The sequence below is a fragment of the Arachis ipaensis genome, chromosome B3, assembly GCF_059453495.1.
Source record: "Arachis ipaensis isolate K30076 ecotype BB chromosome B3, ASM5945349v1, whole genome shotgun sequence".
Classification (NCBI taxonomy): Eukaryota; Viridiplantae; Streptophyta; class Magnoliopsida; order Fabales; family Fabaceae; genus Arachis; species Arachis ipaensis.
The window spans coordinates 36,981,422-37,053,510 of record NC_142438.1 but is presented as its reverse complement, the minus strand read 5'-3'; the positions used below and the strand labels follow the sequence as shown (position 1 = coordinate 37,053,510).

General features: G+C 37.4%; 2 protein-coding genes and 1 pseudogene across 2 annotated transcripts; 1 reads left to right on the top strand and 2 right to left on the bottom strand.

The window, feature by feature from the left end:
- Nucleotides 1-24,610: 24,610 nt before the first annotated feature.
- On the bottom strand, nucleotides 24,611-28,923 carry LOC148570314 (uncharacterized; annotated as a pseudogene).
- A 3,204-nt stretch (nucleotides 28,924-32,127) lies between these two features.
- LOC148570313 (uncharacterized) lies at nucleotides 32,128-33,012 on the top strand. The gene is made up of 3 exons (XM_088506969.1): nucleotides 32,128-32,505; nucleotides 32,555-32,561; nucleotides 32,675-33,012. Exons 1-3 carry the CDS (start codon nucleotides 32,128-32,130, stop codon nucleotides 33,010-33,012), a joined length of 723 nt encoding a protein of 240 aa, XP_088363095.1.
- Nucleotides 33,013-61,270: 28,258 nt separating this feature from the next.
- On the bottom strand, nucleotides 61,271-63,488 carry LOC107632939 (protein NRT1/ PTR FAMILY 1.2-like). The gene is made up of 4 exons (XM_088509789.1): nucleotides 63,196-63,488; nucleotides 62,890-63,107; nucleotides 62,262-62,806; nucleotides 61,271-62,189 (listed from the first exon to the last, which is right to left on the bottom strand). Exons 1-4 carry the CDS (start codon nucleotides 63,278-63,280, stop codon nucleotides 61,325-61,327), a joined length of 1,713 nt encoding a protein of 570 aa, XP_088365915.1. The 5' UTR covers nucleotides 63,281-63,488; the 3' UTR covers nucleotides 61,271-61,324.
- Nucleotides 63,489-72,089: the final 8,601 nt, after the last annotated feature.

The following is a 72,089-nucleotide window of genomic DNA, read 5'->3' as shown; positions in this document are numbered from 1 at the left end:
TCGGGTTGATTCACTCAATTCTCTCCTAATTATGCTTTCCAAGGTTTGTTTTTCATATAACAATAAACACTTATTCCATGCATGCATACAAATATCATGAGGTCTTTCCACAAGGTTGTAATGGGGCTAGGGTCAAGGTAGGATGCATATGGTTAAGTGGACTAGAATTTGAATCTTTGATTAACCTAAACTTCCCACCTAACCTATACAACCTATACGATTCTAAACAAACCTAACTACCCATAATCCTCACTTTTTCATACACTCATGCATTTTCTTTTCACTTCACCACACATATGCATTGATTTTTATTGAACTTTACTTTGGGGTATTTTGTCCCCTTTTTATTTCTTTCTTTTTCTTTTTTTTTTCTTTCTATTTATTTATTTATTTATTTCTTTTATATATATGTATTTTTTTTCTTTTTTTCTTTTTCTTTTGTTTTTCTCTTTTTCTTTTTATTGTAATAAAATACAAAGGTATCAATGCATATGGTTTAAACATTTAATTAACACATGAGTATGTACCCAATTCCCAATATTTCCAACAAAATATAAAAACATACTTTTACCTTAATCAATGTCCCAAGTTTTCCCACACTTGAATGATACACACACTCACTAGCCTAAGCTAATCAAAGATCCAAATAAAGGATATTTATTGTTTTTCGCTTTAAGGCTTGTAATGTGTTAAATTAAAGAACAAAGTGGATTAATCGTAGGCTCAAAATTTGTTAACAATGGAAGGTAAAAGGTAGGCTATTTGGGCGAGTGAGCTAATGAAACAATGGCCTTAATCATATAAATGCATGTATACAAGGAATAATGGATATAAAGAATTAAACAAATCAAAGATTACAATCATAGAAAGAGAATAATCACACAAGAAGGAAAATAAGTAGTTATAAGATGTAACCACGCAATTAGGCTCAAAACCTCACAAGGTTGTGTGTTCTTAGCTCAAAAATCATGTTCTACAATATATAATTCAAGCAAGTTCAATGAAAATTTTTCACTCAAATTAATTGGGATATCCATGCCCTATTAAGAATGTTTTTTTTTGGAAAATTTCATTATTTTAACTGAGTTTATATATATATATATATATGCGCTCCCTATCGATCCATGAAAAAGATTCAACAAAAGACAGAAACAAATCCATTATCTGTTTTACGTCAAGCAATACGTAGAGATCATTTGGTGTAACGAAGAAGGAACAGCACCCAAAGGCATGGTTACAGGGCCCGCCCAGTAAAGTAAGAGATTAAAAGAAGGAACTCGGAGCTTTTCAAAGAAATGAGGACAACCCTTACGCTGGGTCCTCTCCATCAAGAGGAAACTCACTTTCTTCAGTGAGTCCACAAGAAAGTGACTCAACCTGGGACATTAATCACTTAAACGATTGGCTGGTCCGACAGGGGGAAAGCCCCCTTCCCCAGGAGGTAGCAGTTGACCAACCCACTCCACCCACACGACAAGTGGTCAATTTCTACTTGTCTGCAATTTCCATCAAGGTGTAAGGATGAAACCAGTTCAGTAGGTTTTTAACCGATATTGGAGAAAGGTCATTTGATAGACCTTGCACTCGAAACCTCTTGGCAAACTCAGCTACCCCGGTACTAGAGATTACAGATCCTTATCGGACGTTGTTCCTCTATCCTAGTGCTTCTATTTTCCATAGCCTTCCATTCCAGTGCTGGTAGTTGAATAAGGCCAGGCCAATATGAGTTGAGCTGCTATTAGCTATCTTTGCCTTCCTTTGCGAGTATCCCAGTAGGAGTAGTAAGCTAGGGCCAAGTAAGTAAGATGGAACTCATACCTGTAGTTTGACTCGGACGATGCGGACGTTAATGCTCACATCAATCCTATCTTCCTATCGTCCTTTACTTTAGGTAAAGATGGATAAGGAATGAAAAGGTATGCAAGCTGAGGCTCTTTTAGGAAAAAGATTGCCTTCCTTCCCTAACTTTTATTGGGATAAGGCTTGTATCTTCTTTGATAGCTAGATGTGACTACCGGTGATTTCGAATTCTTATAACCCGAAGGCCAAGAGAATGGGGAAGACCTTTCCTAACCCAAGCGGAGGGACTTGCTTGTTCTTTCACGTATGCGCATAGAATCCCTTCCATTATGTTCTTACGGTAGTTGCCGTGTGATGGTTTGAAAGTAGTTTCAAATATTCTTCGCATCCCCAGAGAGATACATTGTAACTTGTTCGTCAAAAGGTGCTTTTTTGAAAGCCTTTGCTATGGTCTTTACAGGAGAATTTTTGATTCAATAAAGGGGAGACTATCCAGTTGCAAAACTAAAGGAACCAACTGGACCTCAATCCAGAACTCCTACTTGATATTAAGCTTTCGCCCCCTCGATTCAAAAAGGTACTAGGCGGGATGTAAGAGATTCAGAGATTGCATTTCTATTTATCCTTACCACATTCAATTAAAAGGAACTTCAAGGAGGACTACTTTCAAACTAGTTTTTCCTCGCCTTGATGGATTTGACTTTCCCAGCTTATTACTAGCACACTCAAAGAGGGGAATACATATGACTAAAAGCCTAAAAAAAATATCCACCACTTAGGAAAAGCACTAGTCGAGGCACTGGGATATAGGGGAAAGACTCCATTTTTGATAGGGTTTCCTAACGTTCAACCGAGAATCTAACCTATCAACAGAAATTGGAAAATGGTCCCCAACTTGGGAAGGCCCTTTTGTGATCCAAACTTGACTGCCCAACGGAGCCTATCATTTGATGGATATGGACCATATATATATATATGCAACTAAAAATCCTAAAAGACCTAAATGAAATGCAAAAGTGTTGGGATTAGAAATTGTCACCCAAAAATGCCGACTGGTCGGACGACCTCCCCACACTTAAAAGTTTGCACCGTCCTCGGTGCATTTAAAGATGAGCAAAGGGGGTATGGCGACTCTCCGAGTTACTATCTTCAGCTGGTAGGTCAACCGATTGCTGCGTGTTCTTTTTTCTGCTTCCGTTTTTGCTTATGACAAAACATCTTGAAAATTGAAAATAGGATAAGAAGACAAGTAAATGCAAAAGCAAGGAAGCATATATTGTTGGAATGAGGTAAATCACTAGAATTGAGTGAGTGGATTAGTGTGACATTAATGAAACAAGTGTGTGAGTCCTAAGATTGTGCGCGGTTTATAACACACACTCTAGCATAAAAAGATATGTCACCATTATACAAAAGTGGTATGCACTTCACTCATTCTAGTGTGCTTGAGATACTTCAAAAGACTTGTAGGTTAAGATAACCAAACAAGTAGTGAAGAAGCATAAAAGTACTCAAGCAATTAATCAGGCAATTGTGAAATTGGATAATGCATGGGCATTGGTTGATGTGTAAGTGACTTTAATAAACAAAATTGAATATGAACTTATACATCAATCAATGACACATTTTGAAGTTGTTGCAACACCTAAGTGACATAGAAGTGGAACACATGGATGCTATAGAATTTAGGGAAAAAAAGATAGAAGTTAAACTCAATCACATAGCAAGCATGGTCCACAAAGCTTAGAAAGCTCAAAAATATGTCACTAGGTAAGCTTTCGATCCAATTTTCACAATTCTAAAATCTCAATGCATGAAATAGGTGATGTGAATAAAGGTCAATTAACAACAAGCACCACCTAAAAAAATGCATTGATAATGTACAATTGCCTAACAATAGATGATGAATGCATGGTGGCCAAAACATGCAATTCAAAAAATTTAGAAAGCTAGGAGGCAATGTAACATGTACTTGGTATTCAAAAGTGCTAAGCATGAAAAGTTCAAAACCAAGTAACAATGTATATCTTCAACAAAGAATCCAACAATGAATACAGTAATCGGCAGCAATAAACAGTAAGCAAGATTAATAATCCAACACTTGTCATGAAAACAAAAGTTAAACTAACTAAATAACTAATAAAATAACCAATGATTAATGGTGTATGGTAGTGTTGGATGATGGGTGAGAGGTGGAAAGAAAAGAAGAGAAGAGAAGAAATGAAAAGAAGAGAAGAAAAGAAATGAGTGAAATAGGGCAATCCACGCGTACGCGTGGTGGGTTATTTAGAGGGGTGACGCGTACGCGTGGGTTGATGCATACGCGTGGGTGGACTTTGTGCTAGAGGCACAATTCCAGCCCAAAACTCGCACAACTCTCGGGCTTTTGGATGGGAGGTGGAAATTTTGGATCCACGCGTACGCGTGGATGGTCGAAAAGCTTGGGCTCACGCATATGCGTGAGTGATGCGTACGCGTGGGTTGATGCTCTGTTTTTCAAAATTTTTCCAAGTTCTTGCATCAAACTAAGCATTCTAAACCTCCAAACAGCTACCAAAACACCATAAAACCTTATTCAGCATACCAAACTACCAATTAAACTCAACAAACTAAACAAAACTTGAAATCAAACTAATTTTTACTAATATGTACAAAAGAGAAAAATGAAAAGAAGTTACCATGGTGGGATGTCTCCCACCTAGCATTTTTATTTATTGTCCTTAGGTTGGACTTATGGGGAGCTCTCATCAAGGTGGCTTGTGCTTGAATCCATCCTTGAACATCCACCAATACTTGGACTTCCAATAAGCTCCATCATTCAAAATTAATAGCTCCAAACTTTGATGGAGTTCTTCACAAACCATGAGCTCCCAAAGTTGATCCTCCTCTTGTAATCCGGGATCCCATACTTTGTTTTCACACTCATCTTCAAATTGATCATCATTATTCCATTTGGGTGCCATAATCTTGGAATTCTCACTCAAGCGATCAAACATCATCCTAGACCCAAGCAATCTAGTTCTACACCAACCTTTGCTATTAAGCTTTGAACATGCAACCATCATGAACCTAGAGTGATGTTTCCAACCACTAACCCTCTCTCTTTTGCTCTTAATCCCACAAACATTCCTAAGTTGACCATCCGTCTCAAGCAAACCATATTCAAGTGGAATGAGAAAGCTAAGGGATATGAATTTTACCCACTTGAATGTTGATGATGGTGACTTAGGGAGAGAGGTCTCCAACAACTTTGGCAAGGTAATTGCAAGCTCCACTCCCTTGTGTTCTTCTTCGACAACTTCCACCTCATTGCAAGCTTCTTCAATTTCAACCTCTTCCTCTTGGTAGCTTTCTTCCAATTCAATCTCTTCTTCATTGCTTATCAAGGGCATGGGAGGTTGTGCCTCTTCTTCTTTAATCTCCATGTCAAGTCCAATGGGAGAGGATTCAATTGTAGATAAGAATTCTTCAATGATTGAATCCATCTCTCGATCAACTTCTTCAAAGTCTTCAACCATGATATGCCTTGGAGGTTGTACACCCTCCTCAACATCAATTTCAAGCTTCTTGGAAGAGGGTTCCATGATGCTACATTCCCATGGACTTTCAAAATCCCCTAAATCTCCAACCACTTCTTCGTCTTCTTCAATAATCATAGCTTCCTCCAATTGCTCCAATACAAAATCCCACTCCTTGTTCTCCACCGGAGCTTCCAATCTCTCTTTCATACTCCGTTCCTGATTAGATTCTTCGCATGTGGCCATGGAAGTACTTTGAGTGCATGAGTATCGGGAGGCCAAAGTGCTTACTACCTTGGTCAAGGTAGCCACAAATTCTAGTGCGCTCCTTTGCATATCTTCTTGCCCTTGAAGAAGAAGGCCAATGGTGTCATCCATTGGAGATTGGGGTAGATAGGAGGGTTCATTGTTTGGAAGAAGAGGTTCATAATAGGAAGGTGGTTCTTCTTGGTGGAAATATGGAGGTGGTTCTTGGGAGTAAACGGGTTGGAATTATGATGGCTCTAAGGATTTTCACTCATAATGGTCACAAGGATGTGGTAGGGTGATGTGTGAGCATCTTTCCTATCTTTTCCTAGTGAATTTGTATTTAATTTATTGAGTTTAATCAAGAATTAATTATCTTTTAGCCACTATGGATGCTACTTTGAGTCTTGTGCAATTCTGTTTATTTTAGGTAGCATTTGGTTGGATTTGGTGGAGCTTTCGCAGAAAAAGAGAAGAAGGCTATATAGGGCAGGAATAGCTTAGAGGATGGAGAGGAAGCTTGCACAAATGGAAGGAGCACAAGAATTAAAGGAGATGACCAACGAGGAGCGACGCGTACGCGTGATTTGAAGATTTGCACAGCGACGCGTGCGCGTACTTGACGCGTACGCGTGACACGCGAAGAAGACCATCGACTGACGCGTACGCGTGACATGCGCCACGTGCAGAAAATGCAGAAAACGCTAATTATTTAATTAATTTTGATTTAAACTTTATTCTTTATTTTAAAATAGGAAAATATATTATTTTAGTTTTAGAAAATAGATTTTAAATTTATTAGGATTAGATATAAAAGAGAATAGAAACTTCTCTTCTGGGGGGGATTCCATTCCAATTCACAATTATTCACAATTCACAGTTTAAGGGAATCCTAGTTTTTCTCTGAACCATATGAGCAACTAAACCTCCACTGTTAAGGTTAGGAGCTCTATCTATTGTATGGATTGATGCTATTATTTTTCTATTTTAATTCATGTACTGATTTATATTTCAAGGATTGTTTTTGTTCTTTATCTTATGAATTTGGGTGGAACGGAAGTATGACCCTCTTTCTAATTGAGTTCTTGTGTAACTTGGAAAAGCTCTTTACTTGAACAACAGCTTGAAAACAATTTCTCCTAAATTCTAATTATCTGGACTTAACGGGATACGTGACATATAATCCTCTTATATTTGGATAATTAGGATTTTTGTGGCATAGTAACTAGAATTAAACTTCACCTCCTAATTGGAATTAATTGACCAAGGAATTGGCAGTTGATGAAAGTTAGAGGAGACTAGAAAGGTCTAAGGAATTAGGGTCTAGTCACATATAGTTTGCCATGAATTAAATCTTGCATGATTAAAATAAATTAATAAGAAAAGTCAATCCGGAAAATAGATATATCTGAAGCCTTAACTGTTTCTCCATATATTATTCTCATCAATTTACTGCTTGCTGTTTTAATTTCTGAATTATTGTTTAATACTTTTGAATACCAAAACACTATTTTCTGTTTGTCTAACTAAGTAAATTAATCAACCATTGTTGCTTAGTCCATCAATCCTCGTGGGATCGACCCTCACTCACCTGAGATATTACTTGGTACGACTCGGTGCACTTGCCGGTTAGTTTGTGGTTGTAAATTCCGCACCATAGGGGCGGTTGGGTGTATGATGGATATGGATCATAGAATGGTGTTTGGTAGAAAGGGGCTCATGAGTATGGTTGAGGGCTATGTTGAGGATGAGGTTCATAGGCATATGGTGGTAGTTGTTGATAGTCACAAGGAGGTCCACCATAGCTATTGGATTGATATGCATCATAGAATGGCTCTTGTTCATAGTGCATTGGTGGAGGTTGTTGCCAAGAGGATTGATCATATGCATATGGCTCCTCCCACCTTTGATTGTTCCATCCTTGATGCACATTCTCATTGAAATTCCCATTTCCTACAACATAGTTAGAACCAAACTCATAGCCAAAGTGGTGAGAATTCATAGTAGCAAGAGAAATAACAACAAATACTAATAACAAATAAAGGAAACAAACTCCTAAAACTACCAAAAACTAACAAAGAAGCAAAAGGCAAACAGATTCACAATATTCACATATATACAATAACCAGTAACAAGGCACACATTTGCAAGTTCTCGGCAACGGCGCCATTTTGATGAACGTAAATTGTTGTGTCGGTATAGAATTTCACAAATAAAATCTTGTTGCAAGTATAGTTCTAAACCAACAAACAATCCTCAATCAAAAATTTTGTTTGTCACAAGTACAAACCCTAATAAAAATAAACCGAAGTATTTAAACCTCGGGTCGTCTCTCAAGGAATTGCAGGGAAGTGTTCTTGTTAATGGTTAGGAAGTATGTTTTGAGGTTTTGGAATAAGAGAAGAAAAATAAATGGCAAGAAAGTAAATGAAACTCAAATGATAAAAGGTCTTGGCAAGGGTTGATGGTTAAGGATCTCTATCCTTATCATTAACCACAATATGATAATTGCAAGGATCAATCCCATTAAGTCATCCTCTAACAAGTGAAGATGAAAGTCAAATGAGCTATATCAATCCTAATCCATAAGTCCTAACCATTTCACTAATTGACTTAGTGAGAGCTAGTGTTAATGGATTCCAATTATCAATCACTTGGACATTAGTAACTCAAGGGTTCCTAAGTTATCATCCCAAGCCAAGAACACAAAAATCTACTCTAGCATCATTTCAAGCATTTTGTCAAACACTTGGAAGGCATAAAAGGAAGGCAAAATAAGATTGCAAGAAATGTAAATCTACAACTACCAAGTGCAAGAAATTAACAACAACAAAGCAATTAAACAATAAAAGAAATCAAACATAAATTGCATTAAAGAAAAATAGAAGAAACAAGAGTGCATCAACAACAACGTAAACAAATACAAAGAGTAAAATACTAAACTAGAAAAGCAAAGGTAAATGAACAAGAAATTAGAAAGAAAAAGTAAATCAAAGCATGAATTAAACATAGATCTGAAGAAATCCTAATCTACACCTAACCTAATTCTAGAGAGAAGAGAGAGCTTCTCTCTCTAGAAACTAACAAAAACATGATCAAAACTCTACTCAATGCTTCCCCTATCACTACTTGGTTCATTTCCCTTCAATCCTTGGGTTCAATAGCATCAGAAATCAGTTGGATTGGGCCTGGAAAGCTCAGAAATCGCCCCCAGCGTTTTCACTTTAATGAGGTCACGTGCGAGAAACGACGCGTATGCGTGGGTCACGCGACGCGTCGCTTGGTATTTTACTTTCCATGCGTATGGGTCATGTCACGCGTACGCGTCACCTTGCAACTTCATATTCAAGCGTGCGCGTCTGTCACGCGTGCGCGTCTGTCACGCATGCGTGTCGATGTATGCACTCCAAATCCTTGATTTTTCATGAATTATCCACTTTGCATGCTTTTATCTTCACTCATTTGATCCATTCCTAGCCTTTTCAACCTGAATTCAATAACAAACACATCAAGGCATCTAATGAAATCAAAAGGTGAATTAAAATTGGCAATTAAGGGTCTAAAAAGCATGTTTTTACACTTAAGCACAAATTAGGAGAAAGTCATGAAACCATACTTTTTCATTGAATAAATATGAGAAAAGTTGATAAAATCCCCTAAATTAAGCACAAGATAAACCCTAAAAATGGGGTTTATCAGCAGGGGTCGCGCGAAGGCAGCAGAGAAATGGAGAAGAAAGAAGAGAGAGGGAGGGGGCGATGGTGGTCGCCGGCGGTGTAGCGGTCGGACGGAGGTGGCTGGTGGTTGTTTAGCCTGAGGCTTGGAGGGTTGGTGGTTCAGAGAAAGAAGAAGAAGAGAAAGGGAATTGGAGGGAACTGAAGCACGCTAGTCCTCTTTTCGAATTAACGTTCAAAAAGTGACCTGTGCGTATGCACAAGGTGGTATGCGGACGCACACAAAGGAAAATAAGGGGGCATGCGCGCGCACAGCAGCATGCAGGCGCTGTAAGCAGAAGGGCAACGTGACCTGTGCGCGCGCATGAGAGTGTGTACGTGCGCACAGAAGGGAAAAGGGGGTTGCGTTCCCACGCACAAGGGGTGCGTGCGCTGCAACCAAAAGGGGTGTCAAAAGCTGTGTGTGCGCTCAGAGCTATGCGCACGCACAGGTGGCTATCTTTTTTTTTTTGGTTAAACACGGTGAAGTGTGCATGCGCACACATGGTGTGCGGACGCACAGGAAAAAAAGGGGGCAATGTACACATGCACAAGCCGTGCGCGTGCTGTGAACATAGTGGGTGTTTAGGAGTGTGCGTGTGCACGTTGCTGTGCGGACGCACAGGGACAGAAAAATAGGGGAACTGTGCGCATGGACAAGACTGTGCGTACGCACAGGATTCTGTTCCTGCAACAAAAATTATGCCTCAAAGGCATCAATCATGACCTCCAAAATAGGTTTTCAAGTCCCAAAACACCATAAAACTCCAAAGAAAAACACGAGATAAAAAATAAATAGGATGGGCAAGATAAATTCAAGTTTATAAGATACTTATGGCAGAAGATTATAGAAGAATTAATTATGAGGCCAAATATTAACGGCATACGATGAAAGGCATAGCTTGATAACATATGGTCGCTTGTTTAACAGTTTAAGATCCCATTAAACTTTAATAGCTAAACTTTTGTTAGTGGTGTATATTAGCAGATAAAAAAGTATTTTGAATAACATTAACAACAAAGTAGAAGGCAAGTCTAACGATGACTATTCTTTGGAGGTGTGACAACTAAAAAACAGCTAACCAAGTACATGCGCAGAGACGATTCCAAACTCGCTCCAAAACCTGTTAACACCCCGTACATCCACATGAAGCCCGAAATGTAGCCTTGCCCGTGTATACGCTGGAGTTGGACATGAAGAGAGGGAACTCAATAGTCATGGATCTGAACTCATCCAGGTCAAAGAAAGTGTGCACAAACTAAAGATGGGATCGCCCTGGCAAGCAGATTTAAAAAAATTTGACATGCATTAACTCGGACCGCGCACTTTATGGAAGAATGAGAAGTGAGCATAGCATGATAACCCTGTGAGACCATAATTTTTGTGAAACCATTTTCATAGAATAACCAAGAATTATATAACCAGAGAAGAGATAGATAACACATAACTGAACACATATTAAAAAAGGGAGTAAGTTGTCGATGGTGAATGAGTAGCCACCATAACGACGGGTCAAAGAATCGGCCTCAGAACGATCAACGAAGCGCCTGATGAGCCGGACTAAGTATTGGGATCGTTGGCCAAATCAAGGGTTTGAGGGTGGAAACAGTATGAAAACACCAAGTTAAGGAAATAACAGCATAGTGGGCCGTCGCTCACGTAAACCACATAGTAAAAAATATCACACTGGGCCGATGTGCGCTAAAACAGGCCGGTTATCGTTGAATTAAAACCGGAGCATCTTAGTACCCAAAATTTTGAAATCCTCAAAACAAAACGCGAGCATAAAGCAACATAAAACTGCTGTGTGTAAAAAGAAACGGAATAGAGCATGCTAAATGTGAACTGCGAAAGAGAATGCCACGCCAACCTAGACATATTCGTTACCATGAAAGCAACATCGAGGGCTTACTAATATGGATCACATAATAACCATGAAATACACAACGTAAATTAAAAAACATTAATAAATAAAACATGGAGCTAGCGAGCCCAATCATGGGGAACGCATCACATAGAGGCGACACCATACAATCAAAGGCGGAGATACATTAACTAATGACAAATGCCTGACGAGCGGTTTTTCTGTCGGTAAAGAATTTTCACAAATAAATCCTCGTTGCAAGTATAGTTTCTAAACCAACAAAGAATCCTTTCGTATAAAAATTTGGTTGTCACAAGTAACAAACCCTAATAAAATTGATAACCAAAGTATTTAAACCTCGGGTCGTCTCTCAAGGAATTGCAGGGAGGTATGATTTATTATTGGTTATGGAAGATTATCTTTTTTTGGGGTTTTTGAATAATGAACAGAAAAAGTAAATTGCAGGAATTAAAGTAATAATTAATAAAGATCTTAGCAAGGTATGAGAACTGGAAATCCTATCCTAGTTACCCTTATCAATTGTGATGAGAATTGTTCATCACTTCCACTTAGTTAGCCCTTACTAAATAAAGGAAAGTCAAGTGGACAAATCAATGAGATTCCTCAAGTCCTAGTCAACTCCTATGGAAAGACTAGCTTTAGAGGGATCCAAATCAATCAGCGAATTCCAATTTTTAATCAACAAGGAGTTTGATAACTCAAGGGTCACCAATTACTCAATTCAAGCTAACAATGTAAAAAGCTAAATTAAAATCATAAATCTGAAATACCTCAAATTGCATTAAATAGAAATTCAAATCTAACATTAAGAGTTCATAAACCAAATTGGCAACATAAAGTAATCAACAAAGGGAAAGAAATAAGCCAAAATGCTAGGACAGATAAAAGTAGAAGAGAAAACTAAATTAAAGGAACATTGAACCTGGAATTGGAGAAGACATAAACCATAAACCTAAAACTAAGAAAAATCCTAAATCCTAAAACCTAGAGAGAGGAGAGAGCCTCTCTCTCTAGAAACTACATCTAAAACCTAAAATTGTGAATTATGAATATTGTTTTTTATGAATGAATAGATTCTCCCACTTTATAGCCTCTAAGCTGTGTTTTCTGGGCCGAAAACTAGGTCAAAAATAGTCGAAAAATCACCTCCAATGATTTCTGATATGTCCAGCACGCGGCACTGTCACGCGTATGCGTCGTCCACGCGTACGCGTGGATTGAATTTTCTCCAGGTCACGTGTACGCGTGATTGACGCATGCGGGTCGCCTATCTTCGGGGAAGCTATGGAAAATTATATATCGTTGTGAAGCCCTAGATGTTAGCTTTCCAACGCAACTAGAACCATCTCATTTGGACCTTTGTAGCTCAAGTTATGACCATTTGAGTGTGAAGAGGTCAGGGTTGACAGCTTTTGCAGTTCCTTCAATTTCTTGTATTCCTTCCACTTTTGCATGCTTTCTTTCCATCCTCCAAGCCATTCCTACCCTGTAATCCCTTAAATCAGTTAACGCACATATCACGACATTGAATGGTAATAAGAGAGAATTAATATTAGCAAATATAAGGCCAAAGAAGCATGTTTTCAATCATAGCACAAAATTAGGAAGGAAAACATAAAACATGCGAATTGTATGAATAAGTGTGAGAATAATGGATAAAATCTACTAGATTAAGCACAGGATAAACCCTAAAAATGGGGTTTATCAACCTCCCCACACTTAAACATTAGCATGTCCTCATGCTAAGCTCAAGAGAACTAAAAGAGTGAAGAGGAATGGTAGAGAGTATGAAATACAACCTATCTATGTGAATACAACTACATGCAAAATGTTTCTACCTACTTGGTCAAAGTAAATAAATCTTCCAAGAACAGACATGAACTGGATTTCACTAATTCAATCATAAAATAAAGTACAAGTAAACTTGTAAGAAGAAAGCTCATGAAAGCCGGGAACAAGGAATCGAGCATCGAACCCTCACTGGAAGTGTATACAATCCAATTACTCAGGTGTTTAAGGTTCGATTCTCTCAATTCTCTACTAATCTTGCTTTCTAAGACTTGCTCTTCTTCTACCAATCAACAAAGAATTTAATGCACAGATACACATATCAAGAGGTCTTTTAAGGGTTGTAATGGGGTTAGGGTCAAGGTAGGATTGTATTTGGTCAAGTGGACTAAAATCTGAATCCTTAATTAACCTAAACTTTCCACCTAACTTAAGACAATCCATGTAATTACAATGCAAAATCTAAGTACCCATTAACTATTTTTACCACATATTCATGCATCCCAACTTTAATACAACTCATATGCATTGCTACCAACATTTACTTTGGGGCATTTTGTCCTCTTTTTGTTATTTACTCTTTTTTTTCTTTTTTTTTTCTCTTTTTTTTTCATAATTTTTTTTCTTTTTCTTTTCTCAAGGCATATGATTAAGGTATTGAATGCATGAACATATTCTCAACATTCTTTCACATTTTCAGAAAATTCTAACATACTCAATTCTCAAACCAAATGTTTTCAAACCCAATTTCCCCACACTTAAATCATAAGCGCTCTCACTAGTCTAAGCTAACCAAGGATTCAAATTAAGGACATTATTATTTTCCGCTTAGAGTTAATGATGTGCTAAAGTAAAGAATAAAATGGGTAAAATAGGCTCAAATTGGTTTGCAAAGGATAATGAAAGGTTAAGGCCATATGGGTATGTAAGCTTAGTGAAACAAGGCCTCAATCACATAAGTGCATGCATACATTAAAAAATAGAAATATAGAATCAAGCAAGACAAAGATCACAATTTTAGAGAGAACAACACACACCAAAAAAATAAAATATTGGTTGATAAGATGCAACCAATCAAGTAGGCTCAAAATCTCTCTGGTTTTGTGTGTTCGAGCTCTAAAACCATGTTCCAAATTAAAATTTTTTCAAATAAGTTTTTCAAAAAGTTTAATTCAAATTAGTGAAATGCTATAAAAAGTTTCTTGAAAAAGAAAATATTACTTCAACCAAGTGGTAAAATATGCACAAAATCAAACAAACATGCAAATGCAACAACTAATTTAACAAAAAAAAGTTAAACATTGGTGTTGAGTCAGGAAGTACTAACCCGCAGAAGTCGGTATCGACCTCCCCACACTTAAAGATTGCACCATCCTCGGTGCATGCAGAGATGTACAAGTGGACGGGTGGCTCCAACTGATGCTTTTTCTCCAAAGATTGTGTGGCAAACTTGTTTATTACTCCAGTTAGAAACTTTTCCTTTTTCCTTGTGGTGGCCAGCCTGAAAAGGGAGAAAATAAAGGTAACATACAATTCAAAGGGATAGAGCAAGGAAGAGGGCAGTACAAGTGATAATCATGCTAAGATAAAGAAGAATGTCATTAACACATGGTCGCAATTTCATGTAATTAGGACATCAACGGAAATATAGCAAGAAATATGAAGGCAATTAGATGCAAGATGTTTATTAGCATGCCGGTAAGGCATGAGTAGCATAGATCAAGCATTAATTGCTAAAATGTATTATCACTCGTAACAAACCAACAATCACGTTTGTATTGACAATTATAATTAATTAATAAAATATAAGAAGGGTTTTGTAAAAAGCAGGCATTAGAGTAGAAGAGTAGAATAATTAAAAATGCACAATGCTATACGGGCTTATTCACAAACACTTGGTATGCATGTTTAATATGATAGAGAAAGTATTAAATTTGAACATGCAAATAACCCAAAAAATAATAATTAGTGATAATTGTCAAATAACTCCCTAATAATCCACAAGCAAATATGGACGAAATCAATCACAAAATTAGATTTCTAACGCCAAGTAAAATAATACAAAAATAGATAAATAATAAAAAGAAGAAGAAAAAAAAATAGAAAGAAAGAACCTTGAGAAGAAGGTGATAACACTACAAGAAAATAGAATATTTTTAACAAAAAATTTGTATCAAATTTAAAATTGTTACAAAAAAATAGTATTTTGTAATAATAATTAGTGATTGTTACAAAAGGATAATGTTTTGTAACAACTTGTTTTATTTTGTTACAAATTATGTTAGTTTTTGTAACGAGATGGTGTTTTGTAATAAGTTGCAAAAATTCAAAATATTTTGTAACAAAATATTTTTTTGTTTCAAAAACTCCAACTGTTTTGTAACAAAATAATTTTCTGTTTCAAAAACTCCAGTTATTTTGTAACAAAAAAATAATTTATCACAAAATTCAATATTATTTGTAACAAGTTAATTATTTTTCCCAAAATATAAGTATATTTTATAACAATTTTTTTTCAAAGTGTTAAACACTTTAAGAGTAAAAAAAAATTGTGTATATATTTTTTTTAAAATAATTTTATTTTATTTCAAAAATTAAAATTTTTTATATAGTGTGTAAGACATAAAAATTTTAGAAGATCTTATTAAGAGCTAATTTAGATTTATTTATCATTAAGTATTTTAATCTCTGAAATTATTCTATTAAAGATAATTAAATAAATTCTGATTAATTGAATTTAAAATAATTTAAGATTTTATCTGATTTTATAATTATTAAATTATTTTTTATATTTAAATTATAAAATTTAGCAAATGTAAAATAATAAGAATTTTATATGATTTGGTTTAAATATTTTAGATTTTAGAATTTAATACTTTAATTTTTATAAACAAAGAAAATTAATTATATTATCTCTAATACTTTAATTAAAATATGTTATTAAAATTAATTTGTAGATTTATGATTAAATAATATTTTTTTAAGATAAAGAAAATTAATTGTATTACCATGTATTTTTAATTAGAGTAATTTATTGAGAATCAATAAGTATTTTTATATCACAAATAATATTTTAAAGTTTAGAGATTAAGTTAGTTTTTCAAATATTAATACTTTATACTCTAATTTTATTAAAAATATTGTACTCAAATTAAATCCAAAATTTCTAATTCTATACACAAACCCTAACCCTTTTACTCCACCATCTTACTGCCATTCACCACCGCCATCCCTTCCCAAAAACCCAATACTCAGCTGCTTTTGAAAACAAACGAAAAGAAAGAAAGAAAGAAAGAAAGAAAGAAAGAAAGAAAGAAAGAAAGAAAGAGATGGAGCGAAGAGGAAAAAGGGGGAAAAGAAAGGGAGACGTCGTCGCTGCTGCCACCGTCGAGGGAGAGAGAGCACGTCGCGAGCCAAAGACGCCGCCAGGGAGAAGAGGAGCCGTTGTGCTCTGCCGATGACCAGCCGCCATCGGACTTCGAAGAGAGAAAGACAGTGCGCGAAGATGAGAGAGAGGGGAAGCCAATCCTGTCACCGCCGCCGCACCCAGTCGCCGTCAACGTTACGAGAGCTTGTTGCCGTCACTGGCAAGAGTCGTCGCCGCTGCTGTTGCTGTTGCTGAAGCCACTGTCTTCGTTAGTTACTCAGTCTTGTCTCTGTTTTTGGTCCTCCTTGTGTGCTGAAGTCGCTGCTGCCGTGATGGGTGGTTGTGGGGTTGCTTGTTCTTAAACAAAGCTATTACTGCTGCTGCTCCTTGTCGTTTGTTCCTTTCAAGTTTTAGTAAGTTGTCCTTGTTCCAAAACCCTTATTGTTACCGTTCTGTTTTTATGGTTGATTGAGAATGCTGAGATGTTAATATGTTAGGGTTATGTCAATACCACTACAAATTGTTCACTGGCATTGCCGTTGCTGATCTGATTTAAGGCTATTGCTGCTGCTGCGGGTTAGAACGAAGTTGAAGTCATGCTTAATTTTGTGGTTTTCGACTAACTGAGGTAGGGGATTTGTTTTAAAAATAAATGTTTTAAGTTATGAATGCCAATAAAATTAAATGAGTAACTATAAATGGTTTATGATTGCTTTGTATGAATAATTGTTAGTATTGAGTTGAATCATAGCTGTAATTGGTGATTGGTTTAATGATTTAATGTAATGATTATTGATGATGTTGTGTATTTTGAAGTTATACTTGCTGCTAGTACTTGTTGATGTTGATTTTGTGTATGGAATGTTGCTATGGCTGCTGGAAATTGATTTTATGAATCAGAACTTGAGATATGTTGTTATAGATGAGATGCTGAAGAATGGATGCTGTGATACTATGGTTACGTTGCACCTATGATATGAAATTGTGATATATTGAATTAAGAGTTCTTGGACAACTTTGGTTAGTCAAAAGAAAGTTAGAAATATGGTTTTAGATGAATCCTAGGCTTGAATATAGGAATTGGTATGTGAGGTTGTTGGAAATACTTTGTGCAGAATTTCTGCAGAAAACTGCATAATTGGCAGCAGAACGAATGACTTTTTGGGAGTAGTCCAGACCTAATTTTTAGATGAAACTATTTTTCTGTAAAACTTTAGTGTGTCTTGAATATTCCATAAAAATTTCAGGGAATTTGGCCAAGTGGTTTGGAAGATATGATTTTTGAAAGTTTAGTGGTTGCTGCAGATTTTTCTGGTTTTCTGGTTCTGCAGCACCAACTTCCAAATGCTATAACTTTTAATTTAAACAGAATTTTGAGTTGATTTCAAAAGGATTTTAAAGATCTATCAGTCTATTTTAAGTGAGTACAAGTTTCATGTTCATATCTGTTTTGTAGACTTAGATAAGTCACTTGGAAGATCGGTTGTTTGCTGAAAACTCTGAACTGGTTTATGAAAATAGGGCTCCACTTCCAATTGATAATTAATTAATCAAATGAAGTGATATGAACCTGAATCCTGATAATGTAAACTTCATTTTTAATTGATCCAATGTTGAGTACTGTTGTTGTGTGCTTGTTAATACCACCAATACTTACTGATTTTAATTGTTCATTGCTTAGTCATGGTGATTCTTTTAATTATTGAATGTCAATGATATTTTTTCTTATAAATGATAATGAGTAATGGTTTGGGGTTTGGCTTGAAGCCTGAAACTTAATTGAACTAATTGTATTTGTCCACCTATCTGCAGTGGCTGAAGATGATACTTTCTTGGTCAAGCAAATTGGCCAGAGTTTCCAGTATTCTAAAATAGAGGTATATTCCTCTTCTTATATTCATGAATAGTTAGTTTTGTTCCTTGTTAACATACATGCATCATCTATGTATGGAAGACTAAACATAGATCGAATCCATTTTCTTATCAAGGTAAGAAGGGAGGAACAAATCCAAGCTGCTCATGACGAAGCCATGTTTGGTGCTTCAGCACTTCCACAGTTCCACCTCCTACCTGTACTGACAGTGAGCCTGAAAGGGAGAATGAGAAAGAAGTTGATAAAAAAGCTGTTGTTACAAGCCTCTTAAGTGAAACGGTAAGTGGTTTCACTGCAGACTTATGTGGATAAGCATGATGAGTCATTTAAGTAATCCTTGTATTTGTGTGTGCATTTGTTGTTGAATAATTTCTCACATTAAGTTATTATTGCTGCTCTATACTTGCTATTGGTTGCTGCTGATTTTTCCCCCTCATTGCTTGCTTGTTGAATGATTGTTAAATTCAAAGAGAAAGGAAATGCTGCTGAGTTATTGTTGTTTGTGTTGGAGTAGATGATGGTTGCTGAACTGAGATTAGTTTTATTGATAAATCTGTTGCTGAAATCGTTTAGTTTGGCTTGATTGATTTTCTATTGAATTAATGGATAAACTGTTGTGCCCCTGCTGCTTGCAAGTGTAATAGTTATTGACTTCAATGAATAGAATGCTGCCTGAATCCATTATCTTTGTTCATTTTACTGTTTTGGGTGCTGTATGATGGGCTATTGATTGCTGTTCTGCTGAGTGCTGCTCTACTTCTTGGTGGTTGGATTGGTTTTAATTGTTTCCTCATATTTTTTTTGCTGGAATTGGCTTATTTACTTCCTTCCTATGAATTCATTATAATTTTTTGTGTTTTTAACTGTCAAAGAATTCATATGGAATTTGAATTGATTGATTGAAATTGTGAAATAGGCAAATTTACTGCTGAAATGCTGCCGAAATTTACCTTAAGCTGTTTTCAATATTCATCTTTGATTCTATTAATTGATTGAGTTGGTATTTAATTGCTTTTGGTTTTCAACTGTTGCTAAGCTTAATTAATTGATTATCCGGTTAAGTGCTTCACTGTTTTGGTTGTTGGAAGCTGGAAGCTTGGGTTTTGTTATTCACTATTTGGTTGTTGTCCTATTTGGTTGCTCAATTAAACTGCATTGTGTTGTTTGAGCAAACAAGTTCTATTTTACGAATTTCTGTGTCAAAATAGACCCTTGTTTGCTACATGATTTCTGATTGCCTCAAGATATTTCTTTTGACTATGCACCTAACTTTTTGTTTCGGATTTTCTTATTTATAGGAGTGCTGAAATGGTGACCACATGCTACTTTGAGGTCTCAAGAATATTTTGATTCATAGAGACACTAATCTATGTTAGAACTTTTAACTTTTGGTTGAACTTGTACAAGACATATAACTTGTAGAACTAATCAATGTACTCACTAATGTTATTTTCTTTTAAAACAATTTTAGCTAAATGAGGCATGTTTGAATTATGTATGTTTTACATATTATATAAATGTAGATTTGCTTAATAAAATAGTTAATATATTAGTTAATTAAAAAAATGTTACAAAATAATTATTTTACTTTTGTAACTAAAGAAAAAAAATGTTACAAAATCAAGTTATATTTTGTAACAAAATTTTTTGATAGGAAAAAATAGATTGTCACGAAAAATACCTTGAAGATCAAAATTTGTTACCACTTTTGTAACGGCTTCTGGTTTTTTGTATCAGAAAAAATTGTTACAAAACATCATATTGAATTGTAACAGTTCCATTTTTCATTACAAAAACTTTTTGTAACAGGACTTACTGCAACGGCCCCTTTTTTTGTTACAAAAAACTTTTGTTTCAAAATTTTGACGTTTTGTAATAATTTTTTTTGTTACAAATACGCCTTTTTCTTGTAGTGTAAAGGGGGTAATGAAGAACGTGGGGTGAAGAAAATATGATGGAAGGAAAAAGAAGAAGAGAAGAGTAAAGAAAGAGAAAGAATGGAAAAAGCTGGGAGAATAAAGAAGAAAGAAAAGAAAGAAGAAAGAAGAAGAAAGAAATTAGGATTTAGAAAGATAAGATATGAAAAACAAGGCTGCGCAGGGTTCAGATGCGGATTCGCGAATGACGCGTACGCGTACTCCACGCGTACGCGTGGGTCGTGCACTGAGGGGGGCGACGCGTAGGTGTCGGTCACGCGTACGCGTGACCATATTTGTGCTATTCGCGCGAGGGAATCATGGCGCTTGCACAACCCTCTGTTCATTTTGGGATATGTGCCAAAATGTCATATGACGCGTGCGCGTCAGGCACGCGCACGAGTGGAAGTGCAAAAGTGGAAAATGACGCGCACGCGTTAACGATGCGTACGCGTGGGTGGGTTTGTGCTTCTAGCATAATTCCAGCACCAAGCCAGCATAACTTTCGGCCAATACACCTTTTACGTCGAATTCGCAAGGTCACGCATGCGCGTAATTGACGCGTACGCGTGAAGTGCCAAATTCTCAGATGACGCGTACACGTGAGGGACGCATACACGTGGTGATGCTTGTGTGACTGGCACACTTTCTACACTGTTCCCACACAACTTTCTGTTCATTTTTTTTGCAGATGAAAATGCAGACTATATGCAATACTAATGAGAAAAGTCACTAAAATAAAACTAAGGAGAGAAAAGAAAGAACGATCATACCATGGTGGGTTGTTTTCCACCTAGCACTTTTAGTTAAAGTCCTTAAGTTGGACATTTGGTGAGCTCCTTGTCATGGTGGCTTGTGCTTGAACTCGTCTTGAAACTTCCACCAATGCTTGGACTTCCAATAAGCTCTATCAATACCAAGTAAATTTCTCAAGTTTTGATGGAGTTCTTCACAAGCTTTGAGCTCCCAAATTTGATCCTCATATATTCCTGAATCCCAAATCTTGTTTCTACACCCATCTTCAAGTGGATCACGATGATTCCATCCGGGTGGTTCAGCCTTAGAATTCTCATTTAGGCACCCAAACATCCTCCTAGACCTAATTAATTGAGAATTATGCCAACCCTTGCAATCAAGCCTTGAGCTTCCAACCATAACGAATCTAGGATTGTGTCGCCAACCACTAACCATCTCCCTCTTACTCTTAAGGCCACAAAGAGCTCTAAGCTGACCATCTGTCTCAAGTAGCCATATTCAAGTGGGAAGGTAAAGGTTAAGGATAAGTGTTTTACCCACTTGAATGTTGTATTGGATGGTAATGGCTTTGGGGGAGAGGTCTCCAACAGCTTTGGCAAGATGATTTTAAGCTCCATTCGCTTGTGCTCTCCCTTGGCAACTTCCACCTCTTTGCGAGCTTCTTTAGTTTCAACCTCTTCCTCTTGGGAGCTTTCTTCCAATTCAAACTCTTCTTCATGGCTTACCAGGGGCATGGGGGGTTGTGCTTCTTCTTCTTTAATCTCCATCTCTTGATCAACCTCTGCAAAGTCTTCAACATTGATATGTCTTGGAGGTTGTACACCCTCCTCAACATCAACATCAAACACCTTGGAAGGAGGCTCCATGACTGGACTTTCCCATGGAGGTTCTGCATCTCCGAAGTCTGCAACCACTTCTTCCTCTTCAATAATTGCTGCTTTGTCTAGTTGTTTTAGTATAAAATCGTACTCCTCCTTGATGATTTTCTTTCCATGATAACTCCCTTCAACTACTCTTTCATCTTCAAGGGTCTCTCCTATCTCCACATTTTGGGCCTCCTCTTGCTCTAAGACAAAATCAGACTCCTCTTGATGTCTTCCTTCACTAATTCTTCAACCACTCCTTCGACTTCAAGGGTCTCTACTACCTCCACCTGTAGGGCCTCCTCTAGCTTCTTATGAAGTATGAATTCGCGAAGATGATCCCTTCTCTCTTGTTCTATGTCAATAGCATGACTGGGATCATCTTGCTCTTGGATTGATGGATGTGGGTGCTCTTCCATAGAGGGTGGTGATGGGATGGAAAGATCATTATGTGGTTAAAAAAGAAGCGCACTAGAGTTTGAGGGTTGAATATTGGAGGTAGAGGGTTGGTTCATATGGGATATAAGATTTTGGAGTGTAGAGGTGAGACCAATGATGTTAGAGATGAGTGTGTTGTTATCCAATGGAGGTTGGGGTGGATAGGAGGGTTCAATTGTTGGGAGAAAGGGCTCATAATACAGAGGTGGTTCTTCTTGATAAGGATATGGAGATGGTGAATATTGAGGTGGTGGTTCTGGGTGTGGTTCATATGGTGGTTGGTGTGGTGGATAAGGATTAGGGTCATATGGAGGTGAATGGTGGAAAGGGGCTTGTGAGTATGGTAGTTCAGAGTTATGTTGAAGAGGGGGTTCATAAGCATATGGTGGGGCTTGTTAGTAACTACAAGGGGGTCTACCATATTCATCATCTTTGTACGCTCCCTGGAATGGCTCTTGACCATAGTAATTTGGTGGAGGTGGTTTGTCACGAAAGGGTCCACCATAACTATTGTCTTGGTATGCATCACAGAATGGTTGTTGGTTATAGCGCATTGGAGGGGGTTGTTGCCAAGAGGGTTGATCAAATCCTTGTGGCTCCTCCCATCTTTGATTCTTCCAACCTTGATGCCTGTTCTCATTATAGCTTCTATTCCTTATAACAACATTGGAACCAAACTTAAAGCCAGAGGGGTGAGAATTCATAGTAGCAAAAGAAATAAAAACTAATAGAAATTAATGAAAATAAACTCCTAAAACTAGAAACACTAACAAAGAAACGAAAAAGCAAATATTTACAATAACCAATAATAAGGCACACGTTTGCAATTCCCCGGCAACGGCGCCATTTTGACGAACAGTTTTTCTTTCGGTAAAGAATTTTCACAAATAAATCCTCATTGCAAGTATAGTTTCTAAACCAACAAAGAATCCTTTCGTACAAAAATTTGGTTGTCACAAGTAACAAACCCCTAATAAAATTGATAACCGAAGTATTTAAACCTCGTGTCGTCTCTCAAGGAATTCCAGGGAGGTATGATTTATTATTGGTTATGGAAGATTATCTTTTTTTTTTGGGTTTTTGAATAATGAACAGGAAAAGTAAATTGCAGGAATTAAAGTAATAATTAATAAAGATCTTAGCAAGGTATGAGAACTAGAAATCCTATCCTAGTTACCCTTATCAATTGTGATGAGAATTGTTCATCACTCCCACTTAGTTAACCCTTACTAAATAAAAGAAAGTCAAGTGGACTAATAAATGAGATTCCTCAAGTCCTAGTCAACTCCTATGAAAAGACTAGCTTTAGAGGGATCCAAATCAATCAGCGAATTCCAAATTTCAATCAACAAGGAGTTTGATAACTCAAGGGTCACCAATTACTCAATTCAAGCTAACAATGTAGAAAGCTAAATTAAAATCACAAATCTAAAATACCTCAAATTGCATTAAATAGAAATTCAAATCTAACATTAAGAGTTCATAAACCAAATTGGCAACATAAAGTAATCAACAAAGGGAAAGAAATAAACCAAAATGCTAGGACAGATAAAAGTAGAAGAGAAAACTAAATTAAAGGAACATTGAACCTGGAATTGGAGAAGACATAAATCATAAACCTAAAACTAAGAGAAATCCTAAATCCTAAAACCTAGAGAGGAGAGAGCCTCTCTCTCTCTAGAAACTACATCTAAAACCTAAAATTGTGAATTATGAATGTTGTTTTTTATGAATGAATGGATTTTCCCACTTTATAGCCTCTAATCTGTGATTTATGGGCCGAAAACTGGGTCAAAAACAGCCCAGAAATTACCCCCAATGATTTCTGATACGTCCAGCACGCGGCACTGTCACACGTACGCGTCGTCCACGCGTACGCGTGGATTGAATTTTCTCCAGGTCACGCGTACACGTGATCCATGCGTGCGCGTCACCTATCTTCGGGGCAGCTATGGCAAATTATATATCGTTGCGAAGTCCCAGATGTTAGCTTTCCAACGCAACTAGAACCGCCTCATTTGGACCTCTGTAGCTGAAGTTATGATCGTTTGAGTGTGAAGAGGTCAGGGCTGACAGCTTTGCAGTTCCTTCAATTTCTTGTATTCCTTCCACTTTTGCATGCTTCCTTTCCATCCTCCAAGCCATTCCTACCCTGTAATCCCTGAAATCATTTAACGCACATATCACGGCATTGAATGGTAATAAGAGAGGATTAATATTAGCAAATATAAGGCCAAAGAAGCATGTTTTCAATCATAGCACAAAATCAGGAAGGAAAATGTAAAACATGCGAATTGTATGATGAGAATAATGGATAAAATCCACTAGATTAAGCACAGGATAAACCCTAAAAATGGGGTTTATCAATGCCTAACGCCTAATTTATTCACCTAATGGGAAGAGAAGATCATATAAAACAATGCACATAACACCACAACACGTTTTTTCACACACATACAGAAAACTCCATGCTACCCTTGAGGGACACAACTCCGGCCCATCTTATGCGGCCAACAAATCTGACGACTCCATCAGTCAGACCAACAGAGCGGAATTGCGCCTCCGATACGATGGCATCAAGTGACGGATCAAAAACATTGAAGCCACGGATGAAATGACTGATACCGAGGAGGTTGAGACCAAACATAACACATGGCGTATCGGTCAGGTTAGGATCACCAACAAAGAGATGTCGACCCCACTCCATTCCATCAGAAGGTCCAAAGTTGATGGTCATTAGATGGACCCTGAACCTAGCAGAGGACCGCTCATAGCTAACAAAATCCACACAATCATGGTACCCAATCAAAGCAGGATGCTCCACACATACACCTGTACCTATTTCAATCTCATTCCATGTAGAATCTAGCGTGGAGTACCTAACCACAGAAACCGGTTTCTTACGAAACCTCCCTTCACTATTGACCCAACAAACATAATGATTGGCAACCGCATAGCTACTGCCCAGTCTATCAACCATTGGCGGGGTCCGCACAGAGTGACTCCACTGACCCACATTCGAATTAAAGATCTACATGTCATATCCAGCAGCTGCCGAGTGACGCTTGGCGAGGCTGAGAATCTTATAATCATCACTATCAACCACACCGACAAAGGCATAAGCAGACCAGTCATCACAGTGGTTGAAGTGGTAACAGTCAGACCCTGGATCAGGAATAATAGACCTCCAGGAGCCCAACGGATCCCATATAACCAACGAACTAGAACGGCCATCGGTAGAATACCTAGCACAAAGCTTGTCCATGGTCGACCCCACCAAAGAAAACCACGTCCAGACGAGAGGAGCGGTCACCGGAACCTCCACACGAGTTTCGAAGACGTACAAAGACAGCCGCCCACAATCAACCTCTTTCAGGGGATTGTCCAAATGAAGGACCGCCGCCTTCCCTCCCTTCGACTTCAAATAAGTGACCATGTTATCTGCTAGGTTCAACATATTGTACCAATCATGCGACATGCATATGCCCTTTCTTATTATTTTTCCATCGGATAGAAGAAATATCTGTGTGGTAGATGATCGTGAGCTTCTAACTAGGTGCTGATCTTCAATGCTAGCCGTTGAGGAGGAAAAGCGAAAAAGATAAGGAATAATGTACGAGAAAGAGAGAAGACAAATGCTAGGTAAATGGGGAAATGAAATCTTTACGTGGTGTGATGTGGCTAGACGGTGAGTCTGATCCTTTTTAAATGTATTAATTCATGATAACCCGAGGTGATGACACATGGATTTCGTATGCATTGCTGAAACCGGGATTTAAGATATTAACTAAGGATACACTATAATTGGTTTTATTTATTATTTAACATATTTAAAAAGAGTTTAATTTTGGTTCATTAAAATATTTTGCATAGTGTCCTATTACATACGTTCTTTTGAATGATCATTTATGCAATTAATATAAAAGTAGTTATTTTTATTAATTTAATGTTATATAACTAGATACATGTATCAAATAATTTTATACTGACAGTATATTAAAATTAAATCTATTTAAAAAATAAAAAAATGAGTTAATCAGTGTATTAGTATATTAAAAATATTTATTATATAAAAAATATAAAAATTGATATTATAATTAACTTTAATAAGTACTTTTAATTTTAAGATTTTTGTAACTAATTTTATATATTAGTTATTGTAAAAGTTGTTCATCTTAAATGAATAAATTTTCAGTTTTTATTTTCAGTTTTTTAATATATAAGAACATAGGCCATGTTTAAAATATATAAAATCAAAGTAAATATGATTATTATTTCAACAATATAATAAATTTTGTATTTCAATTAATTAAAACGAATGTCAACATTTGATTTGGCTTTTATTTTACTTAAATACCGTCCTGGCTTTTGACAGCGAGCTAAGCCCTAGTTGTGGGAATAAAGTGGAGTCGGTTACTCACTTCCTTTTAACCTCTATAGCAAAGCTAGGGAGTTTTGAAGCCACCTCATGCCTTCTCAATCCGCCGTCGGATACAGGATTCAAAGTTTAGGTTCAAGCAAGTGTCGATGATGGAGAATAAAGCAGCACTGCTGCCGCACGTGTATGGTGGGTTTTGAGACAGAAATTAAAATTGTTTGATTTTAAAAATAGAATAAGAGAATATATTAAGATATAAAAATTAGTATCTTTATATTTTTGTTTGGTTGGGTTAAATATAAGATAAAATAAATAATAAAATATTTAATTTATTTTATTTTTTTTCACATAAAATTTAAAATAAAAAATAAAATAATAAAAATATAATTATAAAAATTTGATAGTAATAATAAAAAAATAAATTATATTTTTGTATTTTTATATCATTTTTGTCAGAAAAAATATAAAATATACTAATTCAATATTTATAGAATATAATGTTTGTGTCTATATCTTACTTACTAAATACAATATTATATTTTTATATCTTGTCTTTATAAATAAACGCAATTCAAGAGATCTTTAATCCTGGTAATATGTGGTTGTCAGTGACAATGATTCTTAATATTTGAAGGTTAATTTAAGACACTGAGATATCTAATAAAAGATCTTAATATTTACTAACTCAAATCTAGTGTTCTGTGTGGTTGAAATTGCCACTAGGTTAGGCAAAAATGAATTACGATGCTAGTGTCTTCGTGTAGCAATAGCGTGTTGGCTTTGGGTGTGTCAAGGTCACGTCAGGCCAGGTTTTATTCTTAATAGGCCTTGTCTGTCATGTAGCTAATTGACCTGAGCTTGACCTGCAATTTGCTATAGGCTCTTTATAAAGTATTAGGTCTGGCCTGTTGTTCAGCCTAGCTTGACCTGAAGCCTGTTAAAAGGCCTGATATTTTTTTTACTAAAATAAAAATATTATTTAAAAAAATTCTTTTTTAATAAAAATATTTATATATAATATGTCATATTTAATATTTATAAGAATTTTTAATCTTTTAAAGTATTTTAAATATACAAAAATATTTATAATAAAATATAATGAATTTAAAATATCTCATAATTTTGTTAATAATTAAAAATTATTTATATATTTAATTATGTTTTAATAGGCCCAGGCAGGCCTGACAGGCCAGTAAGACTAATTAGTGAGCCTGGGCCTGACCTATTAATATATTAAGGTTTTTAAAAGAGTCTAAGCCTGAGCCTCTTCTATAACAGGCCAGGACAGACCAAACATAGACTAGGCTGCAGGCTCCTGGCAGGCCGCCTGACATTTTTCCACCCCTAGGTGTGTGTAGGGGTGGAAATAGGCCGAGTCGAGCTGAGTTTTGGCTTTGATGAATTTGACCCATGTTATAAATAGATGGTCCAAGTCTAGGCTTGTTATTTTTCATAGGCTTTTTTTTCAAACTCAAGTTCAGTCTGTTTAAAAACCTACGAGCCTATTTGAAAAGCCTGTTTTGTGAATTAGAACTCAAATAACAATAAACTCAAAAACATCTAAATTAACATCAAATAGATTCTAAAATTTATAATTTATAAAAATAATTATATATATATATATATATATATATATATATATATATATATTAGTCACATATCATAATTATAATTACAATCTATAAATTTTTTCTTGAACAAAAAAATTACGATCTTAATTAGTATTAATTATTAATTCTTTTTAATTTTGTTTTGTATTTAATATAAGTTAATAGTTAAAAGTTCAAACTAAAAATAACTTATTTTTATAAAAAAGTATTTTGACGAGCCAGTCTAATGAGTTTCATAAGCTATGACCTAACCTTTTTAATTAATAAATTTTACAAAAAAATCCAAGCTTAGCTTGTTTAATAAAATGAGTCGAGTCAAACTGAACCTAAAATGAGTCGAGTTACAGGCCCCCGTCAAATAGTCTGACCCACTTTCACCCCTAGGTGTGTGATTCAAAACCACTAGGGAGTGTGGATTAATGGTTGTTTTAGGCTTTTACTGAGTAAACACCCAACCCGGTCCCTGTCCATTTCAAATTAGGACAAGACGATCCCTCACCAAAAAAGTAACCCATGCCGGTCCCTATCTATGCATAAAATAACTCATCGCGTCCCCTCCCGTGTATCCCCGTCCATAGTTGACGGAAAATTCTGATGTGGCACTTACCGGCGCTGATCTGGTAGTTAGTCCAGAGTTAAGTACCAACCTGGATTAGGGTAAATGGACTGGGGTCGATTTGTCCCCCTGTCACATTCAAAAATGACGCCGTTGCTAGGTTAAGAAGGATTAAACGTCATTCTCACCCTGATAACCCCCAAGCCGTAACTCATATTTACGAATAACCAAAACCCATCAACCTTCTTCGCACGATAGGACAGAGCGTGGTGGAAGTAGCAAGTATTGGTGCTGACAAGGGTGCTGACAAGGCCGCCAGGAACGACTCGGAGGACTCCTCTAACTCCGTACTTGACGGAGTCACTGACGACGTGCAGTGGAGGCAGCTTGTGTCGGCATTCAGGTTAGTAACAAATTTGGATATCTAAAACATTATTCTAATCCAATCTCTGTTCCTAAATTGCATGTTGGTGTTGCAGTGTTCAGTAGGTTGAAATGGGTTGCCTGGTTGTTTATTTTTAAAAATGTTGTGGACGTGAATGGATTTTGAAATTTTTTAGTTAATTTGTTAAATAGTTAATGTTAATTGTCAGTAGTTTAGATGATTGGCACAGTGAGATAAACTGTCATGAATTGGATTTTGATTAGTAAAAATAATTTTGGGTATAGTATATTTTTTATCCTTAAAGTTTGACAAAAGTTTTAAAAATATCCCTAAGTTTTATTTTGTTTCAATTTTGTCCCAAAAGTTTTCAATTTGCATCAAATATACCCCTGACGGCTAATTTTTCAAAAAATTTAAAATCGATTCAACAACAATTTCATAAGAACAACCCCTCAACACAAGCAAATTAAGCATAATTTTCATGCATTATTGTTATATTGGTCTTAAATTTTTTAAAAATTTAGCCTCCGAGGATATATTTGATGCAAATCGAAAACTTTTGGGACAAAATTGAAACAAAATAAAACTTAGGGGTATTTTTAAAACTTTTACCAAACTTCGGAGATAAAAAATATATTTTACCCAATAATTTTCAGATGGATGAGTTTGAAGTAGTTCATGTTTTCCATCATGGAGGAAATTTTAAGAAAAATGCAGAGGGCAAATTAGAATATACTGATGGAAAAGTCAAGAAGTGGCCACCTTTAGACATTGATTTGGTGAACTTCTTTGATTTTGAAATGTTACTGAAGGAGTTGGGTTACACAGAGTACAAGACGATGTTTGGTTTAATAGCATGGCACCTGACTTGGAATCTAGCTTACATGTTATGAGGGGTGATACTGAGATAAATGACATGAGGAATAACAAGATTAAAAACAAGGAGACAAACGAGATTTATATCTACTTTGATCACCCAGTTAGTGTGCCAGAAGTTGTGGATGAGGAGATGCAAGCTGAGGAGGTTATTATGAGTGACTCATCTTTCTCAGGTGATGGGTATGAAACAACTGAGGACGAGCCATATAAGCCACCTCCTCCGGAATATGAAGAGACTCATAGTGGTGACGATAGTAAAGTACAGAAAAGGAAGGAGAGATTGAAAAAAAAAAAAGAAAAAAAATGGTGTCACCAAGGAAGAGAGCTAGTCAGGGTCCAGCTGGAGAGGTGAAGAGTGGTCCAGCTGGTAAGGTGAAGGATGGACCAGATGGTGAGGTGAAGTCTGACCCAAATAGGGAATTAAGCAAGGGTGGCCCAAAAAATAGGGATAAGCCTAGACCAAGTAAAGGTGGTCCATGTTATTCTCCAAAGACAGTCAAGAAACGGGCTTCCAAGAAGTATTCAGGTAGGAAGAGAAAACATATTCTAAGGGATGGAAAAACTGAGGCAGAAGGTGTAGTAGTTGATGGGCCTGAAGCAGGTGGTGGTGTGGAGGCTAGAGATGGACTAGCTGGGAATACAATGGCATCAAATTCTGATATTGTTGGGGAAGAGCTAGACTCAGATTATGACAAGCCTTATGAATATGAGAGTGAAGCATTTAATAGCCCAGTGTTTGATGATGATGATGAAAACAGGACTACATTTGATGCTTTCAATGAGGAGACAGAACATGGGAAAGTTGAATTTAGGGTGGGACAAACATTCATCACAATGAAAAGTTTTAAGAATACACTAAAGGACTATTTTGTGTATGAAGGGAAGGATGTGATGTATCTAAAGAATGAAAAGAAGAGGGTGAGGGCTGCATGTGCAGGAGAGAACTGTCCTTGATTGATTCTGACCTCTTGGAACAGTGCTGGAGGGTGTTATCAGGTGAAGATACTGGTTAATGAGCACAACTGTGCTAGAGATTTTGGCAGTAATCTAGCTAACAGAGAACGGGTGACATCAAAGTTGGTGAAGAGGCTACTGACTCAGCCTGAGTTAAAGCCTAAACAGGCCAGTGAGTATATGATTGAGGAGTACAATGTACATCTTAGTGAGAAAATGATAAGCAGGGGACTGAAGGTTGCCAGAGAGATAGTTATAGGCAATGAACAAGCTCAATATGGAAAGCTCTGCGACTATCTGATGGAACTACACAGGAGTAATCCAGGGAGCACAGCTATGATTGATGTCATACCTCAACCAGAGTCGCTGCCACTAATCGACAAATTGTATATAAGTTTGGATGCATGTAAAAAGGGTTTTAAAGATGGGTTCAGGCCTCTAATCGGGTTGGACGGGTCCTTCCTCAAAGGTTACTATGGTGGACAGCTATTATCTGCAGTGGGGCAAGATGCCAACAACCACTTTTTTGTCATTGCGTATGCTGTGGTTCCGAACGAATGTAAAGACACTTGGGGCTGATTTTCGTCAATACTGAAACAGGATCTAAGAGATTGCACTGAGTTGGGACTGACTTTTATCTCCGATCAACAAAAGGTCAACTCTAAACCCTGCTAATTAGTTACTTGTGTTGAATACTTATGTATGGTGTACTCTGTTTTGTATCATAGACTTGTACTACTCTGCTATGGATTTGATCATAATTATATATAATTTTGCACTCTGCTTTGGTTGGTTACTATGTTCCATTGAGATAAAACTTTTTTTATTTTTCAGTTTATTAGTTGATGAATTAATTTTTATGTTAGCTAAGACTCTATGTCATTCATCATCAATTGATAATTAAATATGTTGTATTACAGCTCCCTGATTAGATATTGTATTTAATTTGAGTTACTTTAATTTGATTCTTAGCATTTGAAGTGTGGATAATTGCTAATTAAAATTTTCTAATCATATCATGTCCTTGGACTGATACAGGAGTTGGCATTGGCCTTGAAGAAGATATTTCTGAGAGCTCACCATAGGAATTGTGTACTACATATCTGGAAGAACTTCATCAAGTACTTCAAAGATGAAGAGATGAAGCAAATGGTTTGGGAATGTGCAAGGTGCACCACACACCACCGAATGAGCTGATGTGATGGAGAAGTTAAAGCGAGTAAGTACACCAGCATGGGAGTATATGCAAAAATTTGAGCCGACTGTATGGTGTAAGGTGTACTTTAGTCATGGGCCGAAACTGGACAACATAACTAATAATATGTGCGAAGTATGGAATGCAAAGATTGTGGAGCATAGGGAAAAGTCTATTCTAACCATGTGTGAAGGGCTGCAGTGCTACATAATGAGAAAGATGGCAACGCACAAGAAGAAGTTGGAGGCTCACATTGGACCACTTGCACCAGTCCAACATAAGAAGTTGGATCAATTTATTAAGCCTAAGAGTTATAAATGGAGAGCTATATGGGCTGGTGATTCGAAAAGAGTCCTCTTTGAAGTTCATTCCCAAAACTATAAAGTGAGTGTGAATCTTCACAAGAGGACATATACATGAAATGTAATGGCAGTTGACAGGTAAGTCTGGTTATATAGTTATTGGATAAATATTTAGTTGCTATAATTTTTGGTTTATCACTCTCTGTCCATTTTCTTTTTCTGATTCTGCATCAATTCGTTATTGTCCATAGGAATGCCTTGTAGACATGCCGTTGCAGCACTAGCTAAAATGGGTCTTAAGGAGGCTGAGGATTTTGTGCATAAGTGGCTAACTATGGAAGCCATCAGAGCAACTTATTCACATTGCATTAAACCAGTCAACATTGAAGAGTACTGGATACCTACCAATGCACCAAGGCCACTGCCTCCCACTATTAAGAGAGCTGCTCATAGACCTAAGATAAAGAGAAGAGCCGATCCAGTTGAGAGAGAGATGAGCACCACCAAGGCGAAGAAGACATTCATTGTTACTTGCTCTAAGTGTGGCCAAACGGGCTATTACTACAAGACATGTCCGAATGCAGCATAAGATCCCAACTGGAAGCCTATGACTAAAAAGGAGAGACGAGCACAGAAGAAGACAACAACTCACAAATCATCAACTGATCCATCAACAAGCACTGATCCAGCAACAAAAACTGCTCCAGCCCCAAACACTGATCAGGTACAATGTGTTAGCTTTAAGAATTGACTTGTCCTAAATAATATCTTCTTTACTCTATGTTTGAGAATTGAGCTACAATGGCTGTGTTATGTACTGATTAGGTTTATATGTTTCACTAATTTTGTTGCTTGCTTTCTATAATATATTGAATTTTATCATAGAGGAAAGCCAGAAAAGCTAAAAAGAAACTACCCAAAAATCAGAGAGAAGAAATTTCAGTTTCGCAATCTGCACCACCAGCTGAGAAGGTCCTTTTTTTCATGTTGTTTAAAAAAACAAAACTTGTTTCATCCAAGAAATTATTACATCTCAATCACTTAAAGTTTTCATTCATATAACTGTTATACCTACATTGTTACAGGTTGTAGGAGAAAACTCCAATGACAACCTTATAACATTTAGGGAGAAGCAGCAGATTGTTAGGCCTCCAACTCCATGTTTCGTGCCTCCACCCATATCAACACCGGGGCCAACCTTATGGTTCAAATCTCAACCTTTCCAAGCGCCAAACCTGATGCCTCACAGCTCCAATCAAATGACTCAATAGTTGGAAAGACTACTCCAGGAACCAGTCATGATGCAATTTCTGAAGAGACGATGGCAGCTGCAAATTCAAATACTACATCACGACTTTTAAAATTTGTGCCAACACCCAGCTACAGGCCTCCAAGACTCGGGCCTCCTAAGCAGGGGTGACACTTATAATAGGGATTTAGATATGTAATACTGAGATATGTGATACTGTTAGTTTGGTATTTTGAGACTTTAGTTTGAAGGATACAATTATGTCAACAAATGTCTTGTTGTTCTTTTGGTATTTTGGTATTTACAAATGTGTAAGTTTTATTTAGGGCCATGTTACTTCTGCAATGATATTATCACTGTGAACATATGAATTACATGTTTCTTGACAATATGAATATAATGGTATGAATTGCTATGCTTTACAAGGTTTACTTCAATCTATGTTACATGCACAAATATTTGCTGCTCTAATTTGCATTAAGTTCAGGTAACAAACTTTAAACAGTCATTATAATAATTCATCTTTATATAACTTACATCCACAATGTTTACATATTCAATCTCATCTTGCCACACAATTCTTAGATACCCTAAAATTATTCATTAGGTTGCATACATAATTGTTCTAAATGAACAGGCAACCATAACCCCAATAAAAAATACAAAAATACTACAACCTAACCCCAAGCATCTACTTTCACCCATTTTTTCCCGCTCTTTCCTAATTGATTTTCTAATCCAATCAACCTAATTTCTAACTCTTTCACTTTGTCATCCACCGCATCACTAAGGCTTTCAAATCGATGCTGGTTCTACGGCAATACCCCTTTTGATGTTGTCTTCGAAACATGCTCATTAAAGGAAGAAACATAATAATCTAGCCATACAAAAAATGAGCAACATCCTTCTGCAGTCTACATATAGACAAATTTAAAAAGGTTAAAACCATGAACATACCTGGAACTAAGTATAGAATCAAACACATTCAACACAAAATTTTTCATGAACATACCTTGAATTTAGGGCAACGTAAGAATAACCTATTCGGATTACTTTTAGTCCCAGACATGAACAGAACAACATCAGACCCGCAACAGCATTTTGGGAAGACCCATCTCTTCTTCCTTCTACCTACAATACTCTCATTAGAGTTCATGCTATAACTCCAATTATCACCAGCTCGCAGGTTGGAGGATACACAACGTTCTCCACTTCCAACCATGGTCCCCTAGGATTTCGTTATAAACTATGAATACTTTGTGCAGAGGTTGGGGAACGAAAAGATGAAGTAAACGTTTGCTCCTTTTTAACCTAGCAACGGAGTCGTTTTTGAATGTGACAGGGGGACAAATCGACCTCTATCCATTTACCCTAATTCAGGTTGGCACTTAACTCTGAACTAACTGCCAGATCAGCGCCAGTAAGTGCCACATCAGACTTTTTCATCAACTATGGACGGGGGATACACGGGAGGGGGCGCGATGAGTTATTTTATGCATAGAGAGGGACCGACGTGAGTTACTTTTTTGGTGAGGGATCGCCTTGTCCTAATTTGAAATGGATAGGGACCGGGTTGGGTGTTTATTCGGCTTTTACCGGTTTAGAATATCCGCCACAGTGAACTTTTTGCAATATAGAGGAATTTAATGTTTCTTGAAAAAGTGGCATGAGTAGGGACAGATTCATGTTGAAGGGAGTGGGGCAAGTGCCCCCAGTGAAATTTAAAAATTTGTTAATTAATACATAGTAACAAACCAACAAAATTTATTTGTCCCCACTATATAATTAAATTTGACCCCATTATAAGTGAACTTCACTCATTAACTTAAATGATCAAAAGATAAATAATAATTCATAATTCAAAATTCAAATGAATCTATTACAATAATTTTTTAAAAAAAGAGTGAAATAATTATAGATTTGTTATTTTATAATTGTGACTAATAAATAAATTTAAAATTTGAAAAAATATGTTTATATATTTAGTGAATATCACTGTTGTGCCGTGTATATATATTATATATATTTAATTATTTGTTTAAAATAGAGATAACTACCAATTTAATATCTAAAAGATTCAGGCGCAGACAAAATAATCGTTAAATGATTTGAAAAATATGATAAAAATAACTAATAAATATTATATTTATTAAAAGTGACAAAAAAACTTTTAATATTTAATAAATGACATATCCATTTAATCTAAATATTTGATAGTCAATAGAATTCAGTCTAATATTCTATTAGATTTGATTATAAATATATAAAATTATTCTGTTAAATTAATTTCAAATTAAATAGATTATCTTATTAAACTAATTTTAATATTAAATTAAAAATAACTAATAAAAATATTAATTTTATATTGACTATTAAATAAAAAATGGTTAAATAATAATAATAATAATAATAAAAAAATAAAAAATTAAAATAATACTATTTATTTATTGGTATTTTATTTTTAAGTTAATTTTAGTTTTCTTTGGATAACATCAATTGAAAAAAATTTTTTAAATATAAATATTATAAAGAATGAATTTCATAATTGTATGAGAGATAAATTTTTAAATAATTATTTAATGACATATATAAAAAAAATATTTAATTGTATTGACAATAAAAATATTATTTAATTTTTTTAAAATATAAAATTTAAAAAATAAAATTTTAATTTTTATATTATTATTTAAATTATTATTTTAAAATTTTAATTTATTAATTAAATAATTTAAAGACTAATTATATTTTATAATAACAAAGTATAATTATAAAAATTATTATCATATTATGTATATTTTATCCCACTCAAATGAGAAAAGTAATTTGTGGGATTGACTACGAAGATGCGTATTTTGCAGCTGTGTTTGGTGGGTTTGCGAAATAATGATGATCTGCATGCCAAAATTAAAGAGCTTGTGTAGAGAATTAGAGATCGAAAAGTGCAAATGAACCTTGTCCTAACAGAAGGGAATAATAATGTTAATTTTTTAGTTAGAAGAAGTATTATTTGTAATGAGAACTGTTTTGAGTGGATTCAACCTTAAAAAGTGATTTATAAAAGTTTATTCATATTGAATCTCGTGAAACAGAACATCCCTGTTTGAAATTTCTTTTTCTTTCGTCACAAAAAAAAAAAGTCCTGGCTTGAATGTTGTTTATAGAAAATATCAACGCCAAAATATTTTTAATACTCCTACATTAAATAAATAATATTGATTTAATAAGATAAATCAACAAATAATTATCTCAAAATATTAGAAAATGTTTGTTTCCATTAATAGGTGGTGATTGAAGAGGAATCTAATTGAAAACGTCCGCAAGAAACATATTATTTTTCTTTAAATATTCTCATATGATATTTGAGCATTTAGTGGGTAATTTATTAACAAAAGCATTGAGTAAATAGTTAAATTATTTTTAAAAGATAATTTATTTTTAAATTAATTTTTAAAATTTTTTAATTAAATTCATCCTTTAAAAATTTTAAATTAGTCATATTAGTTTTTCTCTTAATTAAATTTTAATTTAATTTCATAAATTTATTATCTTAATAGTCAATTAAAAACTTCTAGATATGTGTTGTGGTGTCACTTAACGTGTCACATTAGTAAATTTGACACCATTAATAAAAAAAGTGACGGAAAGACTACCGAATTTTTTATTTAAATAAATTAAAAAATATTTTATTTACTGAAATAAATAATATTAAAAATAATTACGAAAATACGTAGCATGTCTTATCTCGTTTACAGTGTAAACAAGATAAGACAGTGTGAGTGACATGTGTATATCTTGTTTAAAATGTAAATGAGATATGTGTAAACTTATCTCCTTTACACTGTAAACGAGATAAGTATAAGTGAGGCCTATATATACATGTCGTTCACAGCGAGGTTCTGGACCCTATTTCTAATCTTTCCACTACTTTCTCCTTTTCTGACTATGTTACTGAGTAACGCTAAGATGGCGCGCGCAGATGCACGTGATCCGGACATCAATCGACTGAACGCCTATGGCACGTCGCCAGGGCAGTCGACTTTGCGGTTAGTTTTATTATCTTCACGTTTATGTTATCGCATATATGTATAGCCATAGTTAGGATACTTGCCAAAATCTATTATACAATTTATGGTTTAGGTGGCTAAATGTATCATTAGCAACAAATCACTAATAGGGTATGATTTTAGGAATGTGGTTCTGATTTCTTTGTGATTAAGTTTTTAAGTACATAATTATTAATTTATATATTAAATGTTGGGATAGATTTTTGAAACCCATGAAGTTAATTTATTAATTACATATTTCTTAATTTATTAATTTAATTATTAACTAATAACTATTCAAGTAAAAATTATTTTTTTTAAGTGAACAATTATGTAATTTTGTATTTATCGAAATTGAATTATTAAGTAAAAGTTTGTTAATTAGATTATTAATTACTTTTAGTAAATATTTTTATTTTAAACGTATTGAGAAAATGTTTATTAATTAACTTAGTAATTATTAATGTAAAAGGTTTTATTTAAATAAATTCAGTTAGTACGTATTTGTAAATTTTTGTTAAATAAATGTATATAATAGTTAACTCAGTTTGTTATCTCAATGCATGCATATAATATTTTTTTAATTGTGATAATTTATTTGTTGTCAGAGGTCTCGCCTACTTCTTCCTCGGTGAGTAATACACACGCTTCCACCACCGGACGCCATCGTCTTGTATTTGAGGGTGGTTGGCTTCGGCGACACGGTGCCTTTTAGGGATTTCGTCTTTGACAACTCCCTAATCACGACATTCATGGAGCGTTGGCGTTCGAAGACCCATATGTTCTACCTGCCACGGGTTGAGTGCACCATCACCCTGCAGGACGTTGTTTACTACCTCGGGCTATGCACGCACGGAGAGCCAGTGGGAGGATTCTTCCGTGATTTCTACAGATGGTATGGCACCAAGACATGGGAGTTGGTGGAGCAACTACTTGGTGCTAGACCTCCAGTGGTTCAGCAGCAGGGGAACAGAGGAAGGAGTCTTTTTCGTTGAAGGTGACATGGCTTCGAGACCGAGTCCGACATATGCCTGACACCACTGATCCAGAGACACTCCGATAGTATGCAAAGTGTTACATCATGTTATTGATTGGGGGTTATCTGATGATGGACGAGTCGAACAACTTGGTCTATCTCCGATGTCTGCCACTCCTTGTCGACTTTCAACATGTCGTGGTCTATATTGGGGTTTGGCAGTGCTTACATGGACCTACCATTCGCTGTGCTTTGCAGCACACCTAGGCACGAAAGACATAGCCGGTTGTACTCCGCTGTTGATGTCTTGGATATACCAAAAATTTTTATAGTGGTGTCCATCTAACCGACAAGTTTTCATGTATCCTATGGCAGTAAGGTAACCATCCTTATGATTTGCTTATGTTCCGAAATTGTAACTCATTATGATGTTTCGTGAATTGAATTCATGTTATTCTTGCAATTGTTGACAGGTTGATAGGGTTGACACAGCAGAGCAGGGACCAGCATGAGCAGAGGGTCTTCCAATGGCATCTGTCACTAGATCAGTTACTGATGAATGAGATTAGCGCTAAGATTTAATTCTCTTGTAGTTCCATGAATAATTTATCCTTTAATTTAGCTTGTATCATTGATGATTATTTCACAACTATCGTTGCAATTTGTGTGGATGCCGTACGACGACCCTACACTGCAGGCTATGTGCCCGTCATGGTTTATCGATGAGGCAGAGTGGGGGATATGGATGTCTATTTTCTCCTTCGTCTACTTCAGCATTGTCGAGGATGGTGGAGGAGATAGGGTTCAAGGATGCATTCCGGATTCATACCACCGACCAGTCCTCTATGCAATGCCTGGTGGAGTAGTTTCGTACTGCCAGGGAGCAGCGCATCAGATAGGTTCATCACTCCTTTGCTCCCGTGTGCACCTCAGCCTGGATTCCATACACATCACCGGATCCTAGCACATCATATGGAGCATGGGTGCGATCGGGTGTCCAGTATTAGACTTCGACTCTTGCCCACATCATCCCGCCTACAGCTCACGCCGCTGTATCCTCCACCACCTCAACCTCAGCCTCAGCCTCAGATGCATCAGTATGCCCCGGTTCCTTACTCAGGGGGGTTACTATGTCCCACCTCTACCACCGCCTCCACCGCATCCACAGGATCCCTCTGCACAGCCACAACCTCATGCAGACCCATGGCTCAGCAGACCTCAACGCCAAGCATAGCCTCCACGATGTGGCACCGGGCATTGGTTGCACTACCAGGACCACCAGCACTAATGATGTTATATTATTTATTATGTTGTTTATCATGTTATTAACCTTGTGTTACATAGTATTTTATGTACTAAACGTTTCATGATGTATGCAACTTCACCGATATTATGTATGAATGTTTTGTATCAGTGATGTTTCGGTACTACAGTCCAGAATACATGATCTAAACACAGAACATAACGATAAAGCACATTGTAAAATAGTTAACAGAGAACACAATCTTCAACTATTACATAAACGATTCACACAAATTAGAACATGACATTCATAGTATTCAATACAACAAAAATAACACTAAACAACTCCGTTACTGCCAGCACAGTAAATGGAAATAGCCATCTAAGCTTCGTCCGTGGGTTGGCTGGGACAACCTCTCCTAGTAATCCCAACTTGCCTGCATAAACCACACCTCTTCTCCTAGCACTCACCCTCATCCATGTCATTCCGTAACCTAGTGCACACAGGTCTTCCGGTAGCCCTCCTACACATGAGTGGGTTAGGACGAAGCACAGTCCCATACCACTTTAGCCAAAGCGCCTCGTCTGGTATTGATGGAAACTCCATATCGTACACCTTGAACACAACTTCCTACATGTACACCGGATAAACATATAGAGCCCACTCGATGCTTGCGGCGGTGATGAGTGGATATTTTACACGCTTTTTGGCATCATTTTCATATAGTTTTTATTATGTTTTGTTTAAGTTTTATTATGTTTTAATAGGTTTTAGTGCTGAATTCACATTTTTGGATTCTACTTTGAGTTTGTGTGTTTTATGGTGAGTTCAGGTATTTTCTGGCTGAAATTGAAGAGCTTGAGCAAAAGTCTGAGTCATTGAAAGCACTGCAGATGCTGTCAGGATCTAATCTCCGTGCACTCGAAGTAGCTTTTCTGGAGCTACAGAAGTCCAAATCGCGCGCTCTAAACGGCTATGGAAAGATAATATCCAGGACTTTCTAGAAATATATAATAGTTCATACTTTGCTTCAAAAATGAAAGCCCAAAACTAGCGTTCAATGCCAGCCACTAGCCCCATTCTTGCCGTCCAACGCCCACAGGGGAGCAGCTGGTGTCCAATGCCCAAAAGGGAGTCCCTAGCCAGCGTTCAATGCCCCTAATGAATCCTAGCTCATGGAGACACTCAAAGCTCAGCCCAAACACTCACCAAGTAGGTCCAAAAAGTGGATTTTCGCACCCCTAGGACTAGTATATCATATTTCTGTAATCCCTAGTCATTAGATTAGTATATATAGACAAGAGTTCACCCTTGTTAAGAGCTTTTGGACACTCTACACGTTTTTCATTACTATTTTCTGTACAGTATGAGTCACTAACCTCCTAAGGTTAAGGTTAGGAGCTCTGCTAAGTTTCATGGAGTAATAATATTACTGTTCTATTTCAATATGTCCGATTCTATTCTCTTATGCAACCTCATTCTTCATCTTATGAATTGAGGGTGACCTGTGACAATCACCCTTGTTCTACCTGGCTTCCGTGCGAGTCCTGACCCGGATAGCGTTGAACCAAAGCTAAAGATTGCATTGCGAATTCCAATAGAGTACCTAGGCAACTTTGGATACATGACATGAAATCCTGTTGACCGTGGGTAAGTGAGGTCTCTATGGCATTAAGGCTAGAGTCAGAGAAGCAGCACTTTCTGATCCGAAAGATCTGCCTTGTCTGTGGCATCTTGAGTAGGATCGTGAAGGGGAGTGGATTGCTTAGAGCTTCATCTTCTGCTACAGTGAGAAACCTAGAGGTGGCTTGATGAGAGGACATGAGTCACTTTAACATGGTGGATTACTGCAGTAGAGGAGGTTAACTTGATGAGAGGACATGAGTTAATCACTTATGGTTGCCATTGAAGGAATAAAAAAGTTATTGAAGTAGACAGTAAGAAAAGTTAATCCGGAAAGAGAAAGCATCTCCGAAGCCTCAACCGGTTTCATACCATTGATTTCACACCTATCTAGTAACGTTTTATTTATTTATCTGTTTTATGCATTTTTCCGTGACAAACTATATTTTCTATCCACCTAACTAAGATCTGTAAGATAACCACAGCTTGCTCAAACCAACAATCTCCGTGGGATCGACCCTTATTCACCTGAGGTATTACTTGGACAACCCGGTATACTTGCCGGTCTATCTGTGCGAAACATGTGGAGTTAGTTTCATGCACCAGGCGGCACAAGCGGCAAGTGCATGATGGCATTTGAAGTGGAGAGATTGAAAAAAGGCCACATTCACATGTTCCTGCCGTGAGCCGAACACGGAATAAACCTTACGACCAACCCTTGAACGGCTTTAACTCCTCAATGACAAATACTGAAGCCCATCTGTCACAATGAGTAACACACATCTTCGGGATGCCATCTCTATTCTTCTCAACGGCATCCATCAGCAGTTAGGAGAAACGATTTCCAGCCGCTAGTTGTGCCTGTGCCTGCCTGCCCTTCATGACAAATAACTTTTGCAGCCTCTCGTAAGTGCATTGCACGATGGAAAAAATCGGTAAGTACCATGTACCCTTCAGCATTGCATTGATGCACTCCGAGAGATTTGTTGTCATGTGACCAAACCGGTGATCACCGTCGCAGTGTTATAGCCATATTTCTTTGTTAAACCTACCAACCTAGTCCGCCATCTCTCATGACAAACCTCTCAAGGCATCTATGTACCATTGTACCCAGCCTTGCTTGGACTATAAGCAGTGTTTATGAGGTATCGCTTGCCCTCGACGGAATTAAAACGAGACATAAAGTTTCCGGCCATGTGTCTAACACAATAAGCATGGAACACCCTGGAAGGATGCTATCATCGTCCCTCAGTGCAGCCTTGATCGCCTGAGATTTATCAAAAATAATCAACATGCCTTCCTGTGGGGTGACATGTCGTCTCAAATTAGTCAGGAAAAAAGACCATGAATCTGTACTCTCAGACTCCACAATTGCAAAAGCAATAGGAAGGATATTGCTATTGCCGCCTTGTACCACTACAATAAGCAGCACACCACCGTATTTGCCATACAAATATATGCCATTGACAAAAATAAATTGCCTGCAACGCTTGAAAGCCTCAATACAAAACGGGAAGGCCCAGAATACTTTGTCAAACATGCTACAGTTGTGGACCATAAGATAAGGCCTTGAGCTCACATGTTTTCTGGGACAACAACTTTGCAATGCTTGTAGCTTGTTGTATGACTCCTCCCAATCCTCGTATATCTACACAATTGCCTTTTGCTTCACCATTTAAACCTTTCTATACGAGGGTTTGAAGTGATAGCTTTGCTGAACTACATCCTGTAGGATAGGGATGCTGACGGATGGGTTGGACTGTATCAACGGCAGGATGATATTGCAGATGAGGTTGTTGTCCAACTATCGATGGTCTTGAGACATGGTGGGTGCTAGACACGTATGCGCTCCACCAACTCTTCGGACCTCCCTAACGAAATAAAACATTCATGATTGGAAACTACACCAGATATAACAATCATAAATGAGTAAATACGCCACAATTAAACTTGACCTCACCAGTATCCGAGGTTCTGTCAGATGGCTATACAGAGACTCCAAGGACATCCAGTTGCAGCTTGGCAGTAATGCACATGGTACTTTAATCAGTCCGATTCGACCACTCGGTACTCAGCACTTCTATGAATGTTGTAGTTCTTCACACCTTGCAGTACTGCATCTCTACTTTTGAATCTGTGGCCAACCCGAAACTCCACCCCACCGTCTAGGTTGTAATTGTATTCCTTGGTGTTGGAAAATGGGGATTTCTCATGCATCGCGTCCAGATCCAATGCATGATAGTGACTTGGTACATCTGATAGCGCCGGAATCGGGTGGGGGGGAGGCCAAACTTAGCGCCCCGCTGCCTTGGCCGGTGTCTCTGGTACAAACTCCTCCTCCTCATCATCTTCAGAAGAACCACTATCGTTGCTATCTGCAATGTACTCTTCGTCGGAGTCTTCATCATCCACGTCCATGTCTTCTATTGGACTAGTAGCATGAATCGGTGGTGGTGCGAAAGGTGGGTCATTCTGCACAAAGGTCGAGTGGACGGACCCACCGCCACCAACATCACCAATCTCGGCAGAAAGCTCCATCATTTGTTCCACCATAATTCTTACATGGATGTCAAACATGAGTTGCACATGCTCATCGTCCTGGAGCCAAAACAGACGAAACTGAAAAACTCCATTTTCCAACGGTGCTAGCAAGTTAAGGCCAACCCTTCCAATCTCTTTTCTTCCTAAACCACCAAGGTTACTCAATATCAGACTCTTCAACTCGAACAAGGAACTTACTCGCCGAGTACGCAATAATAACAGATTATCACACTCAAATATCACCTCATTGTCATTGTTTCTCATGCGTAATTGGAATACATACAGACAACCACATATTCGTTACTACTAGACATTCTTGCCTATTTTTTGGAAGAAAAACAGAGAAGAAGAAGATATGAAATGTATATGGAGAATGCCAAGTGATGCACATCCTTTTATAGCTGTTGAAAATTTGTCTAACTGTATCTCGTTTACAGTGTAAACAAGATAGGTTTACACGTATCTCGTTTACAATCTCGTTTACACTGTAAACGAGATATATACATGTCACTTGCACTGTCTTATCTTATTTACAATGTAAACGAGAAATGTGTAAACTTATCTCGTTTACATTGTCAACGAGATAAAACATACGTATTTTCGTAATTATTTTTAAAATTATTTATTTCAATAAATAAAATCTTTTTAAATTTATTTAAATAAAAAATCCAAAGACTAACATAACTAATTTAAAATCTTTAAAAGACGAATTTGATTAAAAAATTCTTTCCGGGACCAATTTAAAAAACGAATGATCTTTCAGAGACTAATTTTTTTGGTGATGCTAGGTAGCCAACGAATAATTACAATATATAAATGTTAAGTAAAACTTTTTATTCTCTTGATAAGCAAGTGACATATACTTTCTTATCACTCATTCTCCTTATCACCTACTGATGCGTGAGCATCTTTCTTATATTTTTCTAGTGAATTTGTATTTGAATTGTTAAGTTTAATCAAGATTTAAATACTTTTTAGCCACTATGAATGCTACTTTGAGTTGTGTGCAATTCTGTTTATTTCAGGTAGTATTCGGATGGATTTGACGGAGTTTTATAGAAAAAGAGGAAGAAAGTGGATGATGTTGTCAACCTTGACCTCCTTGCACTCTAAGAAAAATAACTTGAGCTGCAGAGATCCAATTGACGCGGTTTCAGCGGCATTGAAAAGCTAACTTTCAGAGCTTTCCAATGATATATAATAGTATACACTTCTTTTCCAACCTGTATGGCCATATTGGCGCCTCCAAGTTAGGCGCTGGAAGAAGAACTTGTGCTCCAAAGCATGCTGCTAAGGCCAAGTCTAACTTCAATTTCTTAAAGTTAGGCGCCAGTTCAATGGGAAACAATGGTCTCCATGTTTCATAAGATGATTGCACGAAGATTTTATTTAATTCTTTATTAAAATTTTTATTTTAATTACAAATAGGAAAAGATATTATTTAGTTTTAGAAAATATATTTTATATTAATTAGGATTAGATATAAAAGGGAAAAGATTAAGCCCTTCGGGCTCTCTTACCTCATTCCGCACTTTACAATTTTTCAGAATTCTTATTTTTCTCTCTAAGCCATAAGCAACTAAACCTCCACTGTTAAGGTTAGAAGCTATGTTTAATTTATGGATTGATACTATTATTCTTCTATTTTAATTACTATTTTGATTTCAATTTCAAGATTTTATTTTCGTTTTTCATCTTATGAATCTGGGTGGAACGGAAGTATGACCCTTATTCTATTTGAGTTCTTGTAAATCTTGGAAAAGCAATTTACTTGAACGACAGTTTGAAAATAATTTCTCCTAAATTTCTAACTATCTGGATTTAACGGGATACGTGACATATAATCCTCTTATATTTGGATAATTAGGATTTTTGTGGCACATAAACTAGTTTTGAACTTAACCCTCTAATCGGAATCAAGTGACCAAGGAATTGGCGGTTGATGAAGGTTAGAGGAGACTAAAAAGGTCTAAGGAATTAGGGTTTAGTCACATATAATTTGCCATGAATTGAATCTTGCATGATTAAAATAGTTGGTATGAAAAGTTAATCCGGAAAAATAAACATCTCTAAAACCTTAACTTTTTCTCACATATTATTCACACCAATTTACTGTTTGCTTTCTAATTTTCTGAATTTACTGTTAATGCTTTTGAACTGTCAAAACATCATTTTCTGCTTATCTGACTAAGTGAATTACTCAACCATTGTTGCTTGGTCCATCAATCCTCGTGGAATCGATCCTCACTCACCTGAAGTATTACTTGGTACGACTGATGAGCGGATATTTTATACGCTTTTGGGGTTAATTTCATATAGTTTTTAGTATGTTTTAGTTAGTTTTTAGTTTATTTTCATTAGTTTTTAGGAAAAATTCATATTTCTGGACTTTACTATGAGTTGTGTGTTTTTCTGTAATTTCAGGTATTTTTCTGGCTGAAATTGAGGGAGCTGAGCAAAAATCTGATTCAGGCTGAAAAAGGACTGCTGATGCTGTTGGATTCTGACCTCCCTGCACTCAAAGTGAATTTTCTGGAGCTACAAAACTCAAAATGGCGTGCTTCCAATTGCGTTGGAAAGTAGACATCCAGGGCTTTCCAGCAATATATAATAGTCCATACTTTTCTCAAGGATAGATGACGTAAACTGGCGTTCAACGCCAGTTCTCTGCCCAATTCTGGCGTCCAGCGCCAGAAAAGGATCAAAAGTTGGAGTTCAACGCCAGAAATGGATCCAAACCTGGCCCAAAATGGCCTTATGCACATGAATTGCTCAAATCTCAGCCCCAGCACACACCAAGTGGGCCCCAGAAGTGGATCTCTATACCATCTGCTATAGTTTACTCATTTTCTGTAAACCTAGGCTACTAGTTTAGTATTTAAACAACTTTTAGAGACTTATTTTGTATCTCATGATATTTTAGATCAAAACTTTATACTCTTTGACGGCATGAGTCTCTAAACTCCATTGTTGGGGGTGAGGAGCTCTGCTGTGTTTCGATGAATTAATGCAAGTATTTCTGTTTTCTATTCAAACATGCGTGTTCCTATCTAAGATATCCATTCGCGCCTAACTATGGAGAAGGTGATGATCAGTGACACTCATCACCTTCCTCAATCCATGAACGTGTGTCTGACAATCACCTCCGTTCTACATCAGATTGAATGAATATCTCTTAGATTCCTTAATCAGAATCTCCGTGGTATAAGCTAGATTGATGGCGGCATTCATGAGAATTCGAAAAGTCTAAACCTTGTCTGTGGTATTCCGAGTAGGATTCAGGGATTGAATGACTGTGACGATCTTCAAACTCGCGAATGCTGGGCGTAGTGACAGACGCAAAAGGAGGGTGACTCCTATTTCAGCACGATCGGGAACCTCAGATGATTAGCCGTGCTGTGACAGAGCATCTGGACCATTTTCACAAGAGGAAGGGATGTAACCATTGACAATGGTGATGCCCCAACACACAGCTTGCCATAGAAGGACGTGTGTGCGTGAATCAGAGGACAGAGGAAAGCAGAGATTCAGAAGACAAAGCATCTCCAAAACTCCAACATATTCTCTATTACTGCATAACAAGTAACCTTTAACCCATGCTCTCTTATTTATTCACAATTCAGCTGATAAATACAATTGACTTCCTGACTAAAAATTGCAAGATAACCATAGATTGCTTCAAACCAACAATCTCCGTGGGATTCGACCCTTACTCATGTAAAGTATTACTTGGACGACCCAGTGCACTTGCTGGTTAGTGGTACGAGTTGTGAAAAGTATGATTCATAATTCGTGCACCAAGTTTTTGGCGCCGTTGCCGGGGATTATTCGTGTTTGGACAACTAACGGTTTATTTTGTTGCTTAGATTAGGAAAAATTTCTCTTTTTGTTTAGAGTCTCGTCTTAGTGTCGTGTTAAAATTTTAGAATCCTTATTTTCTTTTTAAAACCTTTTTCAAAAATAATTTTTCTATTAAATCCTGTGCCAAACTTTAAGTTTGGTGTTTTCTTGTTGATTTCTCTGTGTTTTTCAAAAATTTTAGTTTGGTTTTCTAAAATTTTAAGTTTGGTGTTCTTCCTTCGTGTTCTTGTGTTCTTGTGAATCTTCAAAGTGTTCTTGAGTTTCCCGTGTGTCTGGATCTTAAAATTTTTAAGTTTGGTGTTCCTTAGTGTTTTTCCCTTAAAAATTTTCGAAAACAAGGAGCATCAGATCTAAAAATTTTAAATCTTGTGCTATCTTATTGTTTTTCTCTCTCCTCTTTAAATTCAAAAATATATTTTCTCTCTGTTTTAAAAGCAAATTTTCGAAATCTATTTCTAAAATTCAGATTTTTATTCCAAAATTTAAAACCTTTTTCAAAAATCATCATATCCTTTTCAAAACTTCCTAACCACTTTTTCTCTCCTCAATTTTTCGAAAATCTTCACCCATTTTTATTTATCTTTATCTTAATTTCAAAAAAAAATTTAAATAAATAAATAAAAATATTTTTTCTATTTTACATCATCTCCCTTTCTCCATCATGGACCTAAGCGGAAATGAACAGTCCAGGAGGACTCTGGGGTCATATTCTAACCCCTCTACTGCTTCATATGGGAGTAGCATCTGCATACCCTCCATTGGAGTCAGTAGCTTTGAGTTGAATCCTCAGCTCATTATCATGGTGCAGCAAAATTGCCAGTATTCCGGTCTTCCACAGGAAGACCTACAGAGTTTCTAGCACAGTTTCTACAGATTGCTGACACAGTACATGATAAAGAAATAGATCAGGATGTCTACAGACTATTACTGTTTCCATTTGCTGTAAAAGATCAAGCTAAGAGGTGGTTGAATAACCAACCTAAGGCCAGCATAAGGACATGGAAACAGCTGACAGAAAAATTCCTGAATCAATACTTTCCCCCAAAACGGATGACACAGCTAAGGCTGGACATCCAAGGCTTTAAACAAGGAGATAATGAATCTCTTTATGATGCCTGGGAGAGATACAGAGAGATGCTATGAAAATGCCCCTCTGAAATGTTTTCAGAGTGGGTTCAGTTAGACATCTTCTACTATGGGCTTGCAGAAGGAGCTCAGATGTTTCTAGATTACTCAGCTGGTGGATCTATCCACATGAGAAAGACAATTGAAGAGGCTCAAGAGCTCATTGATACAGTTGCCAGGAATCAGCATCTGTACTTAAGCAGTGACCCTTCCATGAAAGAAGAGGTTAAGACAGTAACTACTGAACTCAGTCCTATAGAACAAGCTGCTGAATTCAATCAGCAATTGGACTTTCTAACAAAGCAGTTAGCCGAATTCAAAGATAGACTACAGGAGACAAGGATGGCTAATATACATATGGAAGAACAGTTTAAGCAAACAAAGCAACAGATGTCAAGGCAAATAACAGAAGAATGCCAAGCAGTTCAATTAAGAAGTGGAAAAACATTAAATACCCCACCTCAAGGCAGCAAAAAGCTAAGAAATGAGCAAACCACCCAAAATTCACCTGAGGACAGTAAGAGCCAAGGGAAAAGTAATTCTGGAACTAAAACGCCAGAAATTTGGTGGAAGGCTGGCGCTGAACGCCCAGACCATGCTCAGGACTGGCGTTCAACGCCAGAAACAAGGCAGGACTGGCGTTCAACGCCAGAAATAGGCAAGGATCTGGCGTTGAACGCCCAAAATGGGCAAGATCTGGCGCTGAACGCCCAAAATGGGCACAGTTCTGGCGTTCAGGCGCCAGGAACAGACAAGGAGTTGGCATCTAACGTCACTCCAGCTTCTAACTCTGGCACTCAATTGCCAGTAAGGGATCAGACACACACAAATGCTGATAAGTGATAACAACCCCTCTAAAAAGGCTTCTTCAACCACTTCTGTAGGCAATAACCCTACAGCAACTAAGGTTGAAGAATATAAAGCCAAAATACCTTATCCTCAAAAACTCCGGAAAGAGGAGCAGGATAAGCAATTTGCTCGCTTTGCAGATTACCTCAGGACTCTTGAAATAAAGATTCCATTTGCAGAGGCGCTTGAGCAAATACCTTCTTATGCCAAGTTCATGAAAGAGATCTTGAGTCATAAAAAGGATTGGAGAGAAACAGAAAGAGTTCTCCTCACTGAAGAATGCAGTGCAGTCATTCTGAAAAGCTTTCCTGAAAAGCTTAAAGACCCTGGGAGTTTTCTGATACCATGCACATTAGAAAATAATTGCACCAAGATAGCTTTATGTGATCTTGGGGCAAGCATCAACCTAATACCTGCATCCACTATCAGAAAACTTGGTTTAACTGAAGAAGTTAAACCAACCTGGATATGTCTTCAACTTGCTGATGGCTCCACTAAATACCCATCAGGCGTGATTGAAGACATGATTGTCAGGGTTGGGCCATTCGCCTTTCCCACTGACTTTGTTGTGCTGGAAATGGAGGAGCACAAGAGTGCTACTCTCATTCTAGGAAGACCCTTCCTAGCAACTGGACGATCCCTCATTGACGTCCAACAGGGGGAAATAACCCTGAGAGTCAATGATGATGAGTTTAAGTTGAACGCTGTTAAAGCCATGCAGCATCCAGACACATCAACAGACTGCATGAAAGTTGATCTTATTGACTCCTTGGTAGAAGAGATCAACATGGCTGAGAGTCTCGAATCAGAGTTGGAAAATATCTTTAAAGATGTTCAATCTGATTTAGAGGATTCAGAGGACACGAAAGAGCCTCTGAAATTTTTTCTGGAAGAAGAAAAACCTCCTAAACCCAAGCTCAAGCCATTACCACCATCCTTGAAATATGCGTTTCTGGGAGAAGGTGACACTTTTCCAGTGATCATAAGCTCTGCTTTAAATTCACAGGAAGAGGAGGCACTTATTCAAGTGCTAAGAACACACAAGACAGCTCTTGGGTGGTCCATAGGTGACCTTAAGGGCATAAGCCCAGCTAGATGCATGCACAAAATCTTATTAGAGGATAATGCTAAACCAGTGGTTCAACCACAGAGGCGGCTAAATCCAGCCATGAAAGAAGTGGTGCAGAAAGAGGTCACCAAATTACTAGAGGCTGGGATTATTTATCCTATTTCTGATAGCCCCTGGGTGAGCCCTGTTCAAGTCGTCCCAAAAAAGGGAGGCATGACAGTGATTCATAATGAAAAAAATGAACTGGTTCCTACAAGAACAGTTACAGGGTGGCGCATGTGTATTGACTACAGAAGGCTCAATACAGCCACCAGAAAGGATCATTTTCCTTTACCATTCATAGACCAGATGCTAGAAAGACCGGCAGGTCATGAGTATTACTGCTTTTTGGATGGCTACTCAGGCTATAACCATATTGCAGTAGATCCCCAAGATCAAGAGAAAACAGCATTCACATGTCCATCTGGAGTGTTTGCCTATAGAAGGATGCCATTTGGGCTGTGTAATGCGCCTGCAACCTTCCAGAGATGCATGCTCTCTATTTTCTCTGATATGGTGGAAAAGTTTCTGGAAGTCTTCATGGATGACTTCTCAGTATATGGAGACTCATTCAGCTCCTGTCTTGATCACCTGAAACTTGTTCTGAAAAGATGCCAAGAGACCAACCTAGTTTTAAACTGGGAAAAATGTCACTTTATGGTGACTGAGGGGATTGTCCTTGGGCATAAAATCTCAAACAAGGGAATAGAGGTGGATCAAGCAAAAATAGAGGTAATTGAAAAATTACCACCACCTGCCAATGTTAAGGCAATCAAAAGCTTTCTGGGGCATGCAGGATTCTATAGAAGGTTTATAAAGGATTTTTCAAAAATCGCAAAACCTCTAAGCAATCTGCTGGCTGCTAACACGCCATTTGTGTTTGACACAGAGTGTCTGCAGGCATTTGAAACGCTGAAAGCTAAGCTGGTCACAGCACCAGTTATTTCTGCACCAGACTGGACATTACCATTTGAGCTAATGTGTGATGCCAGTGATCACGCCATTGGTGCAGTACTGGGACAGAGGCATGACAAGCTTCTGCATGTCATTTATTATGCTAGTCGCGTTTTAAATGATGCCCAGAAAAATTACACAACCACAGAAAAAGAATTACTTGCAGTGGTTTACGCCATTGACAAGTTCAGATCATACTTAGTAGGATCAAAAGTGATTGTGTATACTGACCATGCTGCTCTTAAATATCTACTCACAAAGCAGGATTCAAAACCCAGGCTCATCAGATGGGTGTTGCTTCTGCAAGAGTTTGATATAGAAATAAGAGACAGAAAAGGGACAGAGAACCAAGTGGCTGATCATCTGTCCCGGATAGAGCCAGCAGAAGGGACGCCCCTCCCCTCTCTTGAGATCTCTGAGACTTTTCCGGATGAGCATTTATTTGCCATTCAGGAAACACCATGGTTTGCCGATATTGCAAACTATAAAGCTGCAAGGTTCATACCCAAGGAGTACAACAGGATACAAAAGAAGAAATTAATTACTGATGCAAAGTACTACTTGTGGGATGAACCCTATCTCTTTAAGAGATGTGCAGACGGAATAATCCGTAGGTGTGTACCTAGAGAAGAAGCACAGAGAATCCTATGGCATTGCCATGGATCTCAATATGGAGGCCATTTCGGAGGTGAGCGAACAGCCACCAAGGTCCTCCAATGTGGCTTCTATTGGCCCACACTCTATAAAGATGCCCGAGAGTTTGTATGTAACTGTGACAGTTGCCAAAGAGCTGGTAATCTGCCTCATGGTTACGCCATGCCTCAACAAGGAATCTTAGAAATTGAGTTGTTTGATGTATGGGGAATTGACTTCATGGGACCTTTCCCACCATCGTACTCAAACACTTATATTCTGGTGGCAGTTGACTACGTATCAAAATGGGTTGAGGCCATTGCCACACCCACCAATGATACAAAAACAGTGCTGAAGTTCCTCCAGAAACATATCTTTAGCAGGTTTGGTGTCCCCAGAGTACTAATTAGTGACGGGGGCACTCACTTCTGCAATAAACAGCTTTACTCTGCCATGGTTCGGTATGGGATCCGCCATAAGGTGGCTACTCCATACCATCCACAAACTAATGGGCAAGCTGAAGTCTCTAATAGAGAATTAAAGAGAATCCTGGAACGGACAGTAAGTACCCGTAGAAAGGATTGGGCACGGAGCTTGGATGATGCTCTGTGGGCTTACAGAACAGCATTCAAGACCCCTATAGGGACCTCTCCATACCAACTTGTGTATGGTAAGGCATGTCACCTGCCCGTGGAACTGGAACACAAGGCCTATTGGGCAACCAGATTCCTAAACTTTGATGCCAAATTAGCAGGAGAAAAAAGATTGCTCCAGCTAAATGAGCTAGAGGAATTCAGATTCACAGCTTTCGAAAATGCCAAGCTTTATAAAGAGAAATAAAAAAAGTGGCATGACAGAAAGCTGTCATCTAGAATCTTTGAGCCAGGACAGAAGGTTCTGCTGTTCAACTCTAGACTCAGGCTATTCCCCGGGAAATTGAAATCCCGGTGGAGGGGACCATACGTGATTACAAGTGTATCACCATATGGTTATGTGGAGCTTCAAGATATTGATTCTGATAAGAGGTTCATTGTCAATGGACAGAGAATCAAACACTATCTTGAAGGCAACATTGAGCAAGAGTGCTTAAGGCTGAAGCTAGACTAAAAGCTCAGCAAAGTCCAACTAAAGACAATAAAGAAGCGCTTGCTGGGAGGCAACCCAGCCATGGGGCATCAATCCTCTAAGTATTTTGCCCTATTTTTATTTTTATTTGTTTAGAGTTCATTGATAACAAGGTAAAGAATCAATTGCATAAGTTCACAGGGTTACAGAAGGAATCTGCACACAAAACAGAGAAAAAGAGCTCACTGGCAAGAAAACGCCAGTAAGAGCCTATTTTGGGCGTTCAGCGCCCAAAAGGGGCAGCCAGTGGGCGCTGAACGCCAGTAAGGATAGCAATCTGGCGTTCAACGCCAGAAAAAGGGCAACAACTGGGCGTTGAATGCCCAGGAGAGCAGCATTTGGGCGTTGAACGCCCAAAATAGGCAGTGTTTGGGCGTTCAAACGCCAGGATGATGGGGAGGAGGTAAAACCATTTTTCTTCATATTTTTCATTTTAAATTTTGATTTTCATGTTTCAATTCATAATTTTTTTTTACAAAAATTCCTAATTTCCAAAAATCCTACTTTAAAAATATCAAATATATCTTAATCCATAAGCACAAACCCTCTTTGCAAATTCAATCCAACTCTTTTCAAATATTTTTAAAAATAAATCTATCTTTTCAACTCATCAATATCTTTTTCAAAATCCCCACTTTATCTTTTTCAAAAATCTTTCATATCTTTTCAATTTTAAACTATATCCTCTCTTATCATATCTTCTATCTTATCTTTTCAAAATCAATCTCTTTTATCATATCTTTATCTCTTTTTTTTTCGAAAACCCACCCTCCCTCCCTTTAAATTTGGGTTCGGCCTCCCTCCCCTTCCATCAACAATTGCACCTAGCTCTCCTTCTATCCCTCTCCTTTCTTTTCTTTTGCTTGAGGACAAGCAAACCTCTAAGTTTGGTGTGTTTATCCGCGATCACTAAGATCATGGCTCCTAAAGGAAAACAACCCACTCCAAGAGGCAAGAAAGAGAGCGTTCCAAAACCACTTTGGAATCAAGGGAAGTTCTTATCTAAAGAACATTCAGACCATTATAACAAAATAATGGGTCTGAGATCAGTGATCCCGGAAGTTAGATTCGATCTGAAAGAAGATGAATATCCGGAGATCCAGGAGCAAATTCGAATCAGGAACTGGGAAGTCCTAGCTAATCCTGAAACGAAGGTGGGAAGGAATATGATCCAGGAATTCTATGCTAATATATGGCAGACTGACAAGCAAAAACTATCTGGAACTGCTTTCTATGAATATCGGACCATGGTCAGAGGAAAGATTGTTCATACCACCCCTGACAAGATCAGAGAGATCTTAAAGCTACCTCAGCTGAAAGATGATCCAGACTCCTTCAACAAGAGAATGATGAGAACAGACAAGGGCCTGGATAAGATTCTAGAGGACATATGTATCCCTGGAGCCAGGTGGACCACCAACACAAAGGGTGTCCCAAATCAACTCAAGAGAGAAGATCTCAAACCAGTCGCCAGAGGATGGCTGGACTTCATTGGGCATTCTCTGTTACCCACTAGCAATCGTTCTGAAGTCACTGTTAAAAGAGCAGTGATGATCCACTGCATCATGATGGGAAAAGAATTGGAGGTTCATCAGCTGATCTCAGCTGAACTCTACAAAATTGCTAACAAAAATTCTAAAGAGGCCAAGTTGGCTTATCCAAGCGTGATTTCTCTACTCTGCAAGGACGCTGGAGTAAGGATGGGAATAACTGAGTATATCTCAGTTGAGAAACCAATCACCAAAGCATCAATGGAAAAACAACAAGCACAGGATGATCCCACCAAGAAGAAAACACAAGAATCTCTCCCAGAAATCCCTCAATCTGAATACTGGGAGTATCTTGAGACGTCTGTTACCAAGATACGGGAAGCTATGGAACAAATAATAAAAGAACAGAAGGAGCACAGTCAAATTCTCACCTATATGCTTAAAGAACAAGAGGAGCAAGGGCGTGACTTGAGGGACTTGAAGCGCCAGAAGTTATCTCTTGAAGGACCAAACACCCCAAAGATCCGAGGAACACCCGTTTCCCATAACTAAGGTTGTTAAATTCCAATTTCTACTTTAACTCTGTGATAGTGTCATTATAGAAGTTACCTTAGGAGTCATATAGTAGTGATTAGTATCTATTTTGATTTTATCTCCAATTAAGCTATAGTTTATTTTTCTCATCATCAACAAACATGAATAAAATAGTAGATCTTTTGAATAAGAGGCAATAAAATTTCGAGTTTTAATAAAAGAAATTCTAATTAGTTACATGTGGTGGCAATGCTTTCTGTCTTCTGAATGAATGCTTGAACAGTGCATACGTCTTTTGAATTTGTTGTTTAAGACTGTTAAATATGTTGGCTCTTGAAAGAATGATGAACATGAGACATGTTATTGATAATCTGAAAAATCATAAAAATGATTCTTGAAGCAAGAAAAAGCAGCAAAAAAAAAAGAGAGAGAGAGAGAGAGAAAGAGAGCAAGCAGAAAAAGCCAATAGCCCTTAAAAACCAAAAGGCAAGGGTAATAAAAAGGATCCCAAGGCTTTGAGCATCAGTGGATAGGAGGGCCTAAGGGAATAAAATCCTGGCCTAAGCGGCTAAATCAAGCTGTCCCTAACCATGTGCTTGTGGCGTGAAGGTGTCAAGTGAAAACTTGAGACTGAGCGGTTAAAGTCAAGGTCCAAAGCAGAAAGAAGAGTGTGCTTAAGAACTCTGGACACCTCTAATTGGGGACTTTAGCAAAGCTGAGTCACAATCCAAAGGGTTCACCCAATTATGTGTCTGTGGCATTTATGTATCCGGTGGTAATACTGGAAAACAAAGTGCTTAGGGCCACGGCCAAAACTCATGAAATAGCTGTATTCAAGAATCATCATACTAAAATAGGAGAATCAATAACACTATCTGAATTCTAAGTTCTTATAGATGCCAATCACTCTGAGCTTCAATGGATAAAGTGAGATGCCAAAACTGTTCGGAAGCAAAAAGCTACTAGTCCCGCTCATCTAATTAGAATCGGAGCTTCACTCAAAAACTCTAAGATATTATTGCTTCTCAACCTATTAGTCTTCTATTTTATTTGTCTAGTTGCTTGAGGACAAGCAACAGTTTAAGTTTGGTGTTGTGATGAGCGGATATTTTATACGCTTTTTGGGGTAAATTTCATATAGTTTTTAGTATGTTTTAGTTAGTTTTTAGTTTATTTTCATTAGTTTTTAGGAAAAATTCATATTTCTGGATTTTACTATGAGTTGTGTATTTTTCTGTAATTTCAGGTATTTTTCTGGCTGAAATTGAGGGAGCTGAGCAAAAATCTGATTCAGGCTGAAAAAGGACTGCTGATGTTGTTGGATTCTGACCTCCCTGCACTCAAAGTGAATTTTCTGGAGCTACAGAACTTGAAATGGCGTGCTTCCAATTGCGTTGGAAAGTAGACATCCAGGGCTTTCCAGCAATATATAATAGTTCATACTTTGCTCAAGGATAGACGACGTAAACTGGCGTTCAACGCCAGTTCTCTGCCCAATTCTGGCGTCCAGCGCCAGAAAAGGATCAAAAGTTGGAGTTCAACGCCAGAAATGGATCCAAACCTAGCGTTGAACGCCCAAAATGGCCTTATGCACGTGAATTGCTCAAATCTCAGCCCCAGCACACACCAAGTGGGCCCCAGAAGTGGATCTCTATACCATCTGCTATAGTTTACTCATTTTCTGTAAACCTAGGCTACTAGTTTAGTATTTAAACAACTTTTAGAGACTTATTTTGTATCTCATGATATTTTAGATCAAAACTTTGTACTCTTTGACGGCATGAGTCTCTAAACTCCATTGTTGGGGGTGAGGAGCTCTGCTGTGTCTCGATGAATTAATGCAAGTATTTCTGTTTTCTATTCAAACATGCGTGTTCCTATCTAAGATATCCATTCGCGCCTAACTATGGAGAAGGTGATGATCAGTGACACGCATCACCTTCCTCAATCCATGAACGTGTGTCTGACAATCACCTCCGTTCTACATCAGATTGAATGAATATCTCTTAGATTCCTTAATCAGAATCTCCGTGGTATAAGCTAGATTGATGGCTGCATTCATGAGAATCCGGAAAGTCTAAACCTTGTCTGTGGTATTCTGAGTAGGATTCAGGGATTGAATGACTGTGACGAGCTTCAAACTCGCGAATGCTGGGCGTAGTAACAGACGCAAAAGGAGGGTGACTCCTATTCCAGCACGATCGGGAACCTCAGATGATTAGCCGTGCTGTGACAGAGCATCTGGACCATTTTCACAAGAGGAGGGGATGTAACCATTGACAACGGTGATGCCCCAACACACAGCTTGCCATAGAAGGACGTGTGTGCGTGAATCAGAGGACAGAGGAAAGCAGGGATTCAGAAGACAAAGCATCTCCAAAACTCCAATATATTCTCCATTACTGCATAACAAGTAACCTTTAACCCATGCTCTCTTATTTATTCGCAATTCAGCTGATAAATACAATTGACTTCCTGACTAAGAATTGCAAGATAACCATAGATTACTTCAAACCAACAATCTCCGTGGGATTCGACCTTTACTCACGTAAGGTATTACTTGGACGACCCAGTGCACTTGCTGGTTAGTGGTACGAGTTGTGAAAAATATGATTCATAATTCGTGCACCAACGACCCAGTGCACTTTTCGGTTAGTTTGTGGGTTATAAATTTCGCACCACCAACTCTTTTTGGTGTTTGAAGTCATTAATATTCTTTTCGAATCAATTTCAATTTCTCCCGCTAATATTTCTCAATCACATTATTACCCATTAAAATGCAATTTCTCTGCAGAAATTATGGAGGTTAAATTAAAAAATTTTAACAATTTCTACTATACAACTCATATTTTACATATAAACTATTAGAAAATAAAAAATAAAATACAAACAAAAATTAAAAAATAAATTTTTAAAAATAATTATTAACTTGTCATATTAAAATCAATAAATAAGCATACATATGAATATTAAATAAAAAATATTAAAATAATTAAAATCATGACCCATTAGTGCACATATGAGATAATTTAAAGAATACAATAAGACGCATAGTTTAAAATTTGGTAATATTAATTATAAAATTTATTAATTATAGACATAATATGTATGAAATTATGAATATTGGTTGTGTCTTATGTAACAAAGAAGGTGAATAGGTCCATCACTTGTTTCTTGGCTGTGATTTTTCTTGGCAGGTGTGGAGTGCGTGGATAGCTGGGTTTGGCCGCCAGTGGTCTATTTCGAATTCGATGAAGGAACATTTTCTTAGCTGGACAAAAGAGCTGCGTAGAAAAGAGGATCGAAAGCAGTGATTGATGTGCTTTTGTGCGATCATTTGGAATATTTGGTTAGAAAGGAATAGGAGGATATTTCAGAATAAGAGCAAAGGGGTAGAAGAAATTATCAACATGACCTGACTTAGCTGCAATGAGTGGAGATGTGTGAATTCCTTGTGTTGTTGATGGCCATACCGAAGATGACATGAGAATTTTTTTCATTTGTGTTTGTGCTAATTCCTTTAGTTGTCTGTATGGTTTGTTGTCTGGTTCTGGTTGCTCCACTTTAATGTGTTGAGCTCTTTGTTTGCCAAAAAAAAATTATGAATACTATGAGTACAAAATTATGGATGTTATTAATATAAAATTGTGGATGTTATGTGTATGAATTTATAGATGTTATGAGTAAATTTATCAATTAAATAAATTAATTTAATATTTTGACATTTTTTCAAATGCAATTAGGATAAAATTTAAAAATATTTGTGTTAACTTGTTAGACTTATGCAATAACTAAAAAATGATACGTGTATGGATGTAATATCTAATAAACATGAATTTAATTTTTAGATATTCGTTGTATATATATGAACTTATAAATGTTATATGTATGAATTTAGTTAGTACATTATAAGTATGACTGCACATAAAAATTACACAAAAAAAAATCAGTTTATTACCATACCTCATCAAAGCTAGTATGATTTTTCATATTTTCGAAAACTGGTTGACTGGCAACAAACTCGTCAGGTGAGTCCGTTTGTTATTCAAATTATTCTTAAACTCCTTCCGACATAGGTACCGTATTAAAGTCTAATTCAAATGCCATACTATTTGCAATGATCACAGCGACTTTTTATAAATTTCCTTGGCCTATCTCAATTGTGCTTGTAATTGAACTAAAGTTGTAATTTTTAGCCTGAGGAATAAATGACCTGCATGATCCTTCTAACAATAAAAAACCTAATAAACAAAACTTCCATGTTTGCAACTCCTGCAATGATAATAATGAATCAAAGGAAATAAAAATCAATTATAATTAAAATTATTTAATATGTATTATTATTACCATTTTTTATTGTTATTAGTCTTTATTGTATTCTTAAATATAACATTAAAATTATAAAAGAGAATATTACGTAGTGATTACAAAAATGCTTAATAGTTAAGAAAATAATATTATAATTAATATTATTAATAAGTGAAATTGATAAAAATATGATAAGTAGATTGATAGGAGAGTGAGATAAAAAATTAAAATGTTATGAAGTTATATAAATGAAGTAAATTATAGAAAATTTTGATTATTTATGGCTGAAATTTTTTTGTTATCAAACATTTTCTTTTAACTATTTACTCCAAAAAAAAAATAAAAAAAAAACAAAAAACGACTAATATCTTTTCTTTGAAAAATTGTTATAACAGACTCAAAGCATTCTACCCTGCCAGGGCTTTAGAGGGGGTAGAAAAATTTCAGCAACATTACAATGATTGTTAAAAATAGGGGTGTGCATGGGTCGGATGAAATTGGGTTTGATGTGACTTAGACCCGATCCGAAATATATAACGGGCCTATTTATTAGACTCGAACCCAGCCCTAAACCCGATGAAACTTATACACTTTCGGGCCACGAATATACCGAGTAAATATCGGATGAAAACCGTGCCGTTAACATTACATTACCTTGATACCTTCTTATAAGTTAGCATATGAAAATATCCAAATTTCAAAGACTCCAACCATTATTTGACATGGTAAAATTCACTTAGATAATTATAACAAGAACTAACTCTTCTCTAAAATTAAAGTATAACCATAATCAATACTAATATTGTCTAATAACACCAAATATTTAAATCAATACAAATAACACAATATTATGCATTAGTCTAAAATCTTATGCATTTTAAATATAAAACATTAATTTATAGTCTTATAATAACTAATAACACAAAATATTAAGGTTTACAATACTTAAATTCCACATAAGAAGAGCCATCATCTATCACTAATAACACAAAATATTAATTGTAAATGATGACCGGGCCACCGGGCCGAGTTCGGGTGACTCGAGCCATGACCCCGAACCCGACCCGAAATAATGACTGGGTCTATTTTTGAGACCCTTACCCGGCTCTAAACCCGGTGAAATCACACCAAATTAACCCCTAAAGTGTTCGGATCCGAGCCGAATGTTCGGGTCGGGCCGGGCCATGCACACCCCTAGTTAAAAAAGTAGTACGAGTTTAAGTAGTTCAATTTGAATCCTCAAATTTTGTGTATGCCATGATCAGCCTCTTGTTCATCATCCCAATTATTAATATCTTGAGTATTCCCATAAATCCAACTACATAAAAGAAAGTACAAGACATTAATAAAACTTAGAATAGAGAGCAGCGCATAGTAATAATCATAGTATCCTCTGTTAAGATTGGTCGATAACCAACTCACTCCATTTGATCTCCTTGTTCCAACATTCACAACCTTAACAATGATGCTGGCTACAAGGTTCCCCATCCCTAATCCAAGGTAGAAGAGTGCAACAGCAATGCTTGACATTGTTTTAGGGAACTGAGAGTAATAGAATTCTATCTGTCCAATCGCATTAAGAGCCTCAGCTAAACCAGTTAAGCAATACTGCGGAACAAGCCACATTGCAGACATGTGAACCACACCTTTTGGGTTGTCTATGAACCCTTCTTTTATGGCTTCGTTCCTTCTCTTCCTCTCTACCAATGCTGCAACTACCATGGCCAAACATGAGAGTACTAACCCTGCTCCCATTCTATGCTTCAATGTCAGTCCTCTTGATTTCAGCAAGGGAATTAGGAGGCGGTCGTAGATGGCAACCCATATGGTTAAAGAGAGGATCAAGAAGACACTGAAGCTAGTTGGTGGAAGCTCTAATCCAAAGAGGTGGCGGTCCATGCTGCCTGCTTGGACCACAGAGAAACTGTGCTGGGAGATGATGGTGGCAAGGATGATTCCGGTGGACCACATGGGAAGCACTTTGATAATTGCTTTCAACTCTTCCACTTGTCTCACTGTGCATAGATTCCATGGATCAACCGGAATTCCATCAGAGTCCAACTCTCTCTCTCTGTTCTTGATCATGCAAGCCTTGTTCAGGTACCTACATTCATAGGTTCTATTGTATTAATGTAAAGGGTGATAACATACATCTATGGAACTAGAAATCAGTTACCTTGCTTTATTTGTTGGTTCAACGAGATTTGATCCATTTTTGAAATACCAACTGGTTTCAGAATTGTTAGGAGGCAAGGCCAAGTGTCTGTTTTTCCAAGCTGCGGCAATCACTTGTGCAAATCCTGTGAATAAACTCTTATTTGGTTTCACTTTGACATACAAGAGAGAACCCAAGAAGAACACTGTTGCTGAAACTATCATTAGCCCTACAGGAATCCCAAAACCTACAATCCATCCATATTTGGCTTGAATGTACACAATGAATATCACTGCCACCATCACTGATATTCCAACCGAAACATAGTACCAATTGAAGAAGCTCTTCATATTCCTCTCATTTTGAGGGTTCTCAGGGTGGTTGATTTGATCAGCACCAAAGGCTATGGAGCATGGCCTAATGCCACCAGCTCCTATAGCTGTTAAAGCAAGGGAAGAGATAAGAAGCAGCAGTTGAGGTGGCGTCGGAGTTGGACATGGCTGCGCGTGACACTCCGGAGGCCTTGCACTCCGTATGATTGCAGTAAGCCACAACACAACTAGGCCCTAAAATTGATCACAATTAATAATTAGTCAGTTTTGAAGTATAGAAATTAGAAACTAATGAATGATGGCGTTAGTTATCTTACAAGAAGCTCCATGACAGTTCCTCCTGCAATAACACGAAATCTTCCAAGGAGAGAATCAGAAAGAAAAGCGCCAAAGATAGGCATGAAATTGGACATGGCATTCCACAGGAATATAATGATAGCTCCGGTTGCAGGATCAAAATGATACTCATACAGTAAGTACAATATCATATTTATATGCAGACCTACACTTGCAACATTTTCGAAGGTCTCATTTGCTGAAAGAAAAAGAAGAGAAAAAGTTGGAAATCGCATATTTACTACTGATGTGTGTGTGCATAAGTAGAAACAGGTGTATGATATCACCTATGATAAAAGGCATGGTTCGAACGCCACCCTTTTTGCTTGTAAGTTGTTGGGTGGATTTCTCTTCATCAATTGAAATCTCCATGCTAAAGCTACTTGTGCTAGACACCCTCAAAAGTTATACACACAACGTTACTGATGTTTAATTGCTGCAGTACAATAGCTTTACATATGGACAAGAAGTAGCTCTTGTGTGGCACGCTAGAATCTATGTTGGCCTTAGTTATAATCTTAATTCTTGATGAAAGAATATTGGACAACAATATTGTTAACTATGTAGCATTTTTCCTGAATTTTTTTTGCCGCCTTGGGAAGGCTCATAGATGAGAGGCAATATATATTGGCTGGAATAAATGAATGAATACCTGTATAAGACGAGGGCTAGGAGGTGACTAGATTTTGTGATTTGTAACTATAAATTAGTTATCATTAATATTTTTAATGATGTGAGATTATATCTAATAGTGTAAAATTACTCACTTTTTTTTTCTGGTTAAATGTTGGCCAAATTTTAATAAAAATATTAGCCTCCTAGACTTTTTGTACCTATAATTTAGTTAGCTAAAAGAAGACACTAATGTGTTAACGCGTAATAGTTACATGAAAATTGCTTGAGTATTATTAGAATTTTTTGTTTTTGCCATCACTTTTAATTATCAATTCAATTTCTTTGATTTAATAATTTAACAATCGAAAATATCTAATAACAAAAACAAATTAACCAAAAATAAGTTAGAATTTATCTTATTTAATATTTATTAATTATTTACATAATTAATATATGTTAAATAAAATAAATTTTAAATATTTTTTTTATTTTTTAACATTATTATTTAATAGCATACTTTTAGTCTATATTTTTTAAATATTAATAATTAATTAATAATAAAAAATAATAAATTTTAATCATCTTCTAATCTCCCTCCAATTACATCTACTAAATAAAATCAAACACCACCAGGAAAGAAGCACATATTTCTCTCACGTAAAACATCCTAAGGGTTTAGATGTGCTTTTCTCGTTTTTTGTCCAAGGATCGAGATACTCGTGCCATTTACTTACTTTTGCCATTCTATTTGGTGATGAATTACAGGGTATTATGAAGCCAATGATTTTTGTTGGCAAACGGAAGAGAGTTGTTATTAAGAGTATTGGAATATTTCTATACAAATTGAAATTTTTATTTTACTTGATTAAGAATGTTACAAAGGTTACAAATTAAATTAGATAACTAATTAAATAAAAGGTGTTGGTACAACAAAATGGATTTTACTAGATTCTTGACGTTTAACGCTGCTATTCGGCGTTTAGCGCCAGGAGTGTGACACAAGAAGAGTTGGCTACTGGCACTTTGGCGTTTAGTACCATTTCTGGGCGTTTAGCGTCAGGTGCACAATGTAAAAAGAATTCATCGTTGTCACTCTGGCGTTTAGTGTCGGGATATTCTAAACAAAAAAAGGGAGTTGGCGTTTAGCGCCGGACCACTGGCGTTTAGTGCCAGTAATACAACAAAGCAAGTTGGGCGCTAAACGCCACATCACCGGTGTTTAGCACCGGGTTAGCTGCGCCTAATGCCTCTGACAATTTGGATTTAATGTCGGTAAAGAAATTTTTATAAAAATATAATCGCGTTGCAAGTATAGTTTCTAAACTAACAGAGAATCCTTTCGTACAAAAAATGGTACCGTTGCCGGGGAATTGCAAATGTGTACCTTATTATTGGTTATTGTAAATATTTTATTTTGCTTATTTATTTGTTTTTATTTTTTTTTGTTTTTAATTTTTATTAGTTACTATGAGTTCTCACCCCCTTCGCTTTGAGTTTGGTTCCAATGTTGTCGCAAGGAATGGAAATTATAACAGGAACATGCATCAAGGTCAAAACAATCAGAGATGGACAGAGCCATGAGGATATGATCAACCCTTTAGGCAACAACACCTTCCAAACTACCGTGGACGACGACCATTCAACAATGCATGTCGAGACAACAGTTATGGTGGACCCTTTCGTGACAACCAACACCCACCAAATTACTACAGTCAAGAGCCATTCCAAGGTGCATACCAAGATGATAGATATGGTGGACTCCCTTGTAGTTACCAACAAGCCCATCATACGCCTATAACCCAGCTTTTCAACATAGCTTTGAACCACCATACTCACAAGTCCCCTACTACCATTCACCTCCATATGACCTTAACCCATATCCACCCCAATTTCAATCCAATTACTCCCAAGAACCACCACTTCCCTATGCACCATGTCCATATCCATCGACCCAAGAATCAAGAGAGCAACTAAAAAAAAACAGTGAAAAAATTCCATGCAACCCTTCAACAACTGGAGCAAGCAATCAATCGATTACCTTCCCGACGTTCGGACACTCAAGGAACCCCCATGGCTTCATGTGGACAATCTAATGAAGAACGTAGCATGAAGGAGATACTAGAAACTCCAATGGACAGTAAGGAGCATGACTTTGTACTGGAACAAGTGGAAGAAGCTGAAATTATCGAAGAAGAAGAATTGGTTGAAGACTTAGGAGATGCTGAACCTCCATGGGAATCCAGAATTGTGGAGAATTCCATCGAAGAATTTGCAATTGATGCTAAAGAGGATAGTGCACAGCCCCCAAAGCAGATATCTTATGAAGAACTGGACGGAACAACTCAAGAAGCGAGTTTCCTTGATAATGATAATCACAAGTCAAGTTCTCCTAGTAATGAACTTGCATCCGCAAGTGAATTCTTTGAGACTGAAGAATCTTCCCCAAGTAAATACGAAGATGATACGGAGGTAGACTTCTCTCAACCTCCAAATTATGACTTGAGTGATGAGGAAGATATCGAAGACTTTGATCAAGACGTGGTTGCAGTTGAAAAAGTTTGCAAAGAAGTGGAAGAATTCACGGAAGAATACAAGGGAGCAGAGCTTGCAAGACCACTGGAAGTACCTATCCCAAGGCCACTACCACTCAATACAAATTTCAAGTGGGTAAAATCTTTAACCTTTATCTTTACTTTTCCACTTGAATATGGTTTGCTTGAAACAGATGGCCAGCTTAGAGCTCTTTGTGGCTTTAAGAGTAAAAGGGAAATGGTTCGTGCTCAGAGCTGGTATGCAAAATTCAATAAGGTTCCACGCTTCACTTTGAAGTGTAGGGATTGGTTTCGAGTTCGATTGAATGGGACTCGGAAGATGTTTGGTCATCTTGGTGAGAATACAACTTCCAAACCGCCCGGCTAGAAAAATATAGATCGAGACAAAGGCGGATATAAAAGCAAGGTTTGGGATCCTGGAATCTATTCTGACATTCAACACCCAAGGAACCTGAACACCTGTTTGAATTTACTCAAAGGATTTAATATGCCTAGTTTGGGACCCCATAGGCTATTGGAATTCCAAACACTGGTGGAGATTTTTGGATGAATTCAAGCACAAACTACCATAGCAGGAAGCTCAACAAATGTCCAACTTAAGGACTTTAACTAAAAGTGCTAGGTGGGAGACAACCCACCATGGTATGATCATTCTTTTTCTTCAATTTTGATTTTATTTCGTTTTGTTTGTTTTTTAGTTTTATTTTATTCTATTTACATCGAACCTGGAATTATTCATAGCATCCACACTATCAGTACATTTTGCATCCTGCATAAAAAAAAGCACCCCACGCGTGCGATGGGCCACGCGTGGGCGTCGAGTCAAAATCGGCGTCACAAATCCAATGCCCAGAAAGTTGGGCTAGAATCGTGCGGCTGTGGTGCATTAAGCACAATTTGGGCCACGCGATCATGTCAGTGACACGAATGCGTCACTTTCACTTCACACACACCACACGAAAACGTAGGCGACGCGTACGCGTCGTATGGAAATCATTGCCCCCTGATTGGAAACAGAGAGTTGCGCCAAAACGACGCTGGAATTGTGCGTTTAGCACAATTCTGAGCAACGCGTACGCGTGCCCCATGCGTACGCGTCACCTTCATTATCCACCAATCATGCGATCGCGTCATTGACGCATTCGCGTCATTCCCTTTTCGCCCTAAACACGCGATCGCGCGCCCCACGCGTTCGCGTGGATTTAAATACCCTAACCCCAACCCACGCGAAACCCTACCCCTTTCGCGTCCCCAAAACCCCTCCCTGCCCTTCTGCACTCTCTCTTCTCCTTTCTCCCAACCACCATATCACCACCACCTCTCACCGAGCCGCCCCACCATCGCCGACCAGAACCACCGTGGCACCCTCGCCGGAACCACCCCTTCCCTTCTTCCTCCTTCTTCCTCCACTCCACTACCCTACTCCCCCACCGCCGCGCCGCCCCGTCCCCAAGCCGCCCAGCGCCGCCGTCACCTCCCAGGACCTCCGCGCGCCACCACGCCCCAACCCCCTCCTCCCTCCCCTTCTTCTTCCCTTTTTCTTCCCCTTTCACCCTGAACCACCACATAGCCACCACTGCCTCCACCGAACCGCCGCCACACCACCTCTCAGCGCCGTCACGTCACTGCCACCACCAACACCATCTTTCTGCGCCCTAATTCTGTTCCTCTGCCTACCAGGTTCCGCCAAACACTGAATACTTTTTCCCGTTAATTAGTTAGTTAGTTTTTTTATTTTTGTTGAAATTAGGATAGTTAGAGATGCATGATCGTAGTTGATTTTAGGTGGTTAGGTACCTAGGATGTGGTTAGTGGATTTAGGCATGATAATTGCACCGTTCTTGTTAATTGATTAATCTGTTTTGCAATTTCGAATATGTTGTGATGATGATGTTGTTCATATGCTATCCCTTACTATTCTTTGATGCAGATTGAGTTTGTTTCATTTGAATTCATATGCATTACTATTTGTTACTCTTTCCTGCACTATTTTATTATCATATGAACTGGTTTTTGCTGTTGTTTATTACCCGAGAATGTCCAATTTTTAGACGAAATGCTGCCCAAATTTTTTCAGCATATTATCTCACTCCACTACCATTCATGAATTCGTTTTGGAACTTTCTAATTTTGCACTAAATGGTTTTAACCAAAGCAATTCATGAATGCACGGGCCAGCTTTCTCATTCTTTCTGATTCCCTTATTTGATTAAATCAAATTATTGATGATTTCACTTTGAATTTTCAATTCTTTTCCATGATTAATCATCAATAATCTACAATTTTTACTTGAATTTGAGTTACTTGTTTTTAAATTTGTGCAATTTTAGTTATTGGGAACCACAACACCATGCCACTTACTTTAATTTCATTTTTAACTCTTAACCATTTTTAACTTCCTAACTTCTTAGTTTTCAACTAACCACTGTCAAACCACTTCAAGGCATGTTTAGTGTTGTTCCTAATTAACAAACAATTCCGCACATCAAAGTTTTAGGATTGTTATTTTTCTACTCCAACTTTTAACTTGCCCACAATCCAAAATTTTACTTCAATTCAACTCAATTCATGCTTATATTGCCACTTTATTCCTCTTTTGCCCCTCTATGTTTCTATTAATATATTCCTAATTGCTTACCTATTTTCCTGCTTTAATTCTTAAACTGTATCCTGGAATTTCTGCTTTTCGGGATGTCTGACCCTAAAAGTAAAGGCAAGGGTAAAGCAACCACTGGCAAAAGGAAAAGAGGAGAATTCTCTTTCTCTATTTTGGATATCCTCCATGACGATTCTTGGCAGGAGAATAACTTTACCCCGCAGGAAAAGGCTGATCAGATACTGTGAGCTAAAGTATCCAGTTTTTGCCACTTCCAGAAACCTATACCTGGAAAGGAACCTCAAAATTCCAGAAGAACTCAAACAATACACTTCAGAACAAAATTAAACAGAGAGGCTGGTTCTTCTTGGAAAGGAACTTGACTGAAGTCAACTCATCCTGGGTCAGAGAATTCTACTGTAAGTACTTCAAAACATCCCTGGATGCAGTCCAACTCAGAGGCAAGCTGATACTAGTTACTGAGGAAGCTATTAAAGAAATCCTCCAACTTCAGCCTAAGTCAGATCAGCCAGATGGTTACCAAAAGGCTGATGAGGATATGAGATTCATGAGATTTGACTGGGACGCAGTCAAGAGAACCATAGCTCTTGATCCTACTGTCCCATGGGTCATGAGCAAGTCCACAGTGGCCCCAAAAGGAATAAAGATTATCTACCTGAATGATGAGGCTCGGCTTTGGCAGCAAATTTTGAGTAACTACGTGATGCCGAGCACTCATGAGACGGAGGTGCCAGCTACTATGATTATCCTCATATGGTGTGTGATGGAGGAAAATGACTTATACCTGCCCTGCTTTATTCGGTATTACATGGCCAGAGTCCATGTCAGAGGCACCCTCCCTTTTTCATATTTGATCACTCAGTTAGGCCGTTGAGCTGAGGTGCCCTGGGAGCTGGCAGATGAGAAGCCAATCGATGCAGACTGCAAGAAGATTATCCCTCACAGCAGGAAGTTCCAGGCTTTAGGCTACAGACCTCCATTTCTCACTGCCTCTGCTGAGGCAGCTACATCTTCTGCTGCCCCTTCAGCATCCCCTGCTGCACCTGCCACCACTACTGCACCTGCACCTGCTTCAGAGCCCATTTACCACCTCGTGCATCGCCTATTTGACCGGTTAGACCAGATGAAGCGCCGCAACCAGCGGCGATATGAGAGATCTGAGCATCGCAACAAGCAACGCTATGAGCACTTAAAGTTGATGATCCGATCTTGTGACGCTATGAGCACTTAAAGTTGATGATCCAATATGGCCACCACGACATCCTCTCCGAGCCTGACACCCCTTCTGAGCCATCTGAGGAGGAGGCAGACGATCATGAGGAGGAGGCACATGCAGAGGTTGAGCAGGCAGGACCTGAGCAGGCTGTGCCACATCATGAGGAGGATCCCATCAGATACAGCCGGCTGATCCAGAGATCCCTCTGCAGACAGAGCCTCCACTTCAGCAGGCAGACCCTCCGACACTCATTGAGACTGCAGACCCTCAGCCCACCATTGAGACACCAGCAGCACATCCTTCCGGAGATGACACTTCTTCACACCCAGCTTGAGTGAGCATCGAGGACGATGCTATTATTTAAGTGTGGGGAGGTCGCCATCTCCGGCAAACTTTATTTTGGTGAACCACTTTTCAGACTCTCTTTTATCCTATTTTGTTTATTTTCTGTATTTTTATTTTTATTTTATCTTATCTTATTTATCTTTCAGTACTTGCACATTTTTCTGTATTTTTACTTTATTTCTGCATTTTGCACTTTGGTTTATATATATATATATATACCCTTACCTTTACGTTGGCCCCATTACAATCTTGAAAAAGACCTCATGATATTTGTATGTATACATTATATATTTGTTGATTCATTAGATGAAGAACAAAGTTTTAGAAAGCAAGAATAGAAAAGAATATAGTGATTAACCCCAAACACTGAGTGAATAGAGAGTAAACACAAATCCAGTGAGGGTTCAAAAGCTCATCTCCATATATCCAGATTTAATTATTTAATTGTCTTGCAAGTTTGTGAAATATTTTTAACCCAACTCAATTATGAAAATGCTTTAACATGATTTAGGTTTGGCTATGCATATATGATTCCTCGAAAATATGAATCAAATTAACCACATGTAAGCTCTATATATATATAGGTGGATAATAATTAGAATTGCATGATTCATGTAGGTAGCTTGCATTTAGAATAGATTGCATTGTATAAAATTCTACCATTCTACCTTCATTTCTTTCTCTTGGATTTAGCATGAGGACATGCTATTGTTTAAGTGTGGGGAGGTTGATAAACCCATATTTTATGATGTATCTTGTGCTCAATTTAAGTGTTTTTATCAGTTCTTCACCCACTTATTCATATGAATTCCATGGTTTTACTTTTCCTTCCTTATTTTATGATATATGTGAAAACATGTTTCCTATACTTTAAAATTATTAAAATTTAATTATCCCTTATTACCATTCGATGCCGTGATTTGTGTGTTAAGTATTTTCAGGCTTCATAGAGTAGGAATGGCTTAGAAGACAGAAAGGAAACATACAAAAATGGAAGGAAAGCATAAAAATGGAGTTTTGAAGAAAAGGCAGCGACACGAACGCATGGACGACGCGGACGCGTGCCTAGCGCAAAATGGCAGCGACACGGATGCGTGACCTACGCGAACGCGTGCCTTAGGCAGAATGCAAATGACGCCTACGCGTGACTGATGCGTACGCGTGACAAGGAAAAACTCCAGACCACGCGAACGCGTGACCCACGCGCTCGCGTGACAGACGTCACATACAGGAATCTGCAGAAAACGCCCCCAGCGATTTTTGGACCCCTTTTTGGCCCAGATCTAAGCCAGAAACACAGAATATAAGCCAGAGAATAGAGGAATAAAAAAGGAGAGACATATACAACATTCATAATACACAATTTTAGGATTTAGATGTAGTTTTTAGAGAGAGAGGCTCTCTCCTCTCTCTTAGGTTTTAGGAATTAGGATTCCTCTTATTTTATGGTTATTTCTTCAATCACAGGTTCAATATTCCTTTGACTTATTTTCTACTTTTATTTATTCTATTACTTTAATTGTTATTTATCTTTTCAATTTGGTTTATGAACTTTTCATGTTAAGATTTGAATATTCTATTTAATGCAAATTGAGGTATTTCAGATTTATGATTGTTTTATTCTATTTATGATGCTTTCAATTTAATTTAGATTTTCCTCTTTTTGGTTTTGATTAAGTAATTGGTAACGCTTGAGTTATCAAACTCAGCAGTTGATTGGAAATTAGGATTGCTGATTGATTTGGATCCCTCTAAAGCTAGTCTTTCCATAGGAGTTGACTAGGACTGAGGAATCAAGTTAATTAGTCCACTTGACTTACCTTTATTTAGTAAGGG

Bases quoted from the DNA above. Each gene is read 5' to 3' on its own strand.
- LOC148570313 (XM_088506969.1), top strand. From the start codon at position 32,128: ATGGAGAAGTTAAAGCGAGTAAGTACACCAGCATGGGAGTATATGCAA.
- LOC107632939 (XM_088509789.1), bottom strand. From the start codon at position 63,280: ATGGAGATTTCAATTGATGAAGAGAAATCCACCCAACAACTTACAAGC. The intron at 63,108-63,195 runs GTGATATCATAC...TTTTTCTTTCAG, and splicing joins AACCATGCCTTTTATCATAG to CAAATGAGACCTTCGAAAAT. The intron at 62,807-62,889 runs GTAAGATAACTA...GATCAATTTTAG, and splicing joins GAACTGTCATGGAGCTTCTT to GGCCTAGTTGTGTTGTGGCT.